Here is a 72,089-nt window from a genome sequence, read left to right on the forward strand (position 1 = left end):
GGTACCACTTCACAGTTTAAGGGATGTCTGCACAATGTCTTCTTTTTCACATGAAGTGTCTTCAGGTACACCAGTTTATTTCAGCATGCCAAGTAGTAGGATGGTTTAGTGGATATGCCATTGTACAATCTGATTTTGGGGAAAAAGTTGGGACAGTATGGAATATTACAAATAAAAACAGAAAGCAGTAATTAGTAACTGACCTGTAAACAATATAATGGCCATTATTTGATGTTACAGCAATTTTTTTTAATAAACACTAATTTTAATTTTGATACTTGCAGCATAGTCCAAAAAATTTGGAAGGTAAAGAATTTATGACTTTGTAACATTGTATTTCCCTCTCACAACATTTAAATTAACATTTAGTATGAAAGACACCAATTTGAGTGTTTTTGGTGTAAATTTCTTTGGGTAAATAAGTCTTAAAGATGTGTTATGGTCTTTGTTGTTTGATTTTGTGTTCAAAATATGCAGCATTATTAACTGGGGACAGGTGAGGACTGCAGGCAGGCCAGTTAGTTACCAGCACCCTTTTCCTTTGCAGCCATTCCTTTGCATTATCTTTATCTTTATCATTATTGCCGAAATATGCATAAGCATCTATGGAAGTGATGTCATCTTGAAGATGGCATTTGCTGTTCCATAATCTGTATACCTTTTGGTATTAGTGGTGCTTTCAGTGCAAGTTATCCTTGCCTAGGTCACTGACACAATCCATACAATACAATACGTTTTTTTTTATAGCCCAAAATCACACAAGAAGTGTCGTAATGGGCTTTAACAGGCCCTGCCCCTTGACAGCCCCCCAGCCACGACTCTCTAAGAAGACCAGGAAAAACTCCCAAAAAACCCTTGTAGGGAAAAAATGGAAGAAACCTTGGGAAAGGCAGCTCAGAGAGAGTAATCCTCAATACAGTACAAAAACAAAAATATTACAAGTATGGAGCAGAATTTAACAGTAGATGATATCACGGAATATGATTTGGATTTGTTTAGAGTCCTGGAGACCTCATCCATCAAGCTGCCTTCCCCAATTGGCCATTCCACAGGTGAGACAGCGCTGGGCCAGCCAATCCAATGAAAGGACCTATCTACCTGACGATTCCTGCGATCCTCCATCAGGGATGACTTTACCTTAGGCAGGCAAAACAACTTGGCAGGTGGGCTGTGGCACCAAGTGCCACATTTGAGTACCGAGAAGAGAAACAGAATAAGTGAGGGTTAGTAGCAAATTATAACTATCATGTTACTTATGTTTTAGTACTAATGAATAGTACTAGTGAATTAGTGAGTCTTCAGCCGGGATTTGAAAGCTGAGACCGAAGGGGCATCTCTTGTAGTAGCAGGCAGACCATTCCACAGTTTAGGGGCCCTGTAACTAAAAACTTGACAGCCCACTGTTATTTTAGTAATCATTGGAATCATAAGCAGACAGGCATCTTGAGATCTTAATGTGCGCTCAGGTTTTTTAAGTCATGATAAGTTCAGATAAGTAAGCCGGACCTTGGCCATTTAATGCTTTATATGTTAAAAGAAGGATTTTGAAATCTGCCCTAAACTTAACCGGGAGCCAGTGTAAGGATTTAAGAACTGGAGTTATGTGTTCGTATTTTCTTGTTCTTGTAATACTTCTTGCAGGAGCATTTTGGATTAACTGGAGACTGTAAAAAGAACAGTTTAAACATCCAGTGAACACTGCATTGCAGTAGTCAATCCTACTAGAAATTTTAGAAAGCGCATTAATTTCCCAACATTTTTAACATGGAAGAAACATGATTTGGACAACTTTGTAATGTGCACTTTAAATGACATGCTAGAGTCAAAGATAACTCTGTTTAGTTAGTTAGTACCGTTTCTGTACAATGACCAGTGCGGAAACCAGACTGGAATTTCTCAAATGAATTGTAATACGTAAGTTGTGACTGAAGCTGATTGGTGAATACTTTTTGTAGTATTTTAGAGAGAAAGGGTATATTTGAAATGGGTCTATAATTAAATTAAGTATGTGTGGGTCTAGGTCTGACTTTTTAAGTAATGGTTTAATGACTGACACTTTTAGTGCATTAGGTACTGTGCCATGCAATAATAAATTATTGATAATTTTAAGAATAGGCGCTGCAAGAACATCTATTGCACTTTTTACTAGATTTGTTGGCACTGGATATAAGGAACAAGTACTGGGTTTCGTTTTAGAAATTAAAGTTAAGACTTCCCGCTAAGTTACAGGATTAAACTTACTAAAGTGCTGAATGCAATGTGAGACAGGGTCTGCTAAGCTAGTATGCGGTTTGTACTGTGATGCTGAGATCTGGGATCTTAGATTTTTAATTTTCTCATTGAAGAAGTTCATAAAGTCTGTACTGCAAATATCTGTTGTTATTTTGCACTGTAGATCTGAATTTCAATTTGTTAATTTAGCCACTGTTCTAAACACTACCTGAGGATTTTTATTATCGCTGTCTATTATTGTTGAATAGTATTCTGAGTGAGCTTTTTTTAAATTTTTTAGCACTCTCTATCTATGCAATCCATACCATCACAGATTCTGGCTTCAGGACTTGTAGCTGGTAACAGTCAAGATGGTCCTCTTTTTTTTATGGTCCCAAGGATATGACATGCATTTCTTTCAAAAAAGACATGACAAATCCATTTGACAACAATACATGTTTCCACTGTGTGATGGTTTATTCCATATGCATTTGAGTCCACAGAAGTTTATGGCACTTCTGGATGCTGTTAACATGGTTTCCTTTTCACACAGTACAGTTGTAACTGGAATTTGTGGATGTAACTACTTATGTGTTCCTTGATAAAGGTACGCCAAAGTACTCCTGAGTTCATGTGCATATATGACTTTTTCAAGAATGTCAATTCTTGATTCAGTGCCATCTGAAGGCTCAGAGATCACAACCAGTCAACTTAGGCTTGTGCCCCTGCCCTTTGCACACCAAAATTTCACAAGATTACTTGAATCTTTTAATTATATTATGCACTGTTGAGGGTGAAATACCCAAATCCTTTCCAATTTCTCTCTGAGAAACATAGTTTTTAAACATTTTAATGATTTTCTCACGCATTTGTGTGGAAATTGGTGATCCGCAGCTCATTTTTGCTCTTAAAATAACTAGGCCTTCCCCAGATGCTGATTTTATACCAAAGGATGATTACAGTCATCTGTTCAACATCAGCTGTTTCTGCTTACACCACTATTTTCTGTTTTACTCATTATTGACCTTAAATAGCCTTATCCCAATTATTTATTTTAGAATGTGTTGCAAGCCCTTAATGGCAAGAATGGACGTATATTCACATTAGAATCAGTGTGGTGCTGAGGTATCACCTGTTGCACAGTTGTACTTGGGTCACAATACAGGTGGTTCTTCATGTGGTGGGCGCGGCAATGCACTGTAATCAGCATCTGCTCCCAACCTATATATAGTCTGTGATGGATTACAAGTGAAAGTGAATTTTGAAATCGCTTTTTTGTTTTTATTTGCATTTTTCAGAGTTGGGGTTGTACTTTAAATCACAGTATAACTGAATAAATTCTTGCCTCTGCCTCACTGTGTAATGTTACACAAACTGCATTTGTCTCAATAGTAAGAAAAAAGGTTTCTGTGAAGAATTATAACTTATCTTGATTTTGTAAGTCACCTTAGATAAAGGTATAAGCCTAATATGCATTTTTAGTTGTAATAATAAATTAGATGAGTGCATGAGTGTGGCCTGGCATCCATCCTGGCAGTTACAGGCCTGAACTCCTTAAATCCTATACTAAAACTGAGTTCAGAAAAATCAGTGGATCACTTGATGTATTTTTCCACTGTAAACCCATTTCTAAGGATGCTCTACAAGTATAGCACTATTCTTTGACATGAACAAATGATGAAAGGATGTGTGCAGAGCTGGACAATTCCAAGCTGTAAACAAGGTGATGGCCATCTTTATAAAAACGATCCTAGATTTTCATCTTTAAGAATTCCATTGTGATGTTTTCATGTATAGTGCGCTTCTGCAGCAACAAAAATTATTTTTTTCTCAACTGTTTTGCTGGTTAAAATAATTGAAAAGCAGAATCGTCAATTTGTGCATGTACAGTATTTATCTTTTCTGAGTTTGCCTTCATTAATACTTTTCAAGGCAATTTAAGAACTCTTAAATAGCAATGTTAATGCTGGACATAAAGTAGCAAAAACCTTAATGAAAACATTTCTTAATACCTGGTTTTGTTGAAACACTTTTGTAGAAGGAATTTTTTTATATTAGCATGAAATAGCAAAATTAACATAAAGAGCCATAAAAGTAATTAAAAGCTTCTAAAACATTAGATTAAGCATAAATTAGAATGTTAAGCAAATAAGATAGCTCAAGCAAATAGTTAACTAAAAAAATCAGTCATTTTGCATTATTTTTCAAGCTTGAAGCAGGGTTGCTAGTATGGGAAAAGAACAAAAAATGACGTGTATAAACCAGCTTAGAATAGGATAAGGAGATTGAGAACACCTGTGTTCAAGGCTGAGAAGCTAAAGGAATGATACCTCAGACAGAAGATGGCTCTGGTAGGCGTGTAAAGAAACCAGCTGGATTGATGAATCAGCAAAAAAGGCAACAAAAGGCTTTTGCTCTAAGCAAGGTCACAATGATGTAATGTATGAAAGACATCTTAGTAAATTCAGGCATTAGCAATAAATATAGAAGAATATATTAGAAATTAACTCTAGTGTAGAAATTAAGACAAATCAAGTATGCCAAGCAAATGATTAAATAAAAGCATATGTCATATTTCTTTTAAATTAAAGCTTAGCTTTAGGCCACTATTATAACATAGCGTGAAAGGCTTAGAGAAGGAAGTGACACCATAAAGGACCAAATATGGAAGAAGGGATATCTGCCCAGTAGAAGAACCAATCAAGAATAAGCAAAACAGAAACTAGAGCGAACAATAGACAGTATTGCCAGGTGCAGAATGAGCTAATTAAACAAGGTCAAAATGATAAGAAATTGTTATATAAACTTTGATTGCTGAAATGTTCGGGACTCGATCTCATTCGGCCGGGTTGAGTCTGTGTTGTTGATTTATTGCAATAAAGCTCTAAAACTCTGTCTGTCTATCTCAAGTCCTAATAGCCTTAATTTTCAGGTAAAAAGCCTTCTGGTGATGAATTTTTCACCACAACACTTTGAGCCGGACATATTAATCGGAACACCAGTAAAACTAAACATGGGTTTAAATTCAACTTATGTTGTTCACAAAGCTTTTCTATGGCATTATCCTGTTACTGCCACAAGGGATCCTACTCCACTGGGTCCTTGAGTAAGGATCTTAACTTTAAAATTGCTCCACTGGCGCTGTACAATGTTTACCCTGTGCTCTGACCACCAAAGGTCATGCAAAAAGACAATTTCCCCTCAGGGCTTAATCAAGTATATTAAATAAAATAAAATGTTTTGGTTTCTTTGTTTACAGTCTCTCTTCTGCAGCTAAGTGGACGTCTTCATTATTGCCACAGTGTGTACCATGGAAATAACCTTACAGATTTCAAAATGTAGTAGTCACATAGGCCGGGTCTGAAGAACAGGATGGGGTGGCATCTTTTCAAGTCGACCTTCAGACTCCTGGTCATCCATCCTTCCACCTCGCTTATCAAATGCATTTTCAACTTCTGCCCATCGAAAATTCATTAGCTCACGATTCTCCGTGGAACACTTCATTTCAGTAATCAACATTTACATCACCCTTCTTTCACAGGTCTTGCTTCAATTAAATTGTTCATGAAGAAATAATTCAACTAACCCCAAGATTTTCCCAGAGTAATGGCTAAACATGCAGAAACTGGATTTGCTCTCAGCCCAGCTTCCTCTGCTCCCAACAATCCAGAGAGGTCATGAAAAATTAAATTCAAAACTGATCTCCCTGTCTGCCATGGTTATCAAGGTTGCCTACCCTTGTGAAGTCATCAAAGTCATATTGCTCAACAAGTTTTCCAATCTATATCAAACATAGTTTGCTATTATACCCTGTGCAGCACTAATGTCTCCCTGTATCGCTGGTGTTTGTGATAATCCACAGGGAAGCACCCACAACTATATGTAAACTGAACAGTGAGGCACATAGAAATGACTGGCCAGCTGGGCTACCTAAAGTTGTAAATGTGGACAGCATCTTTTTATTTTATTAAATCATTTCTGTCCTCTGGCATCAGCCAGTAAATGTACAGTGTAGAAGTCATAGTATTACCACACTTGCAGAGAAATTCTTACTTGCATCGCCACACTCCAGCACCATAATAAACAAGAAAATATTAAGTCATCTTATAGATCAGCTTTTACATAATGACACTAGCTTTGTACCCAACATTGCTCAGGTATATTTGTAGAATGGGTAAAGAAAAGAAAGCAATGGTTTGTGTTTTTTTAAATGGTGACCCAGTTGTTATTGCTAACTGTCCCATCTGTCATCCATACTAATTCTCTATGCAAGTCTCTGCTCTTGTGAGTTAAGAATTTGTTGGATTCCAGAATTGCAGTAACTCTATGTCGGTTTGTAACTATGAATGCTGTCATGTCTGACTTGCCCTCTTAGTTCAATGGGAACAGTACATAGTGCTTACATTGTGAGGAAAAGCTGAAATATCAGGAGTTAAATAATAACTGTTTGATTCTCCTTTGTGTTTTGCTGCAATATCACTCTCGATCAAGACCGAACCATCACCACTCTGCTTTTTATATAACGGTAGATATAAGCAGCACACAGCATTGCCTCTGTAAGAAATATTGAACACTAATGATTCTGTCTACTAATCTGGTGTCAGTCTATTTGGATGTCTCACTTGATCTGAGCCAGCAAATGGCACTGGTGTGCAAAGTGTAGCATAAAGGAAAAAAAAACCTACTGGAACCTTGAGGTACAGAATGTTGGTCCTAGAGGGCAATTATACAAAATTTAATTCAGAAAAGTCAATGTGTATAGGATTGTATTGGGAACATACAGACAGAAGGAATTTCTATTATATATGTAGAGATTTTAATAATAATAATAATAATAAAAATATGTAGATACTGTAATAAAATACCCTTCTCATACCCATGTAATCCAAATGAGGGTCATGGTGGGAAGGATCCTATTTCAGCAGAATCTGTTGCAAGACTGGCAAAAATTAACCTAGAATGGATGTGATTACAAAGCCCACACACACCCATAATCATATGATGCTCTTTTAAAACAGCCAGTTAAGCTAGAACATTTGTGATTGGGATGTTGGAAGTAAACTAAATATAAGATTCATGAGAAATTTAAACCTAGGGCACTACATCTGTACTACGGTGGGCTGGCGCCCTGCCTGGGGTTTGTTTCCTGTCTTGCACCCTGTGTTGGCTGGCATTGGCTCCAGCAGACCCCTGTGACCCTGTAGTTAGGATATAGCAGGTTGGATAATGGATGGATGGATGGCTACATCTGTATGGCAGAAACACAAAACACCATCCCACATTGCTGCCATCCTTATCTGTCCAGGAGTGATGTTTTTAGTGCCTAATACCCCTGTCCTAAATCATTTTTCCTTGTTTTGTACAGAAAAAGGACTAAAAGTTATAACTAATGGAATATGAGTCTGTAGGGTCTGTGAATTATATTAGAATATTGGAAAAACTTTGACAATAACAGGGCATTCATCCCAACAAGCTTGCCAGATGTATCCACCTGATTTCTCCAAAATAGCATTTAGAAAAATTTTGAAGGTCCCTAAAGTCCTACTCTCAGCACGCAATGGCACTTGGTAGTTTATTGCATGTATTTTAAGGTTATCTGTCAGAAGAACAGCTTTCTAATATTTGTGCAAAATATAATCTTAATAGGTTTCCAACTGTGTCCTCACGGACTTGGTAAACTAATTTTAAAGTAACAGACTAAATCCACTGTAGTAATTTCTCTTCATAATTTTGAAAAATGTATTATGCCACCTCTTCATCTCCATTTGCTTAAACTCAGACGGATCAACTTCTTTAGTTTTTCCTCATAGCTTATACTTCTCAGTCCTTCAATCAGCCTAGTCACTCTCTTTTAGACTTTTTCTAGCACTTCTGTGTATGAAGTGCACTTTCAAGGTTCAGAGCCCCCATTTTGTAATCAAATTAAAAAAAATTATTTCCTATATGCAATACATTATATTTACTTAAATTAAATTTCATCTGCCACAAATCTGTCTGGACTCTGTCCAAGTCCCTCTGTAATTATTGATCTGATTGTAGATTATCTGTCATCCCATATATATAGTATACATATATATATACAGTATATATATATGTGTGTTACCGGCAAAGTTTGAAATCCGGCATTCTATAGAATGCCTAGGCATTGTATATAATGCCCAAAACTAGCCGGCAATGTATGAAACGATTCATATTTCACACATTTCCTAGGCATTCTATAGAATGCCAAATGAGAAACCGGCAAAGTATGAAATACATCTCCGATTCGTTTCGAATATCAAGTGGCAAGGCACGTAACTTTTAACGCGCGCCTCAGGCTTAGAATTTGTCAGTTGCACTTTGCGTTTTATTCGGGAGTGTCAAAATACGCAATTTTACTTAAATTTGTTCAACAAAAAATTAGTTTTTTACTGTGCTCCATGAAGGTGATTTGCGCAATATATTGGCAGTTGTAATGAGTGTGACAGAGGATGGTTTCTACCGACTTGGAACTTCTGAAGGAATTTTAAAACAAGTATATATGCGAGATCACAATTCACTTTATGCCCTAAGAACTTGCTTAGAATTGAAGATATTCCTGACCATGAAATTCCTCTCCGGTCAGTTGCAATTGCTCAGTCCAGTGGAAGCGGCCAAGGATTCGTCAAATGTATGTGTAAAACAAAGTGCCAAAATATGAAATGTCTTTGCGTGAAAAATGTAATGAAATGTAATTCAAAATGTCATTCAAGCCTGCCATGTTGCAATAAGTAGGTTAATTTTAATTTCTTATTTTTTATATGAAAATTTTGTTTCCCTTAATAAGAAAGGCATAAATTTTGTTTTGTACAACTTTCATTTTTCTTTACGTATTTTGAATAATTTTTTTTTAATGGCACTCTCATTATTTTTTTCAGAATAACATTTGTATTTTTGAGGAATGCACGTCATTTATATAATAGCCTTATCAGGACCTTTTTTCATACTTTGCCTAAATAGCATTTGTCATTCTATAGAATGCCTATAGGGTATTATATACAATGCCTAGGGAAAGTGTGTAATAATTCTCATATTTCATACATTGCCTAGGTATTCTATAGAATGCCGCTTTTCATACTTTGCGGTAACACATATATATATATATATATATATATATATATATATATATATATTATTATATTTTTATTATTTTATATATTTATATATACATATATATATATGGCCCTTATACTGACCCTTGAGAGACAACATTTTTAATATCACATCAAACACATCATGTTCTCAGGACCAATAACCCTTTGCTTCCTGTGTTTTAGATTATTTTTACAGCCATTGCAGACTACATTATGAATTCACACTTCTCTCAGTCTGATGCTCAACCTTTGGACCTTAACAAATGTGTTCTTGAAACCAAGATAACATCATATGTACCCTATTGACTGTATGCATTCTGTTGATTCCTCATGGAATCCCAGCAAATTTATATTACACATATTCCCCTGTCTGAACCCATGCTGACTGTTCACTAATACTCCTGTTCTTGTCACGTGGTGCTCAATCTTTACCTTAATAATTCCTTCTGTTAATTTATTTACTGGCCTATAATTACTTGGATCTGCTGGATCACCCATTTTATATGATCGGATAATATTTGCTATTTTCCGGCCCTCAGAAATTTCCCCATTGTGCAGTGACTTTCAATATACAGGTTTTAAGGATTTATAAATGCATTCAGTAACTTCTTTAAGCACTCTCCCTCTGGAAATGTCTAAGTGCCTCCTTAGAAGTCCCTGTTACTGCTTAGATGTTATCCACTTCTTTACATGTGAAAACTTCAGAGAAATGCGAATTTAGCACATTTGCAATTTCAGTGTCTGTATATTTCAACTCTTGTTTAGTGTTCCTAATACATTTCACCTCCTCCTTGAGTGTTCTTTTAGTATTAAAATATGGAAAGAATCTCTTTTTGTCATATTTCACTTTTTCTGCAATATTCATCTCTAACTGCCTTTTAGCTTTTCTAATAATTAATTAATTAATGGTTCCTCTTATGTCTCATACTGTATGTGTTAAAGTCAGCACCAGAGTTATTAGTCTTACAGTACATGCCTTATAAGATTTTTTTCCTTTACAGTTTTTATTTTCTTAGATACCCACTGCAAAGTTTTTTTTAATTTCTTTCTGCTTTCAAATTTTGGGATGAACTTGTTCTGCATTGTATGTAAAATGTTTCTACACTTAAAAGCTTATCCCATTCTATACCTTTTAGACTTTACCACAAGTTTAAAATTTGCCCTACTAATGTTAAACTTAACAGTTTTAGTTTTCGCATCAATGCCAAATCACTTGGAAATGTATTACATTATGGTCACTTAAATGTAATGATCTGATTGCCTGTGCACCCTGAATTATTTCCTGGTAATTACAAAATACTCTAGTCAAGATAGGCATTCTCTTGTTGGTGATTTACAACTAAAAACTTCTCAATTTTTGTACTCAGTTATTTGTTAGGTTATGTCAATTACAGTTTTTGTCATCCATCCATTTTCCAACCCGCTGAATCCGAACACAGGGTCACGGGGGTCTGCTGGAGCCAATCCCAGCCAACACAGGGCACAAGGCAGGAACCAATCCTGGGCAGGGTGTCAACCCACTGCAGGACACACACAAACACACCCACACACCAAGCACACACTAGGGCCAATTTAGAATCGCCAATCCACCTAACCGGCATGTCTTTGGACTATGGGAGGAAACCCACGTAGACACGGGGAGAACATGCAAACTCCACGTAGGGAGGACCCGGGAAGTTGCTTATAAATTTCTTCCAAGTCATTAGTGCATGTTGTCAGTTCCAAAAACATATGAGTAAAAGAGCAAACATTTTTTTACACAACAGTGAACTATTTCTCATTGTAGGCAGATCAGTCTCCAGTGCTAATAGACTTTTTATAAATCACTAGGCATGGTGATCATTTAATAATGCCAAAACCACCTGAAAGTCTCCGGTCAAGCAAATCATACTAAAATGGCCTCAGCTGTTAAGGCCCTTTCCCAACAAACTAACTCCATTTGGCCTAGTTGTACAGTTGATGACACCCTTGTTTCAAATCTGTCTCAAAACCAATCAACATAAGCTACAACACATAAAAGGGGTAGGTGGTGTGGTTTGTTTGCTAATGTAAAATGGAACAAGACAACCATGACCTCTATGACAGAGAGAGTGAGGTTGGGGAAACAAAGAAGATGAGGACTACCTGCTATAAGGGGTTGCCTAAAAGGGCAAAATAGAACAATTGTCTGGGAAGAAATAAGAGCAACTATTGTAGACCATGTGACAAATCGTCTTTATGTAAGGATGGTTTGAAGTGAGTGTGTCTGTATTTATATATATACTAGAGGGCTCTGGATCATCGTGTTTGGTTTACCGGATATACAATTTAAAGAGATTGTTATTTTCTTGGGAATTGTTACATATGCATTATTTTCACTTTTACTTTAAAAACTTTTGCCCCGTGCGTGGTTAAATCTCTTTCTCGCCCGACGTATAATGCTGCTCGTGTTGTCAGGGTTGGCTGAATGCACACTAAGGATATGCCGTCGGATCATCTGTTGTCTTTTTGCTGCTTGTGAGCTGCCTGTTCTGCTTGTCGCATGTCGTTGCTTTAAGCGCTGGGAGCACATGATGCTTTTCTGCCAAATGCAATCCAACAACTGCTAGGTTAGATGTCTGTGGACTTGTTTTAAATGATGACTCATTGCCTTGTCTCACATGATGTTGTAAAAACAGCAATTGCCCTTTATTTCCGGCCCCGGGCGTGGTTAAATCTCTTTTTTGCAGGACGTTTAACGCTGCTTGTGTTGTGTGGGGGGGCAGCTGCTGTCAAGCTGCCCTTCGATCATTTTAAAGCCTGTACAGCCGCTCTCCTTTTTGCCATTTAGTGTCTCTGCTGCTCGCGTTGTGCTCGCTTCTCTGTGATCATAAATATACACCTGATCGAATTGTTTTTTCTTTGAAATTAAACTTGTCGTTGCTTTAACTGTTGCGGGACCAAAGATTCTCATAGCGTATGTTCCATTATTGTGTAAATCTACGTTTTGTGCATTGAATGATACGAATGTGAAAAGACTTTGTTTTCTGCTCTTTGCCTTTTATTTCTGACCTCGCTTTGTCCTGCTATTCTTTCAATTACACCTGGTCCTGATGATTAATTTCCTTTTGTTTGTGCTAATGTGACCTTTTAGTCGTCGATGTTTCATTTATAACGTATTGTCCTTTATACACACTGAGTCCCCTGTATCTGTGTGTGCTGTGTGCCTTTACACTACTGATTTTTTTTGCTGGCCGTGCTCTGATATTGCTTGTAAGTAGGGTGTGTCTTGCAAGAATCTCATGTTCTATATCCCCGCAAACTTTTGTCTCGCGGATCTTTTATTTGTCTTCCTTGATCTTAACATGAAGATCACGTATTGTCTCCTAGTCATTCCCTCCCACAGGATTTTTTTTAATAATAGAGAGATATATGTATATAGGCATAGATAATTCAGATGAAGCTGAAGAACAATGACATACATTTATGGGAAATATAGATGGCTATAACTGCAAGCCATGCAACTTTCAACAACATTGATACTGTTAATACTTCCACCATTGATTGGGTTTTGAAATGCCAAAACATCAGCATGAAACAAAACTGCACAGTGCCCTTTGACAAGAACAGTAAGTGGGTGAAGGAGATGAAACATCAGCGTTGTCATACATTCACTGCTTTTATTCCATATAGACATTTGATGCACCATTTCATTGGTTCTCTCACATGTTTCACTTTGTCCTGTCTATTGTGTTAACAGAGGATCATAGGACTGGAGTCAAATGCGTTACTATGCAAATTTCATTATGTGATTGAAGCTGGTTTCAATCTGGCTGAGGCCAGAAATTTTAAGGGGAATGTAATAGGCCACAGAGCAACAGTGCAGATACCAAGGCAAAAGGTTCACACATTACTCTTTGTTGAGCCATATCAGACAATAGTCCTGCAGCATACATCCCAACAGCTGGTTCGTATAACTCTGTTAAAACTCTGTTCTTTCCTTGATGAGCTATGCAGACTTTAACTAGTTGCAGAAAGGCGATAGGATGCTGGGGACAATGGCCCACATTATGTAGTCATATGGGACAATGTACCAATACTCAGCTGTAGTGAAGGAGTGGTTAAGGGCTCATGCACACATGTCCCTTAAATTCTTCCTTCATTTTCACCACTCCTCTATCCTATTGATGAGTTTTTTTCTGCTTGAAGATGGAAGGTTTATGACCACTGTCCCTTCAACAGAATGCTGCTATTGGATGCCATAACTGGGGCTCATTGGTCATCTGACTGCCAGGTCTGGATCAAGCATGCCCGGAGGTATTTCCCATGTTGTATTACCAAGGAAAATATTTTATGTAATGTTAATAAAAATATTTGGCCCAATATTCAGGACAGGATTGATCAGGCAGAGTAGATTTTGATTCTGATTCTCAAGCAAAGGGCAGACTTTTATTTGAGATTGCACTCTAAATATATCATAAATACAGTAGACATGTTTGATTTCTTGCTAATGACTGTACCTGTATAATGTCCGATATAGCAATATTTTATTTCAGTCAATATGCATCTTCTGTTTTTTTGCATTTAACGACCTTGCGCCAAACTACATCAGTGACCTTCTACATCACTATATGCCTGTCCACCGAATAAGGTCCTCTGACTCTGGCAACTTGTTGTGCCCCACACTAATCTACACTCCATGGATGACAGGGCCTTCAACTGTATAGCGCCCAGACTCTGGAATGACCTACCGAAATTAAGTAGATCAGCTGACTCCATGAATTCTTTTAAAAAACAATTCAAAACTCATCTGTTCGTGAAGGCTTTTAGTTCTACCTGACTTTATTACCCTTCTTCAGTTTACCGCTGTGTCAAGATGCTCATGTAACCTGTGTGTGTGTGCTAGACCATCAATTATGTTGTCTGTTAGGCTTTTCTCTGAATTTACTGTCTTACTGTTCTTTGTTTATTTATCTGGTTCAGTACAATGCTATATACTGTATACCCTGCTGTTATTTCTTAAATTCTGTAAAGTGCCTTGAGCATGGGAAAGGCGCTATATAAATAAAATGTATTATTATTATTTCACTCTGTTAGACGATCTGTTGGTATGCATGTGCTTAATCACTGATGTTTATGGTGTACTACAATAAATGTATAGAACCAGAATTGTGCTGTAACACTCATAATGGTTTTTGCTCTGCCTCAGTGAGGTGTGTGGTTAGTGTTTTACTTGTAAATATCCAGTGAATGCTGGGATGTGCTACTGCCATAAGGCTACATGTTAATGTTTTGAGTGATTTAGGCATTTTTGCAGCATCTTGTTTTGGTTGGAATAGTGAGTTTTGCAGTGAACATGTTTTGCAAAACTGTTTGTTTTATTGTTTCACAGGTTTTGGCAATTGTTTAAGAGAATGTGATTACTTTTTCCACCACTATGTTAAAGAACCTGAGGCAAAACTGCAATATTTGGGTAATTAAAGTTCCCCATGACTATACTATATCCCCTCTGAATTGGCATTTTAATATTATTAAAAAGACCCACTTTGAAACTGTCTTCATTTTGAGGTCTATAACACTCCTAAAATAAAGCCTCAGTTCCGAAAGCTTTCTACTTGAATCCAGACGTTCTCACTATGATGTGGCTCATCACATATCTGAAGTAGACATTCATTTAAATTCTGTTTTACAGAAATGGTAACTCCCCCCTTCTTTTTTGTCAGTCCTTCCTAAAGGGTGTTTATCCACCTATGTTCTTATATTATGTTATATATATTATATTAATAATATAATATTATAATAATATTATGTTATATTATAATAAAATATTATATTATGTTCTCTGTTATTTTGCCTGATTTCTATTATTGCTATATATACTGAATACTGATTTACTGTAAAATGTATTTTCTACTGGGCTATGGCCAAATTCCACCAGTTCAGGTTTCTGCTGTAATTTTTCTGAAAGGTATATATTATGAAAAGAGTGGGTTAATGTATTTAAATAGAACACACAAAGCTGTGTTAAACTTGCACACCCCTTGTAACAGGAGCCAACCCTTCCTATAAGAAACCTTTCAATAATAAATCACACAACACAGAGTCATATTGCATCCTGTTGGTTTATACCAAACGTCACACTAAGTACCTCTCTTTCCTCTTCAGTAGGTGTTCTCTCTGGTAATGGCTCGGAGAGGGATAGTTTATCCATGAAATCAGGCCACATTTACCTTCCCCAAACATGCACAGCAAAATCACAAATGTTAAATGAACACGTAAATGTGTTTATTTGGAAAAAAGTTTCCAATAAACACTTTTAATGGTAACTTTAGCACTGTAAGAGTTAATTTCATGCTGGTGATAAATTTTGTGGATTTTACCTAGTATGCCTTTTTGAAGAGAGTGTTATGAAATCCTAGTGGCCAACAATCTCATACCGCAAAGATTTTAATTTGACTATGAAAATAACAGCCACGTGGACCTTACAGCAAAGACAGAGTGACGGTAGGCAGGGGCAGGTGGCCCAAAGATAAATCAAAATAAGGCTGCACTTAATTTGTATTCTGTTGGGAGACCGAGGTCTGATCCATAGAATCCAAGCCCCAAGCCATCGATAACTGGTGAGGTCCGTCGTTAACAAAACATGCACACCGTAGGTTATTCACTTTATGACTGTCCACATATAGTATCTGTCACATTTCTCCGTTAATAAGCAAAGATAATCCAAGACTAAAACTGAAGGTCACAGCAGTACCAAACAACATGAACGCAATTTTGTGGGCGGAGCTTCCACCGGTGTCCTTCTCTCCGCCCACCACCAGTCACCTGTACAGGTCCAAATAGCGAAGCCCTTTATGCCGAGTTGTGGAAACCCGGCAAGTAGCCGGGTTTTGGTGCTTTAGAATAATGTGGAGAAGCTGGGTCTTTCTTGAGATGTCTGGGAAAGATTGACAAGGAAACGCATAGCTGAAAGAAGACATCTAGAAAATCGGTGGCTACGCGAGAAGACACGCGAAGAACGGCGCGGAGTCACTAGCCGCGGGAATAGAGAGCGATCCGGGGAGAAGCGGTCAAAGAGGCCGTCACTGACTGAGGAGTTACACAAAGAATAGGGCCAGCAACGGGAAAGGGAATCGCCAGGAAAGGAGCGAAGGGTGTGATAGGAAAATTGCCTGAAGAAAAGTGAACGGCAGTGGAAGAAAAGGAAGGTGCTGAAAAGACAGACCAGCAAGGCGATTGGTCACCTGAAAGTGTTCAAGCTGTGACCGAATAATATTATTTTTTCCATTCACAAAGGGGAAAAATGAATTTGATGAAAAAGAGAAAATGCACCAATATCGCCATCGGATTAATTTTTCTCTTTAGCGGGATTGAATACGGTAAGCGTTTTTATTTAGTTGATTAAGAAGATCTAAGTCGATCTTCCTCAAGTAAATGCAGGTGGCTGAGTGTATCTGGCAATTTAAGCTTATGATCCTTCACAACTCAGCTGGGTACTGACTTGGATAGCTGCCCAGTAAAAGAAGGCTCAGAAAATAAATACACTAAATAATTAGACATATAGTTCCTATTACTGCACTGCCCCCTGTCAAACACACACATTCCCCTTCACCCCCATACTCCAGTTAGCGTTTTACTCCACTAAATCGAGCATCCAGGACTCTCCCGCCTCCGCTCAAACATACCTTTACGTTCAAACTGTCTGTTGACCCTATATAAAATTAGAAACTTTAATATTTTGTTGTAAAGTTTAAAAAAATAATCAAGGATGCTCACTTTGTGCAATTCATAACTGGTTAAAAGTAATTCTCTGACTTCTTGAACCAGTTACTGTATGTTACTGTAAACAAGCTCAGGCAGAAACTGTGTCCTGCATTTAGACAAGATTAATTAGTTAGCCAGGGAAACCAACAGAAGAAGTAACCTGATTCGCACTGTTACATCTCATCATCACAAAGGCCGTTGTCTTTGACAAACGCCACACTTTCTTATTTCGGGTTTGGGGGTTAGGAGGGTGGGATGGGGTCTGTGCTTACTGTCAAAAGTAATAGTAATGGCTTGTCACGTTTCCTACCATTATTAAAATCTTTGAAAATGCACAATAAGAAAAACCTTAATTTTCAATGGAGTTACATAAATGAGTAAAAGCAACTGACAGCAAAAAAATGTTAGAATGCTGCAAGTTACATAGTATGTCTTTCCCAGATCAGAGTAAATTTGAGGAAAGCAGCAGTTAATTGCATGACATGAGGATTGTAAACAAAAATCTTAGAAATGTGTCAAAGACAATAATTATGTGAGGGCTCTTTAGCATGAATGGTTTTGTAAATAAAACAACTAACAATATCAGACTTTTCTGTCACAGAGAGTATGTCATTCCACATTTTTGTATAAATCACAATGGTGAGCAGCTTATTTATAACCAGTTTTAAAAGAACTGAGTGACAAACCACATCAAGATGTTTAAGTACAGAAGAGGCACCATATCAATAAATGACATCACCATAGATGAGGATCAAATGAAACATAGCACAACATTCGTCCTACAAAACATAGGCAGACAAGCCTGTTTTTTGCATAAATAACCTAATTTCACCCTTAGTTTTTTATTTTCCATCATATCATTTAAAAGTTTATCATCAAGCCAAATGCCAACATATTTTTAGTGGGAGACAATTCCGTACACTTGTCACCTTAAGTGTATTTATTTTAAAGTATTATTACAGTTCAAATATCTATGCTAAATGATAAGAATGCCAAATTTATAAATGCATTTGACTGTAGGTAACCAGACACTTCACAGGTGAGTTAGATGGATGCCAAGGAGTAATGGCAGTGTTCCCTTTTAGAGACGTGGCATTTAGAGAGTCATAATGTGTATGTGTGTGTATATATATGTGTGTGTGTGTATATATATATATATATATATATATATACATATATATACACACACACACACACACATGATTTATGAAGCAGCAGCAGTTACCAACCCAGTGCTGTGCTACCCCAAGAGATTAATTTGCTTGCTTCTTTATTTACTGATAAAATGAAAATTTTGCTAAATAATGAGCAATAAAGACTAAATGAACAATGATAGACCAGAATGCTGAATACTAAAACATAAAATGTACATTGCTGAAAAAAACATTTGCACCTCCTAATTGAGGTGACGTGTCCTCCACTACAATAACTACATCAGTATATGACCCCTCTTAAGATCATCTAAATCAATAGTGAGTACAAAGAGGTTCCTTTATTTCATGTTTGTTTTCAGACACTTGAGCCTTAGTACTTCATTCATTCCAACTTCAGTGACAACACCTGCTAAAGTTGTTTATAAAGCTACTGTATGTCATACAAAATGACAAAGTATATTTAACATTTAGAAAATCATTGATTCACCTGATTCTATATATTAAAGAAGGAATCCCAACGATGATCAGAAATGCAGCAGACTGTTTGTGCCAGAAGGTAAAAATGTAAATCCAGGCAAATGTCTGTTTTATAAGTAAATGGAATAACACAGTATGTGTGGTGAAACAAACAGGAAGAAATAATGTATTGTAAGACTAACAGTTGGATGCTGGGTAATGACTCCACTACATTTTTAGGTTTATAAGGTCATTATTGCCACATGTACAGCGAAATTCGTGTTACACATTGCATCCAGCACCAAGATTAGTTAGTATAACTACCTCAACCAAGAAACTTTGCTCTAATTTACTGTAAAAATAAAGAAAACATTAACATTTGTCATTAAAAGACAACCCTAATAATATATTTAAATTATGCATTTTTCATTGTAGATGCCTACTGTGCTATAAAAAATGAGTTTAAAGCATTCTCCATCATGAGCCACACTGCACCAGCCCTGTTGAGAACAGATTTCCACTGTCTTCTGAAAACAATGTGACATTACAAAAAAGCTGGCTTTATCTGTGGCCAGCATGACTGCTGGCAGACTAAAAAAAAATTATTTCTGGCACAGGGTATAGCAACATAGACCATGCTTAAGAGGAAATACTGTACAGTGAAGCTTTCTGTTTGTTACAAAACAATTTAGGCACATTTCAAATTTGCTTTAATGAATGTCCTTTTTTATCTTCTTGCATGCATATACTGCATACAGAGCAATTGATTTATTTATTTTTGGTACTACTTCCTGTGATCAAGATGTCATACCACTCACATGCAGATTGTCAACTGTTGGAATGCACTGGACATCACTATTGAACTGTGGCACCAGCTATAAAATGAGCAAGTGATCAGTTGGTCACAGTTATTTTCCTGTTAGTCTTAAAGAAGAATTGATCATGGGGTCATACTGGGAAACTAATTTGTTTTATTCTTAGTCCACTCTCCCCTTCTATATCATGTCCAGCATATTCTTGCAATTAGATGCATGCCCTCTTCTGATTTGTTGGTATTAAAAGAGGAGAAAACAAAAGTGGGCAAGAGAGAAACTAGCTTATACCTGCCCAAAGAGGTCATGCCCAGAATTGCTTGGATTATGGAAAAAACTAATTGGAAATGCTGGAACAAGATGTGGTGTAGTGTGACATACTGTATCTTTAGACATGATGTGACATGGTAACATAGTAGTTTGCTCTGGAGACAAGATTTGAATCAATGGCTATTTACTGTCTACATGGAACTTGACCATTATTCCCATGGGTGTATGGGTTTCCACGGGGCTCTCAGGTTTCCTTCCACATCTTTAGGATGGTCCTTCTGAATCTTCCTAGTAATAATGAATGTCATAAGCACTTGAGTGCGCATACTTACCGCCTGTGCTTCATTCAAGTTTAACTCTTGCCAGGATAGGCTTCAACCTCCCTTGACCCAGTGTTAAAATTAGTGTGTCTCAATAAGGAATCGGTGCATAAATGTTTGACTAATCAGTTGAGGGGAGAACAGAAAGTTCCATGAAAAGTTTTTATAGAAGAAAGACTTTCTTTACATTTTAACCTTTTTGAAAAGTAAACAGTTCTTTTGCCTAATTGAATTCTTCAGGACTTGTTTGTTGACTTTTGTATATTATTCAATATTGCCTTTATTCACCCAGTCCAGTAGGTAGAAATATAGTAATACACTGCTAAGCTGTTCATTCTGACATTATCCCTCAACAATAAATAGCAGTGAAAAAAAAAACTTTGATAATTTTAGTCTTTGAGAGCCCAGTCCTATTTGAGATCTGGATTTAACATGTTTGCCACCTCTGAGGAGTCCCAGTATGCTAAATTGTGCCCTAGAAGAGCTTCTTGACAAACATTCATCTTCTACTTCCTGCACGTGGTTGTATTCTAACTCCCTCCGATGTATGTTGTGCCAACATTTCATAAAAACACCATGAGGGAAGTGGAAACAAAGAGAAGAGGAAAAACATTCCTAAATTCAAGAGCATGCCTTGAAGTGGTGGTATCGTAAACAATTCTATTAACTACAGCAAAAGCACAAAGAAAAAAAGTATTCTTATGTATATGGGCAGGGTGCGTTGTCACAATGTGTCTCCAAAGACAGAATCAAAATTCACTACGATCTTGAAGAGAAGGTAATTCCAAACATTGTTTTTAATGAAGCTTTAAAGTAAAAGCAGTAACATTCGAAAGTATTGTAATGTCCCAGCCAGGTTGAAGCCTTTTTTGTTTTAAGTGACTGTTACGTCCGATTGAGGGAGGGCGGAGTACAGCACGGAAGACTGATAGCGGGGTACTGATTGATGCAGTAAGGGGGTGCGAGACCCAGGGGAAGAGGGGTTGGAGAGGGTGCTAGAAAGTTGTGTTTGGGGTTACGCAGTCGGCGATTGTTCAAGCAGAACTTTTGTGACACTTTTATTACGTCAGCCGCTACAGTATCAAAACAAAAGATAGTAAAGATCACATTAGCACAAATAAAAGGTGGTTCATCATCGGAACCAGGTGTAATTGAAAAAATAGCAGCACAAAGCGAGGTCAGAAATAAAAGGCAAACAGTGGAAAACAAAGTCTTTTCGCCTTCATATCATTCAATGCACAAAATGTGGATTTACACAATAATGGACCATATGCTATGAGAATTTGTGGTCCTGCAACAGTTAAAGCAACGATTCCAAAGAGAAAGAAACTTTTTTAAAATTGTATATCCGATTAAACAAACACAGGGGTTGGCGAGCGAAGCGAGCATGGGGCAGAGCCCCCTAGTTTTCTTTAAATAAGAGCACTTTATAATGATGGATTGGACCAAAATGCATTAAAATGAAACTTTGTTTTGGTAAAGAGATTTTATTTGACTTTGATCAATCTCTAAAACTAGCAAAAAGTTAATAGTTGCCGCTTCTTGAAATGACCTTCTTTACCACGTGTGGGCAGTCCGAGCTCAGAAGAGTAATTTTCTGAATGGTCATTCTTTTCCTCAATTCTACATTACTCCACTTTGAGCTTGGAAACAGACTGTAGCTTTCTACCACTATACAGAGAAAGCTTGGATGTGTTGTTATTGTGGTGCATGTATTGTGAAGCATTTTGTAATGATGTTTGATGTGGAAGATGTTGAAAAGAAATAAAGTTGATTGATTTGCTCCCTCTCGTTCCAGCTGTGATATTGCCTACTATCTGGATGTACCTGCAGACTCTGCATGCACAGCCTTATTTTCTGGGGCTGGGTCTCTCCGCATTCAGCCTGACTGGACTGCTGGCTGGACCTTTGTTTGGACATTGGTCTGACCGGACTCACAAGACCAAGGCAGTTATCTTGTTCGCCAACTTATTTGAAATTTCAGGTGAGTTGACCTTGTGTCATGTTTGACATTGAGTGTTTTTTTTTTTCTTAACTGGAGTATTAGTGGCGAATGTTGAACAAGTAGCCTAAATGGCATTTTCCATATGGATAAGACTGGTTTCTATCCTTCAGGTAACTTTATGTATTTCATGGGAACTTCCAAGTGGCTTCTGCTGTCCAGCCGATTAGTTGCAGGTGAGAGAATCTGAAGTTTGCCTATGGATGGCCCTTTGTTGCACTTTGGTAAACAGACTGCATTCACCTAGTCTTTTTGTTCATACCTACAGGTATTGGGACTGGAGCAGGGGCCTCCATTTTTGGCTATCTGACCCGAGCCACTGCACCAGTGGACCGTTCTGCTGTATTTGCTGCTGTTATGGCCTGCAGGCAGACTGGACTACTTATTGGTCAGTTCTGTGCTGACACAACGTCTTTAGTAATGTTCATGGCACCCAGTTGTTTTTTGTGAACGTAAACCTGCATGCACTCCTGGAAACTGTGTTCATATTGTCATACTAGCAAGCTACCATGACGAATGACCAGTCTTATTCTATGTAGGACCTTACTCAGAAGGTGCAGCCATGCTTGAAAGTTTGTGAACCCATCAAAGTATTCATTGTTTTAAATATCATAGAAATATTATATGAACCTGAACTCTTAATTAATATATGAGGTGAGACACAAAAATAACTGGAATAGTAAAAAAATATATATTTATTGATGAATTACAGCATTCTAAACATTGTCATCTTCTATATGCTCCCCCTCCCGATCTCTACACTGCTGCATACGCATCTTCCATTAATTCAAACAGTGCTGGAAGTCTTCTTGCTTGAGGCTCTTCAATAGGCTTGCCGTTTTTGTCTTCACTTCATCCATTGAAGAAAAATGTGTTCCCTAAAGGTCACTTATGATTGTTGGGAACAAGTAAAAATCACAGGGAGCTAAACTGGGTGAATTGGGAGGATGATTGAGGACAAGAATATTTTTGTCAGTCAAAAACTGCTTTACGGGAAAAGAGAAAATTCGCAAGAAATTTGATGTTGATTCCCTCTTTGATTTTTTTCGACCTGACATTATCGCAGCAATTCATGTAGTGTTTGTTGTGCAAATATTGACTGGGTTGGCTATTCACAGGATATACCTAGCCAGTCGGTGGTTTGAGTGGGCATGTAGGATGGAATATAGTTCTATGATTCATGTCCGGCTGACCTCCAGATGCTTGTCCAGGAAAGCCCAAGCCCAGTCCAGTTATTTTTGTGTCTCACCTTGTATTGTATGTATAAACCTCCCACACATAGAGAGAACTGGACGCAGATTATTAGACTGTGATATTTAAAATATCGCTTGGTACATTTCCTTGTGTGCAAAAGTGAGGGGTTTCTTTTCCGACAATAGCTTGTAGCACCTCCTTTGGTAGCAGTAGTCACCACTTACAACTAATAATCAGTCTCTGACATTTTGTTGGAGGGATTCTTCCACTCTTCTTTACAAAATTCCTCCAGATCTGTGAGTTTTGAAGGATCTTTTATATGAATATCTCTCGTCACACTGCCTCAGAATTTCAATAGGACTGACACCTGTGCTTCGACTTGGCCATTCCTGATTATTTCAGGACAAGGGAACTCTGTTCTCTTAAGCAATTTTTCAGGGGACTTAATTAAATATTTAAGATGATTGTCTTGTAGAAATATCCACTTTGTGTCTAGCTTTCAAACCGATGCCCTGACATTTTATATTTACTTTATATTTCTCAGAATTCATGATTTCTTCAATGATATTCTGTTATCCAATGATAGATTAAAAAATGTCCCATTCAAGGATATTCCCACCACCATACTTGACAGTAGTGACAAGGTTTTCTTGGTGATAAACTGGCTTGGCTTCTCCTGGAACATGAACCCTCCTGTTGTACTCAAATACTTAAATTTTGGATTTCTCTGCCTTTGGGAACATATTTACAATGCGGTTCATGTGGTTTCTAGCAAACATCTGATAGGCAGCTTTCTTCTTTTTCAACAGAAGTGGCTTTCTGGCATCTCTTCCACTGAAGATATTTCTGTTCAGGGTGGTTGTTCTTGTTATTAATCCAGAAGCAGGGGAGGTTTGTACTGTAGATGTCATAATATACTGTTTTTTTGGATTTCCATTTACTCTTTTATTTTTCTGATTCTCACCACGGGTGAAATTTTAGAAGGAAATCCACTACTTGCTTTAAGTGCTCTACACCTAACAGTGATCTCATAGAATTTTTAAATAACTTCATAACCCTGTTCAGATCAATGAATATCCAGTATTTTATTTTTTTCATTAGTTTTGACAATATGTCCTTAGTTTGATGCATGAAGAATAATTGACTTGCTTTCCTGTAATTGTATGTTTGCTCTTTACTCACACTAATGATTTAAATCATTGATTTCATTAGTTAGTCCACTTAATTAGTTAACACTCTGTCATTGACCCACTTGATCCTGCTTTATCTTGATGATAGTCATAGAACTAAAGGTTCATGTATTTTTGTATCCAAGCAATTTCTTTATTAATTATTCAATATTTACTTTGTGTTTTTTAAAAAAGAGAACAAAAATCTCAAAATTTGAAATGGGTTTACAAACTTTCAAACTTGACTTTAATAGTGTGTGCTTGTACTTTGGATGTTATAAGAGATAAAGATGTAGTAGATGGAAAAGAATGACACACTTTAAGTGCTCTCATGTGGGTTTCAGCACCAGGTAATCTTCAGATGTCTCTGTCTCTGCTCCACAGGTCCAGCATTCAATCTCTTCCTGCGTCTGTGTGACTTCAAGTTGGGTCCATTTCAAGTGAACAAATACACGTCTCCTGGGGTAAGACTTTGGCTGGATCATTTTGGCTACACACTTTACCAGTTATATTGTGTACAGTTCATATGTCAAGGGGTGAACGGTGCACAGCTGTTCCCCATAATTCCCTAGTGCATCATTACTTTTTTTGTCTTGTAGCTCTTCATGTGTCTCATGTGGCTGCTACTTCAGGTGGTGGTGGCCCTCCTATACTGGGACCTCCCCCCACGAAAGGATGAAAATGGGAAGGATGAAGAAAATAAGCCCCTTGTCCAGTCTTGTGACCCAGAGACTTATAGAAGCATTAACTGTGATCAAACTTCCACCGAGGGGCATGAGAGCCCCACTGATGTTCACATACAGTCTCCCTTCCATAACTTCAGTGCACGTAAAGGTTAGTGATGACAATTTTATAGATTGGTTACCATGTATAAGTTCTAGTTCTCTGTGAATTTTCCTCCTTGAATGACGCACGTTTACCTTGTTGTCCACAAGAGGGCAGAATGGCTCCAGGAAGGTTTTTTTTTTTTTTTTTTTTTTTGGTACTGAGCACTTCAGCATTCCCAATTTATGTGTAACTAGACATCTGTAACAAGATGCAGGTTTGTGATATTTGGCACCAGAAAGAAACAACTGACCTGCAAGGTGATTGATTAAAGTTTGGGTCACGGGTGGAAAATTTTAAACTATGCCCTACACCCCTGCCCAAAAAAAAAAATTCACTTTTATATCCAAACACATAATGGCTAAGACATATTGTGGATTAAATTAGCATTTTTAGCATTTGGTTTTGACTGTGATCTTGAGCAGACATCACAGCAGAGCCTTGCCAAGATGAGAAAGGCTCGTCTGCCAGAGGATAAGAGAAGCAAAATGTGCTTGGTTTGCAAATTGATTAGTGACGCTAAATTTGAGATGTGATTTTTTTTTTCAGATAGTCTTCTAACTACTGATTTCTTTAAGTTGGACTTGGGGTCTGGGATGTTGCCTGTCCTAGATCCTCACCTAAAAATCGGAGATTTAGAATTGGATGAATGTATTTTGTCAGCTAAAGTGTGACAAAAACTACTCTTTGCATAGTCATAATAAGGATTTTGCTAAATGGAAAACTGTGGTTCTCTTTTTGTCAAACAAAATTTTCAGATTAGGATCTCTCCACATGGGATTTTGGAATTACCAATTCAGCAGATGGAATCTGCCATTTTTCAAGAGCTCCAGATTTCATGCCATGCCACAAGGGGAATGAGCCTTGTTTTTTCCATGTAGCTTGCTAAAAATGTATGAATCTCATTATTTTCTTGTGAATCTTGCCTGTGATTGGTTCATTACTGCCCAGATAACCATTTTCCATCCACAACCTATTCCCAGTACTTGAGGGTTTTAAGTGATGCAGGACATCTAAAATTAATGTTTGATTTAGGGGTGAAACTGATGTCATTTATCAATTTGGTCCAAGTTCCACTTGAAACCAAAAATAGGTAAATGTTCATATTCTGTTCAACATGAAACTGAATCCTTTTTAAATGTGAACTTATAACAGTAAAATGTAATGGATCAGTCTGAAAATTGCTTTAATTTAAGCTTCTACTTGAAAATGCTAAATAAAATTCCAAGATTTACTGAAATTCCTTGATTGATGAGGTACCACATCTTCTTCTAAGTATTCAAGTAACTGTATTCATAGCCGATCTTAAGCAATCCTCTGCTGTACATTGCAGTGTGGCACTGCCCCTCTACCAAACAAAATTACATCAAAGAACACTTAGTAAAACTGAGTGTCTTTTTTATAACGTTTAAAATTAAATACTATTTTTTTTTCTTTTGAGGGCTCTATTTATTTTACTAAACAATATCCCCAAATAATATGCTTATATTGTGTAGGGTAAGGGATCATTAAAGTTATAGAATTAAATAGGGCATCATTCATGTTCATGATTTAAAGACTGGCAGAAAGCTGGCAGACTCATTGATGACCCTCCAGTTATGTTCAGGATGTAAGCAAAGACTAACCAACAGACTTATTCGTAGTTTTCCTTAAGGTCAGTGATTTATGTTTTGCTAATATCTTGTACTGAAATGAATTGTGATCAGTGAACATATAAAGGAATAATTACTGCACTGGGGTGTTTAAAGGTGACTTTTTTCTTAAGTGTCAGACAGAGTAATGATTATGAAGTTGGAAATTGGAGGTGTGATAATGAATGTTGTTAGTGCATAGGACCCGCAAGTTGGATGTGCGATGGAGGAGAAAGAAGATTTTTGGAATGAGTTGGATGAAGTGATGAACAGTGTACCCAAGGGACAGAAAGTGGTGATTGGAGCAGATTTCAATGGACATGTTAGTGAAGGGAATATAGGAGAATAGGAGGTGATGGGCAGGTATAGTGTCAAGAAGAGGAATGAAGAAGGTCAGATGATGGTGGATTTTGCAGAAAGGATGGGCATGGCTGTGGTTAATACATATTTTAAGAAGAGGGAGGAACATAGGATGACGGACAAGAGTGAAGGAAGATGCACACAGATTATATCCTATGCAGAAGAGTCAATCTGAAGGAGATTAAAAACTGCAAAGTGCTGGCAGGAAAAGTGTAGTTAGACAGAATAGGATGGTGGTCTGTAGGATGACGTTGGAGATCAAAAAGACGAGTGAGAGTAGAGCCAAGGATCAAATGGTGGAAGTTGAAAAAGGAAGACTGCAAGGTTGAGTTTAGGGAGAAGGTGAGCCAGGCACTGGGTAGCAGTGAAGAGTTACCAGAGAGCTGGGCAATTACAGCAAAAGTAGTAAGGGTGACAGCAAGAAGGGTGCTTGGTGTGACATCTGGACAGAGAAATGAGGAAAAGGAAACCTGATGGTGGAATGGGGAAGTACAGGAGACTATACAGAGGTTGACGAAACAGAAGTGGGATAGTTAGGGAGATGCAGGAAGTAGACAAGAGTACAAGGAAATAAGGCACAAGATGAAGAGAGAGGCAGTGAGGGCTAAATAAAAGGTGTATGATGAGTTGTATAGAGAGTCTGGACACTAAGGAGGGAGAAAAGGACCTGTACCGATTGCCTAGACAGAGAGACCGAGCTGGGAAAGATGTAAAGCAGGTTAGGGTGATAAAGGATAAAGATGGAAACATACTCACAAGCAAGGAGGGTGTGTTGAGAAGATGGAGAGAGTAGTTTGAGAGGCTGATGAATGAAGAGAATGAGAGTGTGAGAAGGTAAGATGATGTGGGAATAGTGAATCAGTAAGTGCAACAGATTACCAAGGAGGAAGTAAGGACAGCTATAAAGAAAATGAAGAACAGAAAGGCAATTGGTCCAGATAGTACATACCTGTGGAAGCATGGAGATGTTTAGGAGAGATAGCAGTAGAGTTTTTAACCAGATTGTTTAATGGAATTTTGGAAAGTGAGAGGAAGCCTGAGGAGTGGAGAAGAAGTGTACTGGTGCCGATGTTTATGAATAAAGGGGATGTGTAGAGCTGTAGTAACTACAGGTGGATAAAATGAATATGCCATAGCATGAAGTTATGGGAAAGAGTAATGGGAGCTAGATTAAGAAGGGAGGTGATGATTCGTGAGCAGTAGTATGGTTTCATGCCAAGAAAGAGCACCACAGATGCAATGTTTGCTCTGAGGGTGTTGATGGAGAAGTATAGAGAAGGCCAGAAGGAGTTGCATTGTGTCTTTGAGATCCTGGAGAAAGCATATGACAGGGTGACTCGAGGAGCTGTGGTATTGTATGAGGAAGTTGGGAGTGGCAGAGAAGTATGTAAGAGTTGTACAGGATAAGTACGAGGGAAGTGTGACCGCGGTGAGGTCTGTGGTAGGAGTGACAGATGCATTCAAGGTGGAGGTGGGATTAAATCAGGGATCATCTCTGAGTCCTTTCTTATTTGCAATGGTCATGGACAGGTTGACAAATGAGATTAGGCAAGAGGAGTAGAGTTGGCGAAGGTGGATGAGTTTAAATACTTGGGATCAACAGTACAGAGTAATGGGGATTGTGGAAGAAAGGTGAAAAAGAGAATGCTGGCAGGGTGGAATGGGTGGAGAAGAGTGTCAAGAGTAATTTGTGACAGATGGTTGTCAGCAACAGTGAAAAGGAAGGTCTACAGGACGGTAGTGAGACCAGCTTTGCTCTATGGGTTGGAGACAGTGGCACTGACCAGAAAGCAGGAGACAGAGCTGGAGGTAGCAGAGTTAAAGATTTAAAGATTTGCATTGGGTGTGACGAGGATGGATAGGATTAGAAATGAGTACATTAGAGGGTCAGCTCAGGTTGGACGGTTGGGAGACAAAGTCAGAGAGGTGAGATTGCGTTGGTTTGGACATGTGCAGAGGAGAGATGCTGGGTATATTGGGAAAAGAATGTTAAAGATAGAGCTGCCAGGAAAGAGGAAAAGAGGAAGGCCTGAGACGAGGTTTATGGATGTGGTGAGAGAGGACATGCAGGTGGTGGGTGTGACAGAGCAAGATGTAGAGGACAGGAAGATATGGAACAAGATGATCTGCTGTGGCAACCCCTAATGAGAGCAGCTGGAAGAAGAAGAGGACATTGCTGCCATCCTTGGCTCTGTCTGGCTTTATGATTGGGACTGAGATCATGGTGTTTAGTCACAGACTGTTGTATTTTTTAAGGTTTAATCACACATGTACATATGTGGAAATAAAATCCACTGTTGTAAGTTTGTCTTTACTCAACTTATTGTATTGCTTACGTTTTAATTATTGAAGACAAGTCACAGCATAGTGGAACAGTATTTACCAGACCTGTGTTACAGATCCAAAGTCCTGGGTTCAAATCTCATGTCCATTTTTTGACTGTATAGGATTTGCATGTTTTCAGTGCATCATCATTTGCTTCTTTTTCCATAGTGATTCTGATTTTTTCCTATCAAAGCAACTAAAAATTGGGTGTGTGTATAAGTGGGCCCAAAGGCAGACTGGCGAAGCTGTCCAAAGTTGCTTTCTTCCTTGCATCTGATGCTACAAGGCTGGCCTGTGGTTGTTCCATGCTCCTGAGCTGAATTATGCAAGTTTTAAAATAGTTTTCTATTATTAAATAATTAACAATATTCAGGCCAGATCTTGGCCGTTCCTCCCAAATATACATTTACCTATCTTTGCCCATACTTTCAAAGTGGAGATGTCAATACAAAGGTATATGTACGATATCCCATGATAAAATGAAATTTCTGAAAATAGTTATTGATGTCTGTAAATTGGTTTCAGAGATGTCTGCAAGCCGGTGTGCTTCCTTTCAACCACAGCCATATTGTACAAATTGAAAACTATGGGATTATTCCCCAACACTGGTTATCTTTCCCAAATCTTTCTAGAAGCAAATTGTGAAATTTTTCATTAAGTACCTTGTAACCCAAGGACAATACCCACAGATATGCTTGTCTCAGTTGCATCAGATAAAGTCTGCCTTTATGACTTCACCATCAGAAATGAAAACATTTATCAGTGGCAAAGCAGGGAGGGGAAACCAATGCAGGCTAATACCAACATTTTTATTTAAAAATTCCTCATATTCTTATTAGGAATTGATGTAGATGAAAATATTCTATGAATGCAAGAGTCAAATATGAAACCTTGGGTCAAAAAGGCATTATTACTGGAGAAAAGCTGAATACATCCCACAAAGGTTGAACATGGTGCTCATTACTTGTTTTGAGAAGGGGTTCCTGCATCAAGAACTGAACAACAATGTCAGTCCATTTATCCATCCATGAAATGAGGGTGAAATGCAAGGTAATGACCTGAAGCACATACAAAAGAGTGCACTACAGTGAGAGGCTTTGAAATGGCTCCTTCGTTGTCCAGAATTAGGTCCCACTGCAATGTTGTGGCAGAATCTGAAATATGCAATTTATTCTTGAAAGCCAGAAGGCTGTTTAATAACAATGTAATGCAGAGTTGCCATTATTAACCATTTTTAGCATGTTCATGAATTAAAGTAACAGGAAGAATAGATTTTAGTATTTTACAAAAACAGAATCTGTTTAATGAATGCAACTTTATTGCTCGTAATTCAATAAATGTACAGTGTAGAGTCTGATTCTTTTCTTTTATGGACTGGCACACCATTCCGGGGTTGGCTCTTGCCTTGCACCCTTTTTCTCCATGTATGCTTCGCTACCAAACAACTCTGAATTGCATTATATGAGCTCAAGAAAAGGATGGCAAGAAAGACAATTGTGTAACACATATACAGTTCAGCAATAAAATTAAAACCATTTGCCTATTATTATGTAGATCCCCCTCATACCACCAAAACAACTCTGACTTGTCAATGCATGGATTCCACAATACCTTTGAAGGTATCCTGTGGTATATGGCACAAAGGCATTTGCAGCTGATCCTTTAAGTCCTGTAAGCTGCTAGGTAGGGCCTCCATGAATTGCACTTGTTTTCCAGCACATCCCACAGATGCTCGGTCGATTGAGATCTGGGGAATTTAGAGGCCAAGTCAACACCTTTGACTGTTTGTGTTGTTCCCCAAATCATTCTTGATCAATTTCTGTAGTGTGGCAGGGCATATTATCCTGCTGAAAGAGGCCACTGCCATCAGTAAATACCGTTACCCTGATGGAGTGCACGTGGTCTACAACAATCATTAGATAGATGGTACATAACAAAGTAACATCCACATGAATGCCAGGACCCAAGGTTTCCCAGCAGAACATTGTCCAGCATATCACGCTGCCTTTGCCAGCTTGCCTTCTTCCCAAAGTGTATTCTGCTGGCATCTCTTCCCCAGGTAAATGACATACACACACTCAGCAGTCCATATGATCTAAAGGAAAACATAATTTGTCAGGCCAGACCACCTTCTTCAATTGCTTTATGGTCCAGTACTGATGCTCACATGTCCATTTTAGGCACTTTCAGCAATGCACAGGTGTCCACATGGACACTCTGACCGGTCTGTGGTCTATTTTTAAAAGCGGAAATGTACATTTTACAAGTGGTCACTCTTTTGAGCATTAGATATCAAATTAAAGCAAATGTAGTTAGGTCTAGTTCATGGCAGACTTTCCTTATAAATCTTTAAAATGTAATTATCTGATTGTACAGTAGGCTGTGTAGACCACTGTATTTTCTCTCATTTGTTGTTCTGTTGATTAGAATTGCCTCCTGATACATCCTCCTCCTGCCACATACTATAACTATTCATTTCCTTCAAGTACAGGTGAAAATGTGCTTCTTTAGAAAGAATTTAAAATGACACGCGTTGTCTGCAGCAACAATCTGGCTATGTCATGCCCCAGCTTGTATGTGGTGAACATGCCGCAATTTGTCATGTTTCAGCCACTATTTCTTCCCTGGCTGGAGTTCCAAATCATGTTTCTGGTTTGTTTTGTCTAATTCTGCATTATTTATTTGTATTTATGTTTTTATTATTTATCATGTATATTTTTCTTTGTGTTTATTGTTATGTGAGAAAGGCCTAGGTTATATTCCCTGTGCTTTGTGGGTGGTTCCCCTAAGGGCAGAGTCACCTGCCAACCACCACAAGGAATGGCCCTTCACCCTATTTATGGGAGGGCCTTCCTTAGCTGCCCATTTCAATTCCATGGAAGGATATGAATAAAATTATATGTTAATAATGTGACTTAGAGGGAGAAGTACCTGTGTGGCAAAAAGTCTGTAGCTAGATAAATGAAAGAACAACAAGTTAGAAAATTTACACATGGCATAGAATTCAGGAGCATTCAGGTCCTTGCTTAGATTTATTTAACAGTTGGAGCATTTTATATTTTTTGGTTACTGGATCAAAGAATCAGTTGCCACATTTTTGTTTTATTAAATATTTTTTTATAATATTGGTTCATATTCAGGGTGGCGAAGTGGTGGTGTTGCTGCCTCACAATAAGAAGACTAGAGTTTGCATGTGTTTGGATGTCCTCTCCTCTGGTTGCTCAGGTTACCTGCTATAGTCCAAAGACATTTTCAGTGTATTCAGAAAGTATTCACACCACTTCACTTTCTGCACACACTTTTGTCATAGATTTAATAGTAAATGGATATATTTGCCATTTTTGCTCATCAGTCTACATTCACTCTATGCTCAGTCTACACTCCAATTCTTCCTCACTGATTCACTCAAACTGTATTAGATGGGATGCAAAACACCTGTAAACTGCTTTGTTGAGGTTTCTCTACAGATGTTCTGTGGGGTTTAAGTCTGGGCTTTGGCTGGGCCACTCAAGGACAGCCAGAGACTTGTCCCAGAAGCCAGTCCAATGTTGCTTTGGGTCATTGTCATGCTGTAAAGTGATCTGATGCCCCATTCTGAAGTTGTGTGCACCTCTCTGTATTTGGCAGCATTCATCCTTCTGTCAATTCTGACCAGTCTCCATGTCCTTCTCATTGACAAAGAACCCCCATGTCATGATGCTGCCTACACCATGCTTTGCCATAGGGATAATATTAGGCAGGTTATGGGCAGTGTCTGGTCTTCACAGACATATTACTGGAAGTTCTGCCCAGAGAAATCAATTTTTGTCTCATCCGACCAGAGACTATTTTTCCTAATGCTCTCATTGTCTTTTCAATGCCGTTTTGCAAACTCCAAGTGTAAGTTAGCCACTCTACCATAAACACCTGATTGATTGGAGTGCTGCTGAGATAGCCATTCTTCCAACAGGTTTTCCCATCTCCGCAGAGGATTCTAAAGTTCTGCTCACCACCCTGACTAAGACCCTTCTTGCCCAGGTATACAGTTTGGCCTAATTGGCTAACTCTAGGAAAGCATCCTGTTTGTTTCAGATGTCTTCCATTTCACAATTATAGAGACCACTATGCTCCTGGGAACACTTACAGCTTTAGAAATGGTTTTATAACCTTGTCCTGATCTATGCTTCACAACAATTTCATCATAAAGGTCTGCAGAAAGTTCCTAGGAATTCATGGCTTTGTTTTTGTCCCAAAATGCAGTTTGTGGGACTATATATATATATATATATATATATATATATATATATATAGATATATATATATATATATAAATAGATAGATAGATATAACTAGCAGAATACCCGCGCTTCGCAGCGGAGAAGTAGTGTGTTAAAGAAGTTTTGAAAAAGAAAAGGAAACATTTTGAAAATAACGTAACATGATTGTCAATTTAATTGTGTTGTCATTGTCATGAGTGTTGCTGGCATATATATATATAACTGCTCAAAAAAATTAAAGGAACACTTTGAAAACGTTTAAGTTTAGAGGCCTGTATTAGACAAGAATGGGAGAGCATTCCTATTTCTAAACTTGAGAAACTGGTCTCCTTGGTCCCCAGACGTCTGTTGAGTGTTGTAAGAAGAAGGGGAGCTTCTCAGAGTGGCAGTGTCTCTCAGAAGCCAAGATGGGTAGAGGATCACCAATTCCCACAATGTTGCAGAAAGATAGTGGAGCAATATCAGAAAGGTGTTACCCAGCGAAAAATTGCAAAGACTTTGCATCTATCATCATCAACTGTGCATAACATCATCCGAAGATTCAGAGAATCTGGAACAATCTCTGTGCGTAAGGGTCAAGGCCGTAAAACCATACTGGATGCCCGTGATCTCCGGCCCTTAAACGACACTGCACCACAAACAGGAATGCTACTGTAAAGGAAATCACAGAATGGGCTCAGGAATACTTCCAGAAACCATTGTCAGTGAACACAATCCACCGTGCCATCCGCCGTTGCCAGCTGAAACTCTACAGTGCAAAGAAGAAGCCATTTCTAAGCAAGATCCACAAGCTCAGGCGTTGTCACTGGGCCAGGGATCATTTAAAATGGAGTGTGGCAAAATGGAAGACTGTTCTGTGGTCAGGCGAGTCACGATTCAAGTTCTTTTGGAAATCTGGGACGCCATGTCATCCGGACCAAAGAGGACAAGGACAACCCAAGTTGTTATCAACGCTCAGTTCAGAAGCCTGCATCTCTGATGGTATGGGGTTGCATGAGTGTGCGGCATGGGCAGCTTGCATGTCTGGAAAGGCACCATCAATGCAGAAAAATATATTCAGGTTCTAGAACAACATATGCTCCCATCCAGACGTCATCTCTTTCAGGGAAGACCCTGCATTTTTCAACAAGATAATGCCAGACCACATTCTGCATCAATCACAACATCATGGCTGCGTAGGAGAAGGATCCGGTACTGAAATGGCCAGTCTGCAGTCCAGATCTTTCACCTATAGAGAACATTTGGCGCATCATAAAGAGGAAGGTGCGACAAAGAAGGCCCAAGACGATTGAACAGTTAGAGGCCTGTATTAGACAAGAATGGGAGAGCATTCCTATTTCTAAACTTGAGAAACTGGTCTCCTCGGTCCCCAGACGTCTGTTGAGTGTTGTAAGAAGAAGGGGAGATGCCACACAGTGGTGAAAATGGCCTTGTCCCAACTTTTTGGGATTTGTTGACACCATGAAATTCTGAATCAACATATTTTTCCCTTAAAATGATACATTTTCTCAGTTTAAACTTTTGTTCCGTGATTTATGTTCTATTCTGAATAAAATATTAGAAGTTGGCACCTCCACATCATTGCATTCAGTTTTTATTCACGATTTGTATAGTGTCCCAACTTTTTGGAATCCGGTTTGTACACACACAGACACATATATATATATATATATATATATATATATATATATATATATATATATATATATATATATATATATATATATATATATATATATATATATATATATATATATATATATATATATATATATATATATATATATATATATATATATATATATATATATATATATATATATATATATATATATATATATATACACACACACACACATATATACATATACATATGTACATATATACTGTATATATATCTACATATATATATTAGGGGTGGGACTCGATTAAAAAAATGTATCCAATTAATTAGAGGCTGTGTAATAATTAATCTTGATTAATTGTATGTAATCACACATGAAAATTTGCCCCAAATCGCAAATGTTTTTTTTATTTATTTAAAAGGGTTTTAGTGGGCGACAGAATCAAATAATAGACATTGACATGAATATTGTAAACTGAAGCTCTTTTAATTTCTGAAAAAAAATATGCTTTTAAACTGCATTTCAATTCAAAAAAGAAACAAAAATATCATCCCTGGCTAAAATTGGGCAGACTTAAAAATAAAGTGGTAGTTTAAGTACTTTAAGTACATTTTCAGAATGGTATTGTCTTTAAATAATAATAACCAAAATTTCAAACATAAAGTGCAGTTTTTCTTCTTAAAAAAATAAATCGGAAACATAAAAGTTAATTTGACCAACTTAATCTTTAAACTCTGAGTAACCTTAGCCAAAATTATTTTGTACATTAGGCTAAAACAGTGTGATCATTGAACATTTTGTAATTAGATGCAATTAGAATTACTAACGGTCACGGAAGTCCAATGATCCCCAGTAAGAGCCACAAAGTCCACTTTCTGTAATGCATCTAATTTTGCTTGCTTTTCAGTGTGCACAAAACCATGCTTTTATCAAGGCTTCGCTCGTTAGTCTTTTGAAATGAAATTTTCCTCCGATCAGTCGTAGGAATGCGCTTTATTCCGACTCTAACATTTTTGTAGCTGTAATGTGTGCATCAATGTAATCGATGTACCAGGAAATCATGCATTGACAAAAGTTCCCCTTTGCTTGGAATTGAAAGTGTGATTAAATACGTTATTTTTTTTAACGCGTTATGGAGTACATGCATCGAAGCTTCTCAGCTGTGCTTGTGCTAAGAAAAGGAAACATTTTAAAAATAACGTAACATGATTCTGCATTAACCGTATATTTTTTCATACGTCCCAAACCAAGGAGATGCGAGAGTAGCACACGTACATACTCAGTGCATCCAACTGTTGCTTTTTGTCTGTGCACTGCGTCAGTTCACGTGAGCCGCTTGGTGTTCATGCATTGAAGGTTCCTAGCTGTGCTGGTGCCATCTCGTGTGATGTCCACGGCTGTATGTAATGTTAGCTAAGACCCAGTGCTTAAAAGTTTCTCTCGCAGTTTCGATGAGTTTGTGCCAAACACCACCCTGACCATCTCATCTTCCTCTGCATAAGCAGAGTCCTTCACCCGTGAATATTTAACGGCAGTGTTTCTATTGGAATGCCGCTGACAGACGGCCTTATATGGGCAGGCACTAAATTACAAACGCCAGCGGCAGCCTGTCTATGAACTTAATTTAAACTGTAGGTTTACACCGTGCTTTGTTTCCGAAGTAGCCGCACTCATGAATATGGTTGTATGTGTCAGTCGCTCGCTTCTTATTGTTTCGCTGCCTTCTCAATTATATAATGCATGTTTTCTCCAGCTCTTTTTTGAGCTCTTCCTGGTTTTCTCATACTGCGTTGATAGTCAGTTCACGTGATTACGTGGGGGGTGTGATGATGTCACATGAAACTCCGCCCCCACATGGCCATCCAGCTCAACTCCATTACAGTATATGGAGAACAATAGCTTCCATTTATGACCATTACGCATAGAATTTCGAAATGAAACCTGCCCAACTTTTGTAAGTAAGCTGTAAGGAATGAGCCTGGCAAATTTCAGTTGGAGAATTAGTGATGAGTCAGTGAGGGCTTTGCCTTTTATTAGTATAGATTTTATATATATATATTTATATATATATATATATATATATATTTATATATATATATATATATTTATATATTTATATATATATATTTATATATATATATATTTATATATATATTTTTATATATATACAGTATATATATTTATATATTTAACCAATTTATTTTGCCACAGGTTGTCTCCAGTCAAGTTCTAAACATATTTTAAGGATATTTAAGGCAAACGGAATGCACCTGACCACAATCTGGAGTGCCACTGCAAAGTCCTTAATAAATTAGAGATTTCAGTTCTTGATTTTAATTGCTTTGCTAACCTCTCTGAAAACATATTTTCACTTTGTAATTATGGGTTATTGATTAATGGACAATAATAACAAATGTCTTCATTTAAAATGAAATCCACAAGACAATAAATTGTGAAAAAAGTGAAGGGGTCTAAACCCACTGTAGGTTATGTGGATTGGCTTGCTAAATTGGCCTGTGTGTGTGTGTTCATGTTCACCCTGTGATGGACTGGTGCTCTGTCCAGGTGGTTCTCCTACTTTGTGCCCTGTTATTGCTAGGATAGACTAGCTGCCCTCTGACCCCACCCTGAATAAGCAAGTTAGGAAAATGGATGAATTTCGTATTCAATAATAACAGTGATCATGCAATTAAATGCATTTGTAGAGTACATTAAATGCATGCTTTTTTTTACAGTAGTTAATAATGGCATGTGGTTAAAATCATATCCCTGAAAGACTTTGGTGGTTTAATAGCTGTCAAAGACAGCAGGTTCCAAAGCAATGATGTAAAAGTGGCACTGATTAGTTTCTTATTGTTAGTTTTTAGTTGTCGAAGGTATTTGACTAATTGTAGTTCAAATGCCTTGAACATAAAATTTTTGAAAGAAGTAAGTGATGGAAAGTAAAATCTTTGATTAATTTTAAAGATAAAATTGTTTGTTCATTTGCCTGTGATGGGGAGCATATCTGAAGTCTTGCTGATAAATGATAGTATCATTGAAATACAGAATCCTTATAATGTGTAGGTAGTTTAAAAGCGAAGTTGTTTTAGCGTACCGCAAACACAGCACATAATTCCTTTCCCTACTAAATGAATTTATAGGTGACTTTTTTTTTTCTTTTATGGTTAGCTCCCTTAAGCCATAGGAGAACTGAGGTGTCATCCAAGCTGCTTTTACGCGTGTATGCAGCTGTCTCTGAGTTTGACTAACTTGTATTAGGAATCTATTTTGCCATCAGTTGTGGCTGTTGGATGAGTGAAAGAGGAAAATAAACATGATGAAATGACATCTTTCAAGGTAAATTTGAAACCGTAAATTAATTTGTAATAGAAATCCCAAAGAATGTTTAACTGTTTTAAGATAGACACGTTTAAAAATCTCTAATATTTTTTAATTTGATATTTAGAAATTTAAAAAAATTCTGTGTAACATGCTCTATTTAATACATCTCAATGAAAACTGCACAGAACATTCTTAAATAAACAAACAAAAAAGAGAGATTGTGCACATTATTGACAAATTCCCTTGAAGAATAACTGTGCCACATTTAAGCAAAATTGGTTAACTGGGACCTGTGTTGTTCTGTGCAGACAAACAGACAATGAGACATGGCAACCACAGTAGGTGCATCTTGCATTATATATGAACATTCTTAAATAAACAACCAAAAAAGAGATATTGTGCTTTATACATGTAGATAGAGATTGTGTTGATCCTGGTTCAGTTGTACTGTTAACACATCCTGTCAATGTACTACGAGTTCATATGCATTGGCTCCTCTAAGATTGTTTTCATGTAATTTATCATTTCTTGAATGTGCTTCATGTTTCAATTTATTTTTTAACTTATGCTCTTGTATGCTTTATTAAGTCATACTGATGGTGATGGTGTCATTTGAATTCATTATATAAAATAAAGTGGATTGATTGATTCAGGAAAAATGGAAATGTGATTGTGGTTCAGCGATAGCACTGCTGCTTCACAATAAGGAGACTGGTGTTCACGTAACCAGTGATCCCTATGTGGAGTTTACATGTTCTTCCCATGTCCACTTGGCTTCCTCTTGATGTTCCTATTTACTTGTACAGTCTAAAGCCGAGCAAGCTGGGTGAATTAGCTTTGCTAAATTAGCCCTAGGTTGTGTTCATCTTGTGAAGAATTGGCACCTTGTCCAGGTATTTTTCCTGCCTTGCGTCCATTGATTGTTAGGAAAGGCTCCAGCTTCCCCGCGACCCTGCCCCGCAAAGTGGGTTAAGAAAATGGATGCATGGATAGATATTGCTACCCGGTAACCTTCATTATTACATATTTCATTATTATGACTTATGTGGAACAGAGCATCATCCTTTGGCATTTTTAATTTTTTTTTGCTTTTATCAGTTAACTTTAAATCTTTTGCTGCATATCCAGTTTAGGAACAAAAATGAGATAATTTTCTGTCAGTCTCTAGGGGTGACCCCATATGATCGACTGCAATAACATGCTGCCTGTGTTCCAGAGTATCTCCGAGAGGAGGTGGTTGTCCTGTTGACAGCACAGTTTGTGACACTCTTCAACCAGACAGCCTTGGAGGTGAGTGCATGCTCGATGCTTTGAGAAGTGTTGTATGGCTCTCAGTAAAATACTGTAGTTTGTGATACTCTTTGTACAGGTGAGAGTAAGGGTGGTGGTATAGAAGCAGTCAGCATAGCATTTACAAAAGAAATATTTATTGTAGCATCTGTCTGTAATGTTATAGGCACCATGGCCTGAGCTTATTGGATGAGCCACATCTCTTGCTAGTGCCATTTGTGCTTTTTTATAGACAATGGTGACACCCCTCACTCAGAAGTACTTCGGCTTCAGTGAACTGGAGAATAGTGTCATGTACTGCTTATGTGGCATTGAGGTGATAGGTGGCTTCTTCCTGGTGCGCTGGCTCAGCAGTCGTATATCTGACAGGATTATTCTTGCTGTGGGATTGTTAATCTGTAATGTCTCCTGCGTGTGGTGCCTTGTTTTCTTGGCCAGTCCCAGAGGTAAGTACTCCAGAAACTGTTACCCATATAAACTAGTCAATGCTGTGTCATTCTAGACTACTCTTCTCACCTTTAGGTGGACCACACTGGCTTTTGGCAGAGTTCATAATAGGGGTCTTCCTGCAGGTGCTGGGTCTGCCCTTTGTTGCAGTTTCACAGGTATCTCTATTCTCCAAGCTGACAGCCGAGAAGACACAAGGTGAGAACTACAGACTGCCTGAAATTCGGCTTTGTCTCTGAAATTGTTTAAATCTCTACTTACATCAAGGGTTTGGTTTAAACAAAATAGTTAGGGAAAACCTTTCCTCTTTTATTTACAAGTCTTCAGTTTTAGCAACACGCCAAAACAAGTTACAGTGTTTACTTAAGATAAAAGCCGAATGCAGCTCACAGTTAAAACAAATCATAATAATTTATTATTTGGTAATGGGCAATATAAAAGGGAGGCATAGGCCGGGAAAGATGTGGGGCCTTGCTAAAATTTGGCTAAGATTACTGCATGACCCTGCTGTCCTAGGGCTATTACAAATTAATTTACGGTTTCAAATTTACCTTGAAAGATGTAATTTCATCATGTTTATTTTCCTCTTTCACTCATCCAACAGCCACAACTGATGGCAAAATAGATTCCTAATACAAGTTAGTCAAACCCAGAGACAGCTGCATACGCGCGTGCAAGCAGCTTGGATGACACCTCAGTTCTCCTATGGCAGAACGTCCCTAAAGTGAAGGCTTGTCTTAATTCTAACAGAATACTGTATATCTAAAAACATTAATTATTCTATATTAACTGTTTAACTATTTCAACTTCCTTTTCCAACATTTGTACTTGTCTAGTGCAAGAAATTTATTCTTTGTGGAAAAAATCTTTTAGAATTTCCTAATGATTTACTTACTTAGTTTCTTTCACACCTTATTATACACTGGCTTAATTTATATTCCGTTTTTTTTTTTTTTTTTGCATTTTATTAAAATCAATCAAAATCCATACAAGCAAGTCAAGTTTAACAAAACTAGGTTTAAAACACATCAACCCCCACCCATGAAAAAGAGCTAGGCTAGAGTGAAACTTTAAACTAGTAAAAATAAGTAAATAAGTAAATTAATAAAAACAAATAGAATAAAAAAGAAGGGAGAGAATCTGCTTCTTCAATTTAAATGCTTATTCTAAAATGTTACTGATTAGATCCTGCCAGGTTTTGAAAAAGTTTTGTACAGATTCTCTAAGTGATAATTTGATTTTTTTCCAATTTCAAATAGTATATAATATCAGTTACCCTCTGATTTAAAATAGGTGAATTAGGATTCTTCCAGTTGAGCAAGATACTGTATATATTTGCGTATAAGTCGGGTCTTGAAACCCGAAAATTCGGTCATAAAGTCAGATCCCAACTTATATAACCGTTCAAAAATACGACACTTAAATTTTTATTTTTTTACATCTTCCTGCTTCCTCCAATCTCGCACCAGTTTCTCAGACACTAAGAAAGATACAATTTTGTTGCAGCAGCGCAGTTACCAATTTCTTTCGCCACTTCAACAACTTTTAACTTAAAACCAGCTTTATATTTTCTTCTGATCGATTGCTTCATCATAGATAAGGGATGCTCTTACAATAAAAGTGTATGAGGGTGTGAGATACAAAAAACACAAATCAGTGCAAATGTTGCTTCAGAATAGTTCGGAATAGTATTACCGTGTGGTCACGTAGGCAAAACATAGAAGAAAAAAATAGGCAATGTGCTCCATGGTTACTCTCTCAGGTGGGCGTTAGCATATCTCTTCGATCAATGGCGTGAGTTTTCCGCATTCGACTTGTATGACCGACATTATAAAATACCAGAAATAATACGGTAAAATCAAGCTCCTACTTATCCACGCGAGAACTTAAACACAAGTATATACGTTAAGTCTTTGTGCCAATAGTGAAGTAAAGGCAATCACGGTTTGTTTGTCCTTCTCCACTTTAATCTCCACCAAACACCGCTGTTAATGGGTTAGGAGGGATTGTGACACCAAGGCTGTCTAAAAGGTATTTAAAGATTTTGGTCCAGAATGATGTTAATTTGGTGCACGCTCAAAAACATGTGGCCTAGTGAAGCTGGAATTTGATTGCAATGTTCAAAGGGTGGATTTTGCCCTGGAAACATTTTGGATAATTTTAAATGAGACAGTTGTGCTTGATATATAATTGTAAGTTGAATAATTGTAAGTTTTGTGCATATGGAGCTTGAGTGTGCATTTGCTACCTTCCACTCCTTTTCTGAGATGTTGAGTGAGAGATCCTTTTCCCACTGTACGCTTGGATCTTTGAAAAGGAGGGACTGTAAAATGTTTTTATATATTATGGAGATGCTGTCTGCTGTCTGCAGTGTCCTCAAGACTGATCAATATTTTTTCCGGCATAGAGGTAGGTGCTAGGTGAGGAAAATTGGGCAAGGTTTGTTTAACAAAGTTTCTAATTTGAAGGTAGTGAAAGAAATGTGTTGCTGGAAAGTTTAATTTGGAGTGTAATTGTTTTCAAGATACAAAGACATTGTCTATGTACAGATCTCTAAGTGATTTAATCTGAATTTTTTTCCAGAAATTAAAAACTGCGTACGTTTGAGAGGGTGGAAAAAGGTGGTTCTCGTGCAGTGTTGCCACAGATAAAAGCTTCCCTATCTTAAATTACTTCCTACAGGTTCCATATTCTGAGTGAGTGATGCACAATTGGGTTGTTAGTATACTGGCGATGACTCGTACATATTTTGGGGGTATAAAGCAAAGAATATAAAGAAGTACTGCAGGTTTTATTTCTATTGCGGACCAAACCTGTGTATGTTCATCTATTTATGTCAATGTCCAGGTTTTTATAGCTTTTATATTTGCCGCCCAGTAATAAATTTGAAAGTTAGGTAGAGCAATGCCACCTTCTCCCTTAGGTCTTTGTAGGGTCGCCCTTTGGATATGTGGATGTTTTGAATTCCAGATAAATGAGGTTGTGGTTGAATCTAATTTCTTAACAAATGATTTATTGATGTATATTGGAATGTTTTGAAATAAAAAAAGAATCCTAGGTAGGATATTCATCTAGACAATGTTAATTCTTCCAGCTAAAGTGAGATGAAGGGTAGACCATCTATGCAAGTATTGCTTCATTTTTTCCATACTAAATTTATATTCTTATTGATATTTTTATTTGAGACTTCATTATATTGTATTGGGCATATCATTATAATATCATTATAATATTCATGAAATCATCTTTTAGGATTTTTTTTATTTAACTATGTGGAAACATAACAGTCCTGCACAGAGGTCAAAAAGCATTTAAATAGCAAATTTAGACAACATTTAGTTTAGAAAAGAGATTCTTACCATTTTTCCTATTATGACCTTCCCCATCTTTTTGGCAAAAAATACAGTGATGTGTGTGGAAGAAATTGTTACCTTAAATATATATCTATTAATAATCAACCTGAAGAACCAGGCAGGAGGAAGCTTGTCCACTACATGTTTGATTTTCTCTTCAGCAAATGCTTGAAGAAGGAGCATCCTGCTACAGCAATCTACTAAGGGACAGTGCCCTGGGCAGAGGTGGTCAGCAAATGTTCAAAGAATAAGAGCAGAGTTCTATATTTATAAACAACTAAATTTTCATAACAGCACTGAGTTATTGCATACACATCACCTGACATTTATTTTGATTGTTTCATTAGCTTACATGTTCAAATAACATATTTAAAAAAAGTTTTATTTCACTATATTTTTGGTCTGTGCAATACTTTTCAATACTTCTTCAGTTCCCATATGTGTGACATCTGTCAGTTCTTACTGAGTACATGATAGTCAACCAACTTCTTGAACCATCACCCAGTATCGTGTTCTTTATTGTTCACTTGACTTCTTTCTGGTTTCCTGATATGCTTGAACAACTTTCTGGCATTTATTAACCTATTTACAATACTTATTTGATAGATATTATATATTTATTTTTAATGTATTGCAAACCAAAACACTTCATGCACAAACCATGTTCCCCTTAAATATATAAATTATTCTGTCACATGTGAGACATTAAGTAACCACCCATAGAAACGTTTGTCTTTCACTTTTTTCAAGAGAAAGCTATCCTATCATCATTTCCAGAACATTGAAAAGATAATGGTGATCTTATTCTGAAAAATTACATTAAAAAGCACATTTTGCAGTTATTTGAAATATTTAAATGAACATAAAATGTAAGTACTTTGTGTGTAAAAATTGGTACATCCCTACCTTTTATCACTTATCATTTATCAAATTAAAATTAGGTGCACCCAAACATGTGGAAGTAATCAGAACATCCATTTGAAAGTAACTTGGGAGGCATTGCCATGTACAAACATGAGAAACCTTTGGTTTGGTTTGAACATTTGTTGGGTGTGTCTACATCATGACAGCATCAAAAGAGATCTTCAGAAAATAATTGTTGATACCTGTTAGACTGGGAATGTTTTTAAAGACATTACCCATAATTCTGCAGTCGAACACTCCACTGTCTGAAAGACTATCTACAAATGTAGAAAATTTCAAACCACTAGAAGTCGATCTAAGCCAGGTCATCCCATCAAATTCAGTCCAAGAGCTGAAGGATACATGCTTATCCTCTAACAGGAGAAATCTGATAAACTCTTTCAGCCAGTAATCTGCATCATTTATTGCACCTGCAGCACCAAGCTGAGGATGGAACATTCTTCACAGTAGTCTGTTACAGCATGATGAGAAAGGGTCACAGAAACAAAACATAGAAGTTCATTTTATAAACTATTTAATTTACATACAGTGTCAATCAATGCATTCATTTCATACTTTGATTGGTTAAAAGACATTAAAAGAGGTGTCTAGCAAAGAGCACAACCAGCCTAAATAAAAGTCTTTCTCCATTATATCCTTCTTCTTCAATATTTCTTAGTTTAGATATTACCCTTGAAATCACCATGTATGTGACAACTGTCCCGTTTTATTGTTTACAAGACATCTCCTGATCTAATCATACATTTCGTGTATTACATCAACCTGCTCCTGGTACATTCTTGTCTTTGTTGTTCACTTGACCTTTATCTGGTTGCCTGATGCCAGAGCAGGTTTCTGGCATTTATTAACACTTTTACTCTTCTTAGACGGATGCTGTGTTTTAATTTGGAAAGCATATACAATCACCATATCCTAAATGACTACACAACCCCTAAGTTTCATTTTGCTTCAGCAGGGTTTACAGGAAAATCATGCTTTAGTCAGTGTCAACCATCCAACAGAGACAGCACAACTTTATGCTGTATGCAAGGTCAAGAAGGAAGAATAATCTGTTGTCGGGAAAGAAAATTTATGCAGGACTAAAATTTGCCAGAGAATGCCATTCTATAGGAGAAGAGTTGGACTATTAGAACAGTCTGTTCCAGTGAGACAAATCTAGAGCTGGTTGGCCACAATACCAGACCAAATAGAACCCCATACCACAACCGTAAAGCATGATGGTGAAAGCATAATGGCTTGGGACTGCTTCTCTGCATCAGGCCTGGCCAGTGTACCATCACAGAGTTAACCTATGAATTCCATACTGTATGAAAGAGAATTAGAGGAAAGTATGAGGTCTTCTGTGAAAAAGCTGAAGCTAAGCTTTAAATGGATTTGCTAACAAGATAATGATCTAAAACACTTAAACACACAAAGAATGGATCACAATGATTACATGTAGGAGTATGGAGTAAGAAAAAATTCTAAACATCAATGTAGGAGACTGTTAAACAATTACAAAAAGTTACTACAAAAAGTTAAATTAGATCACCTTTATCTGTCAGTATAGAAATGAAGATCAAATATCAATATGTGCCAATATGTTAAAGAACACACAACACTTCAGGAGATGCACTTACTTTTTTACATCACTGCATTCATGGAACCAGTCTAGAATATAATTCATAAAAAGATCCTAGTCATTTTCACTTCGAACTTATGCTTTTATAATAACCTTATAGTGAATTACTAGTGCACATCTAGTGCAAATTTTTCATCCACTAACTAAATTATTTGCACCATTCCCTTGCTAAGGTTGCAGCTCTTTCCTAAAGCTGTCACATTGCTCTCTTTTTAATAAAACTGCTCAAGTCCACTCCCTGCAAATTTCCCCTTTCACACTAATGGCATAAGCAGTAGTGTACACATTGTAAGGTGGAGGGATTCTACCCTCACAGGAAATACTGCATAGTCAAAAGATACCCTTATTGTAGGGCAGGTTGATTGTCTTTGGATTTGGTTGGTAGGTCAGCATTGTCATTGTATGTGCACTTGCAGCTCTGGCAATAAGAAATCATGCACAGAGGTGTTATGGATTTGTGCATGAACTAAGATATTTCTATGATTTTTAAATTAATGTTATTGTGTTTTGCAATCTTGGAGCAAGTGTGAAGGTGTTTTATTTTAGAATGTGATAGCCAGTTAGGAACATATTAATAAGTGACCCATCCCATTTTAAATTTTCTTTCTCCCCATGATTGATCTGAATATTGGTTACCTATGTCCACCATTATTCCATCAGGTAAGAATTTCATTCTGTATATACTGCTGTCTGTACATTTTATAACTAACATTCTCAATCCTATTTAATCCAATTCAGGGTGATGGGTAGATGCATCTATCTTGGCAGTACTGGGTGCAAGTCAGGAAACATTCTTGGAAAAGGTGCCAGTCTAATACAGGGCAAACTCAAGCACATACACACACACCTACTCATCCATCCATCCATTATCCAACCCGCTATATCCTAACCACAGGGTCACAGGGGTCTGCTGGAGCCAATCCCAGCCAACACAGGGCACAAGGCAGGAAACAAACCCCAGGCAGGGTGCCAGCCCACCACAGGGCATGCACACACACACACACCCACACACCAAGCACACACTAGGGACAATTTAGAATCGCCAATGCACCCAACCTGCATAGGCCAATTCGGAAAATGGACAGTTAATGTAACCTGACAATTTTGGCGATGTAGGGGAAAACCCCGTTCAGCTATGGAGAGAACTTTCAAACTCCAAATGAATTGGGTTCAAAATTAGCCACAAGAATTGCATGTCTTTTGGCCAGTAGGTACCATGTTATGTGTTTGTTATTCAACCTGGTAAAAAACCAAAGCATCTTACAAGCAGAGAAGTTTGGTTGATTACATACATATGCATGTTAAGGTAACTTGCTCAGCTTTAACACACTTTGAGTCAAAGGAGAGGATTAAACTTAGATACTTTAGGTTTTAAGGTCCAGGGCCTGATCACACTGAGTCAAATTGAAACATGCTTGCTTTGTTCTTTTTTTAAATCTCACTTAAAATGCTTCAGAAGAATGTCAACAAGGTCTTATTTTGTTTAATAATTGTCATTTATGTCAGGTTAAGTAAGGAATCAACATATTTCCATTTAGAGATATGTGTAATCTTTTATGTGATGTTTTGGGTTTCATCTTAAGCTGAAGATGTTTCTCTTTTGGTGTAGAGTATGTCTAGTTGTACTGTATACTAACCTTAAACCTTCTTTAATCATTTTATGTGTTTATTAGCTCAGGCCACTTTGCAATACTGCTGTTGTCACCCCCACACCTACCTAATATGTCTTACTGTCGTTGACCCAGCCTTGTCTTGGGATATTTCAGTTCCTAAGCCCACAAAGATCCACCATGCATTACTCTAACCATTTATTCTCATGCCTTGTCTCATGGTATACATCCGATTGTTGTTCTTGGCTGCTCTAATTACTTCCCATGAAAAACTAAATTATTATACACTATATAACTGCCAGGCCCATATATCCCCATTGGCATGTCACCAGCTGAACTTTTCAGCATTTTTCATTCCCTTGCAGAACAGAGGTACAGAAGAATCAAGTACACTCAAACTCTGGAGACGAAAACATGAGACAGATTGCTTTGTGCTGTACTGTGCCAAGTTATGAGCAGTAACGCATCCAAGTCTTTCATCTCTAGCACATTCTTTACACTTCATTGTTTATATATTCAATTCAAAACTGCTTTCTGTCATGGTCTAAAGGATATACAGTGCCTTGGAAAAAACATTCAGCCTCAGACACTATTAACAATTTGTTGTCTGAGATTAGAATTTGAAATGGATTAAATGACTTTTTCCCATGTGAAATGAAATGGAAAATGTCATAAACATTACAATTTTTACATAATAAAAAATGAAAATGATCAGATTTAAAAGGTATTGACCCCCCAGTGTAATAGCAAGCTTACGTTTGATCAAGTACAAATCTATTACTACAAGTGACACAATTTGTTGATGGAATCCATTTGTGCAGGAAATTAGCGTATTGTCTGCTTCAAATTCATCTGTGATGATTATTCCCTTTTTATTCTGTACATTCTTACAATTTAAGTTTTGTATCACAGGGTTCTGACTATAGACACGCCGAAGTCTGGGAAAGGGTACATGATCATTTTACATTTGTTGAGTTCAGTGTATAAATAAAAAACTATGCTTGTTACTATAAATCCTCTAGTAGTCTGTGGCTACAGCTAAAAAAAGATGTTTATGGATCAGTTCTCTCCAAGGTATTACATAATGAGGAACTTTATGGGACAGATATCAAGGAAGATGTTATAATCCACATGAGTTGGGGATGGCGGGAAAGGGGCTTAGGTTGGAGAAACGTCATTGTAAATGTAGTTTTGCAATGTCAATTTGTGAATTATCATGGTAAGTCTCCTGATCTGATGAGAGAAAACAAAAAAAGTATTTGGCCTTAATTCAATGCAGGATATGTCTTTAATATTCTCATACCTGTATGTCAGCCAGATCAAACTAACTCTGACCATAAATAAAGTATGGTGGTGGCAGCCTCCTGTTATGAGGCTGTGTTAACTGGAAGGATATACAGAAAATGAGTGGGATGCAATGCAGACAAATACTGGATAATACTGGATAAAAGGTTGTCCCTCTCTGCCAGAAAGCTGAATATAGGGATGCTGTGTGTGTGTGCCAACAAAGCAGTAAGCCAGAGCAACATTGTAGTGGGTTAAAATTAAGAAAATTGATGTTTTTGAGTAGTGGAGGCACTTACCTTAATCCCATCATAAATCTATAGTAAGGCCTCAGCATTACCATCCATCACCTTTCCCAAACTAACTTAACAAGGCCACAACGATTCTACAACGTGGAAAGGAAAAATATTGCTCCATGATGATGTAAAAAGCTAATAGAGCCTCATGCAAAAATATCACTGGCTGTCAAAGGTGGCATCTGTGTGGAGTATGCATGTTCCTCCTTGGTTGGTATAATTTCGATTTATTGCTAATTTTAAATTATTGAATGATTGTAGCTGTGGAAGCAGATGTGACCTGTTGTGTTCTGACACCTTGTCAAAGATCCTTGGCAGGTTCACAAAACAGATGGATGTGTGTAATGCCTCTTCTGGAATACTGTGTGTAGTTTTGGTCTTCATATTATAAAACATAACTGCGCTAGTGGAAGCTCATCGAAGAGCTAATAGATTTGTTCCAGGACTATGGGATTTGAGCTACTTGTGGAAGTTTTGAATCTTTTCAGTTCAAAAGGTAATGCAATGGAAAGGTTTAAAAATGAAGAGAATCCATACTGTTACTTAGACACAGATGGAAGTTGGTTTTGGGTACATTTCTCACACACATTCACTTTTTCTTCAAAGAGTCACAGATACATGAAATAAGTTACCAAGCAGTGTGGTAGAGAGAAATAGTTTTATAATCTCCAAATCTTGATAGTTTGAAAATTTGAGATGAATAGGAATTGACAAGTTCTTTTTGGCTAAATGACCTGTTTTATATTTTTATATAGAGTTTTGATTTGGTTTTAAGTTCGAATTATTTTACAATGTAATATGCTGATTTAACTGATTACTTTATTTTTTACCTGATCTTTATTGAGTCATTTTTTCTTTATTATTTAATTATATATATATATATATATATATATATATATATATATATATATATATATATATATATATATATATATATATATATATATATATATATATATATATATATATATATATATATATATATATATATATATATATATATATATATATATATATATATATATATATATATATATATGCAGTGCATCCGGAAAGTATTCACAGCGCATCACTTTTTCCACATTTTGTTATGTTACAGCCTTATTCCAAAATGGATTAAATTCTTTTTTTTCCTTCTGAATTCCACACACAACACCCCATAATGATAACATGAGAAAAGTTTACTTGAGGTTTTGGCAAATTTATTAAAAATAAAAAAACTGAGAAATCACATGTACATACAGTGGTGTGAAAAACTATTTGCCCCCTTCCTGATTTCTTATTCTTTTGCATGTTTGTCACACAAAATGTTTCTGATCATCAAACACATTTAACCATTAGTCAAATATAACACAAGTTATATTTACGCCAGATGTAACGGGACATTTGCCTTCCAAAAAGTTCAACTTTTGTCTCATCAGTCCACAAGGTATTTTCCCAAGTCTTGGCAATCATTGAGATGTTTCTTAGCAAAATTGAGACAAGCCCTAATGTTCTTTTTGCTAACAGTGGTTTGCGTCTTGGAAATCTGCCATGCAGGCCGTTTTTGCCCAGTCTCTTTCTTATGATGGAGTCGTGAACACTGACCTTAATTGAGGCAAGTGAGGCCTGCAGTTCTTTAGACGTTGTCCTGGGGTCTTTTGTGACCTCTCGGGTGAGTCGTCTCTGCGCTTTAGGGGTAATTTTAGTCGGCCGGCCACTCCTGGGAAGGTTCACCACTGTTCCATGTTTTTGCCATTTGTGGATAATGGCTCTCACTGTGGTTCGCTGGAGTCCCAAAGCTTTAGAAATGGCTTTATAACCTTTACCAGACTGATAGATCTCATTTGTTCCTGAATTTCTTTGGATCTTGGCATGATGTTTAGCTCTTGAGGTGCTTTTGGTCTCCTTCTCTGTGTCAGGCAGCTCCTATTTAAGTGATTTCTTGATTGAAACAGGTGTGGCAGTAATCAGGCTTGGGGGTGGCTATGGAAATTGAACTAAGGTGTGATACACCACAGTTAGGTTATTTTTTAACAAGGGGGCAATTACTTTTTCACACAGGGCCATGTAGGTTTGGATTTTTTTTTCTCCCTAAATAATAAAAACCATCATTTAAAAACTGCATTTTGTGTTTACTTGTGTTACATTTGACTAAAGGTTAAATGTGTTTGATGATCAGAAACATTTTGTGTGAAAAACATGCAAAAGAATAAGAAATCAGGAAGGGGGCAAATAGTTTTTCACACCACTGTAAGTATTCACAGTCTTTGCTCAATGCTTTGTTGATGCACCTTTGGCAGCAATTACAGCTTCAAGTCTTTTCGAATATGATGCCACAAGCTTGGCACACCTATCCTTGGCCAGTTTTGCCCATTCCTCTTTGCAGCACCTCTCAATCTCCATCAGGTTGGATGGGAAGCGTCGGGTGCACAGCCATTTTAAGATCTCTCCAGAGATGTTCAATCAGATTCAAGTTTGGGCTCTGGCTGAGCCACTCAAGGACATTCACAGAGTTGTCCTGAAGCCACTCCTTTGATATCTTGGCTGTGTGCTTAGGGTCGTTGTCCTGCTGAAAGATGAACCGTCGCCCCAGTCTGAGGTCAAGAGCGCTCTGGAGCAGGTTTTCATCCAGGATGTCTCTGTACATTGCTGCAGTCATCTTTCCCTTTATCCTGACTAGTCTCCCAGTTCCTGCCGCTGCAAAACATCCCCACAGCATGATGCTGCCACCACCATGCCTCACTGTAGGGATGGTATTGGCCTGGTGATGAGCGGTACCTGGTTTCCTCCTACACACTTATACATATATGTGTGGGTAAAAGTAGGTTTACAGTTGTGAGTACACAACAGACAGAGTTAATTCTTGCATTATTATTTTTTCTTGTTCTTCTTCTCCTCCTTATTTATCTTTTAGGTAATTTGAGCACTTACAAGACTGTATCTACGTCCACTGTGACATTCATTGGCAGTAATAAAGCTATTGTAATAATCATAACCTGCATGTCTTTTTCCATACGTGTGTGTGTATGTGTGTGTGTGTGTGTGTATATGAATGTATGTGTAAAATCAAGTAGTCATTACATGCTTTAAGCAACCATAGGTGTTTTCTTATTGGGCTGGTCTCTGTTTCTTGTCTCCTGAATATGCCCCATCTTATTACCTTATATGGCATTGCCATTGACATTTAATTGAATCCTCTGATTAATTATTTTGTAATCTGCCACATTCATTGGACCAAAGGCAACACAATGTAACAAGTACAATTATGTCAACTAATGCAATGTAATTTTCTAACAGGACACTCTGGTTTACTGCGGAGCCTAACTCCACTGAGAAAAAACTGCTTATTCTGTCCTCTGATATTTTAAATGTACCGAAAAGGACAAGGTGATCCATCTTCTTTTAGCAGTATTTGGTTTTTTAAGCATAAACAAGAAATTGAAAAGCTGAAGGAAAGAGATCATGCATTGCATGTTAGAGTTGTTTGAATAAATTACTTTACACCATGCACAAATTAAGAGTTTCCATGGCAAAATATGAGAATTCTAAAAGTGATGTTGGAAAGTTGAGGAGTGTGTCATAGATTCTAGCCACACTTGACTTTTCCTACTACTTTCAGAACCCACCTGCCTGTCACATTCCAACCCCCCTTGTGTCTTTCCTATATTATATTGTATCTCCTACGACTTTACCTTTTCTTATCATCTTAGGGTTTAGCCAGGGTCTACGGCGCTCTGTTGGTGGTTTGGCTACAATACTTGGCCCTTTGTGGGCAGGAGGTCTAACTGGCAGCCTGTATATCATGATTGGTATGATGATGGCCCTCCTGATTCTGCTGACAGTGAGTGTTGACAATTTTCAACATCTGTGGTTACTCTAAACTAAACTACACCAGGCACTAGATTTTCTTATGACAGCGGAGACCTCTTTTAGGTGATGATGGCCCTATCTTTCAAGTATCTCGTGGAGCCGCATGTTGGAAATGATCAGACAGGGGTCCCAGAGGATTGTGGGTAAAGGTGCCTGAATGAGTGGTAAGTAGGCTGTTCTACGTTACATTTACATCATACAAACAGCTGTGGATGCGTAATGGTTCACACAGCTCTGCTGTTTTCCTTTCATTTGCAGCTGTCTGACCCGAGGGTCTCTCTGGACAATGCCGCTCATAGATCCAAGGCAAAAAGGATACAAGACCACCACTGCAGAACCAGCTCTTGAGTGACCCACCTCTGAACTACCATGCCCCCCGTCCCCCATCTGATCCGTTCAGCCTGATTTCAATATACACGCTTGACATCTGTGGCACTTCATCTACAGAAGTGGAATGTGGGATGTGCTAGGGAGTGTGCTAATGAAGGTGATAGTCTACTGGGGTGCAGAACTGCTGTTGCTGGATGTTCTGGTATTAAACTGTACCACGTCAAACTGTCTGTGTGTTGTCTGTCTATGTGCTTGGTGTCTGTGACTTTCATACCACCCCCTCCCATTGGGAGCCCACCACTGTCTGATGTGTGTATGTTGAACGGAGAATTTTACTGATTGTGTAAAACACCAGATCAAAGAATTTCTGTCAAAAATGTGTTTTTTTTATTTTTATTCTTCTAATTAGCATATTTCAGGTATTTAAGAAACAACTATTTAAATATGAGAACTCAGTGAGGGTTATCTTGACATGGGTTTTCATCTTTTCAAATCTTCCAACTCTACATTTGGCAGAATGTTTGCATATGAACTTTATATTTCTACATAACAGGAAAACCTGTTGAAAGTAAAAGTAATTGGGAAGTGTGACATTCTGGATTTTAATTGCCAAGAATAAGTGCCTGTCATTCACACAAAAACCAAGAAAGCAAAGGTGAACACTTCAGTGTGGAATAGGTTAAATTAATTGAATTTCTTTTGTTTTTTTTATGCTTCTTCTTCTATTTTTACTCATAATTTGATACATTTAACTATTTTCTGATCCACCCCTGGATTGCAGAGAGCTGGGGCCTTTTCCAGCTGGACACACTCACACCTACAGTATACTTATTCTTTAGGGCTCAACTTATACAGTATTTGCCACCCAACCTAACATGCATGTCTTATGTGTGTGAAAGTTAATCTCAGGCAGCAAATGCTCAGGGCAGAGCTTCAAATTCTGTGGTTATGCAGCAGTACTGTTGATGGATGGATGGCTGTTTCAATATTGTTTCAAATATGAGTTCTTGGTTGTCTCATTTTTAAAGTAGATCACCAAAAGGCATTATGAATTCCTGCTGAATAGTCCTCAGAAGCTTGAAGTAGACAACAACAACATCAACATTTATTTATATAGCACATTTTCATACAAAAGGTAGCTCAAAGTGCTTTACATAATGAAGAATAGAAAAATAAAAGACACAGTAAGAAAATAAAATAAGTCAACATTAATTAACATAGAATAAGAGTAAGGTCCAATGGCCAGGGTAGACAGAAAAAAAACTCCAGGCGGCTGGAGAAAAAAATAAAATCTGTAGGGATTCCAGACCATTAGACTGCCCAGTCCCCTCTGGGCATTCTACCTAACATAAATGAAACAGTCCACTTTGGATTTAGGGTTCTCACGGAAGGACTTGATGGTGATGGTCACGTAGACTTCTGGCTTTTGATCCATCCATAATTGTTGGAACATCTTGATGCTTTGAGTAGGTGGTGGTGGCGCAGGCTACCACCACAGAGAAACCGGAAAAAGAAACAGAAGAGAGAGTAGGGGTCAGTATGGATTTTAGAGCCACCGTGAATAGTTATTATGATGAATTGAACCTACAGAGTATCAGGATTAAGTTAAAGTGAAGTTATAAGAAGGCCATGTTAAAGTAATGTGTTTTCAGCAGTGTTTTAAAGTGCTCTACTGTATTAGCCTGGCGAATTCCTATTGGCAGGCTATTCCAGATTTTAGGTGCATAGCAGCAGAAGGCCGCCTCACCACTTCTTTTAAGTTTAGTTGGAATTCTAAGGAGACACTCATTTGAGGATCTAAGGTTACGATTTGGAATATAAGGTGTCAGACATTCCGATATATAAAATGGGGCGAGATTATTTAAGGCTTTATAAACCATAAGCAGAATTTTAAAGTCAATTGCATTTTCCAGGGTAAAGAGTGGAAGAGTTAACACAAACAACATACACTGAATCCATATTTCAGCATAAACATGTTAATTTTGTTTGTTGCCCATTTAAATAGCACTTTGTGGTCTTTAATTACCCTGCTCGTACTGCTTCCTTTAAAATATTTGATGATTTTATAGATATAATTTAGAATGTACGCATAAATTAACTAATAAAGTGAGAACTATATCAAGGAATTTAGGTTCTGTTTTCCCACCACTGTAATTTTTATTTTATAAACTAATTTTAATAGATTGACTAGCAAAATACCCGTGCTTCGCAGAGGAGAAGTAGTGTGTTAAAGAAATATCTATATCTATATATCTAGTATCTATATCTATCTCTCTCTCTCTCTCTCTCTATATATATATATATATATATATACATACATACATACATACACACACATTATATATACTGTACACATTATATATACTGTATATCTATATCTATATATATATATATATCTATATCTATATATCTAATATCTATATATCTATCTATATATGTATATACAGTATATCTATATCTTCTTTAATAAAACCCATGTGTGCGTCCAGGTGTCCGTGTGTGTGTGTCTTCTGGTGAAGTGCGCGGGCTGCGCCGCACATCGCACCGTGCCCCGCCCATGCGCTCGGCACCGTGGACGCAAACACACTGGAAGCTGGGCACACAGTGAATGGCCTAGCCGCTGCCGCACATGATAAGCAAATAAAGCACACATACTGGAAGCTGCGCACACAGTAAATGGCCTTGCCACGGCCGTGCATGAGAAGAAATAAAGGACACCATTGCTGGGGAGATTGCTGATTGGGTGGTCGCGGCCACACACATAAAATCCGTTGCTGGGGAGACGCCACACATTAAATAATCAGCTGCACGCCCCCACAGATTAAAATACTTGCTGGAGAACTGCACAGTACTTGCTGGGGAGACGCCACAGGCACGATTATAAGCAGCACGCCACACATTACATCAGTTGCCGGGGACTGCTGATTGCCCACTGTTGTGACAGAAAATTATAGTCATATTACGGACATCAAAGCCAGTATTACTGTCAGAGAAAATTGCAGGCATTTTACGGAAATACAAACCAGCATTACTGCGAGAGAAAATTAATGACACACAATACAGTGATGCATATTACAGCCAGATATAAGCCAGTATTACTGTAAGAGAAAATATTACGGACGTATCTACTAACAACATGCCATCCAAAAAAAAGGACACGCCAAGTAGGACAAAAGACACAGACAATCAAATCCTATATAAGCAACATCTCCTTGAAGAACGGTCAGCTCAACAAGTAAACATCAACAAAAGAAAGGTTGAAAGACAAAGAAAAATGCGAGCAAATAGATCGATTGAAGAAAAAGAAAATGACCGTCAGAAAAACGCTAAAAGAGAAAGACTCAGAAGAGCAAACCTTAGAAAAATTTGGCATTTACTTGCCAGAACCAGTATTCAGCCATGGTCAGTTTTATGTTGCATTATCAAGAGTTAGAAGTTTTTCCAGATGTTGCTGTCAAGGTTGTAGATGGTCCTGAACAAGGCAAACTGTTGCCAAACTCAGACAGAATATTTACAAGAAATGTTATAATGAAATTGTATAGGAACATTTCATGAGGTAAAAAAATAGAAAATTTTGCCTAAATATCTTCTTCAGATATTGTGTCTTACAGATTGTTACAAAGTTTTACACTAAGGCAATATTAATTATACTTACTGTATTGTCATATACGTTTCTATTTTATTTTTATTATTATTTTACTTTAGGCTTCTTGCAAAAATATTTTTGACAAAAAAAAATTAAGGCAAGAAACAGAGTGAGGTCAAGGTCCCTTGCCATTTAATATAGACTGTTCCTACTAATGTTTATGCACTACTGTTCTAGCGCCCGTTATTGTAACAGGCTTAACGTCTTATATATATATATATATATATATCTATAGTATATCTACACACACACATACATATACACACACGTATATATATATACCCTTTGGGGTGCGAGCAGCTGTTGCTGGGCGTGTCAGAATCCATCGAGGAAGAAAAATGAAAAACATTATTTGTACAAAATCTTAATTTATCTATCCATTCCTAAATAATTAAATGGGCAGGCTATTTCGTATCAGTGCAATACGCTGCTTGTTAAAATGGATGACTCCTGCTCTTATGTGCAGTTAGTGCTGCGTGGGTATTATAAACTATCATATCTGTTCAAGTTCTATTTAAATTTGAAATATAAGTCATTTTTATTTAGTCAACAGAAATATGTTTGGTAGGAATGTAAGTTAAATTTAGTCATCATTGCATAAATTTTTCTTTACCATAGAAATTTAAAGACTAAATTCAACTTACATTTCTACCAAAGATATTTCTGTCGACTAAATAGAACATACTTATATCCAAATAGAACTTGAAAAGATATATTTTTTCGAATCTGATCACGCATTGTAGAGCGACTTGACGCGCACCACATCGAGCCTGCGAGCTATTGAGCTGTTGCCTGCCTGCCTCAATAAGTGACCCTTGCTTCGCTCTTACTTTTTTACCATTCATTTAATCATGGGTAGTCGCGAAAAGATTAGAAAATGGAAGGAGGATTATACTGAGTAAGGCTTTACCAAAACAATTATTGATGGGGAATAAAGTATCCATTATTCATAAAGCTTCAATTGTTTTTCTGCGTTATCCTCATATTTTTTCATACTTCTTCTCAAACTAAGGGGGTGCGAGGGTAAAATGAATCGGGAAGTGCTGATTTATATATATTGAATATATTGAAATAGTTTTACTGTCAAATAATGCAAACAATACGCGGCACGTGTTTCGCCCTAATTCTGGGCTCATCAGGCGTACACACTCACTACACCCCTTGTCGGGAATCGGACCTCGGACGTCAGCGCTAGAGGCGAAGCCTCTCGTGTTGTGACACAGCGTGCGGTTCGTTTATTTGACAGTATGTAGATCGAATTTCCCCATAAGAAATAATGGAAACTCAGATGATTCGTTCTACAACCCAAAACTATTCATATAAAAATGATTAATACAAAATATAAAGTAAAATACATAATACAAATTAACCTGCAATTTACCTTTAAAAAGAATCATGGCTGGTGTGAGTTTCTAAACTCATGTGGGATTCCAACCAACGGGACAACACGCGGAAGAGCGTCCCAAAGCAATCGCAGTCTCCCAGCACTGTAGCAGTTTGCCGTATAAGCGCATACAAAAAGATCTCAGACATGCTATAAGCTCCTGTTGTCAATGGGTCATACAAGTAACATTATAAAGATCCAACTACAATAAATAACAGCGCTGTTGCTGTTTCAAGCTGAATAAAGCTGGTGTTAAAGTACTGAGACTCAGCTTCGTGTTTTGGGGAGCAAGATGGGGACTCGCACTTCAGAGCGCACACACACACACAGTCACAATACTGTAGTAAACAGTATATGCTCATACGGATGTTGACTATATGAGTGAGGCACACAGACTCAGATGGAGAATAGGAGACGATTGCCAGAGAGAGAAAGAGACGGGCGAGCGAGATAAGGAGAGGGAAAGAGAGGCGCTGGGCGAGCGAGCGAGATAGAGAGAGAGAGAGAGACGCGCTGGGCGAGCGAGCGAAATAAGGAGAGAGAGAGAAGGACCATCAGCTCAGTTGTGATCACATGACACTCAGCAGACAAAGTGTATCCATACTACTCGTATTGCAAGACATTGCTCATTTATCAAGTCAAAATTTATTAAAAATTTTTGCTCGTCTTGCAAAACAGTTGTAAACCAAGTTACTCGTAAACCGAGGTTCCACTGTATATATATATATATTTATATATATATATATGTAAGATAACTCCTGTAGCCACAATAAATGCCTTTATTGAATAGACAAACCGGGGTGAACAAGTTCCTTTCTACTGCAGCCACAGCCACGAAATTACATAAAAAAATCAATAATGACTCATAAATTTGCAATATTATTTATAAAAATCGCAACATTTTACTCACCAAAAATTTGGATTATTTGTAAACAAAATCCATCCTCCTCTCTTTCCTCAAAAAGTTAAATTACTTAGTCGTACGGATTATCCGTGCGCTTCAGTTCCATCAAAACCTCACTTTCTATCACCATCAAAGCTAATGCTGAAAGGCGAACCCGCCCTATGGTATTTCTGACATAAGTTTGAATTCGCTTTAGGGCTGAAAATGTCTGTTCGACAGAAGCAGTGTACACGAAGATGCTCACCGCCAAATATACCAATGTGAACAGCTGCCCCATGTTCTCATTCAGATTTTTCTGATGAAGGAAGTCAAGGAGATCAGTGGGAGATTTTGCTAAAAAATCATCCATGGCATACATTACAGTCAGTTCTGTTTTTAGCCGAGACAGATCAAAAAGTGCTCCATTGCTCTTGTGTTAAACTGGAGAAGGCTGCATACGTGAAATTTTTCTTGTATTCCCGAAACTTCTGGGGCCCGAGGAGCGTGACAAACATCAGGTTTTCGTGGTGTTGAAATCTGGTCTGTGTCTGGCAAATAATATTGTCCAGAATCCTGCCATGCAGTTTGCTGTAGTGCGCGCGATGATCTTTTGCTCGGAGCGTTTGTGGTGCGTTCAGTGGCCTCATAGAGTTCTTCATATCGTCTTCTATCCAATCAATGGGTCTGATTACGGTGACGTTGCCGTACGCCTGCTAGAGGGCCCACTGACACCAACCCAAATTCTGATTGGTTGAAGCAACAGGTTAATCGACATTTATTCTGTGTTAGAGTGCCTACACAACGGATTGTGATAGCCTCTCTCCTTGGCAACTAATGATGGCTCAAATGTGATTGGTTAAATGCTTTAATACGAAACTCTGCCTCCCACAGCTATCGAGCTGCATTCTATTACAGTATATGGACGAAAATACATTCCAGTTATGACCATTACGCACAGAATTTCGAAATGAAACCTGCCCAACTTTTGCAAGTAAGCTGTAAGGAATGAACCTGCCAAATTTCAGCCTTCTACCTACACGGGAAGTTGGAGAATTAATGATGAGTGAGTGAGTGAGTCAGTGAGTGAGTGAGTGAGTGAGTGACAGCCACCAAATTCTCTCTGTTCAATTTTAGATGTATCACTTCACCCAACCTGGCATTCTTTGGAAAACAGAAAGGGAAACCCATACAGCTATATGAAGAAAGTTCCAGCTCCACCCAGACAGTGCAATTCACGGTAATCTGACAGAATATTGAGCTAAGTAGATCTTTTATATATCTTGACAACCTGACAAACTTAAAAAAAAAAATAAGTATAAGGTCTTAGGATTAAACAGTATGATACAATGTTAAGAAAATTTATTAAAGACAAGGTTGGCATACTGTTTAGAATGCATGTTGCCGCTTTACCTATAAGTAGCCTTCAATTGAATGTTGAATAAATATGCAACTCCCAAATATGCACAGTTCTCAGCATTGGATCTGCCACTTTTTATGCTGGACTGTCATATGTTTGGCTTGTTAAACTTTATTTTTTTATTACAGCGTTTAAAAAAATGATGCAATCCCAGGTATAAGTGCCAGGGGGATTTTCTACATGCAAAGATTTAAAAATGATCAGTGACAGTGTTTTGAATTTCACAAACAGGATGACAGCAATGGTTATGCTCTTTGATCAGGAATGGTGATGCTGTTATGAAGGATGTCAGCCACGATTTCATTTATTGGGACTGCAGTGCTTTATTCACAGATTTGCTTAATTTCATGCTAGCCTTCCCTGGAGCAGAAATCCATGTTTGACCGCATTTTTATATTAGAATTTAAGAAAATGACAATTTCCAGCATGCATTATGTTTTCCTCAGAGTTATCAGGTAAATACAGTCTATTGCCAACATTAAGTGTGATATAAAGCAATTTAAATGCCATTCACCATTTAAATGATCATTCTCAGACTAAACACACATTGTATGTATAAAATACACACTAAGAGTAATTAAAACTTGCTTACTTTTTCTCGTGGAGTAGATAACACAGTTACCATGATAGTATACAGTATATAAGAATGGAGAAGTACTGTATCTAGAATATTTAGGACATGAAGGGATAATTTTGAACTCCCAGTTAAATAAATGGGCAGGAGCAAGTTAGATGGGAATTGATAAAGAATAATGTAGAAAAGATAGAGTTGGAAGCGGCTCTGAATTTTTATTGGGGATTTGTAATGTCAGGTTAAGTCAGGTCAGGTAGGGGAGCATGCACTGGTACTGCGCATTGCTGTACCCACCACACAATGAAACAGCTCAGGATCCTAGTTGGCAATCCCCAAGTCCAGACACGTAATCCAGTCCCACCTCCTGGAAATAATCACCTATCTGCTGCACCCAGGTGTTACATGGATGTCTCCTTGGCCTGGTGCAGTCACTCAGGTCTTCAACAACGAGGATCCTGTGAGCCGGATCACCATTGGGGTAATGCGCCACATGACCGTAGTGCTGTACTTGATGCTCCATCACAATCCAAGTAATGTGACTCATTCAGGACTCCATGAGCAACCACTCTTTCAATTCAAAGTTAAACCAGTGATACCTACATGAAGAGACACAGTACTGAAGGCGTTGAACTTCCAAAGTCTTGAATTTGTAATACAATTTAAATAACAAAATACAAAAAAGAGGACAATAGAAAATTGAAAGATGTTATTATGCTTCAAGACAGTAAAATAAATTAACAAGTGGATAGAAAAAAGACTTAATTGGGTGAATATCTATACATTTATTTAGAAAAACGTGGGAAGTTATTTTTTCTATGATGGAGAATTTTATTGCAATAAACAATTTGTGATATTACTTGTGTTGTGTTCATAATTATTATTCTGCAAACATTTGTGTATACTAAACTATGAAAGCTTATTCCTGCCACTCTCAAAAAAACAATTGCGTTATCTTGGAAAAGTAAGCTTCTGTACAAAAGTTGTGGGTTGCATGCATTTACATTTTTTGTTATTAAATCAATGCTCATAAGGTGACCATTCTGGCACGGTACAGTTCTTACGTTTTCAAAGGCACACTAAAAAAAATCATAATATAAAGATTTCTTTTAATTAACTAACTAATATGAGTTACATAGAATGCTGTCCTTCTTTGGTTTCCAGCAAGCATTTGCGTTAAACTTTCAGCACCTCACATTGTTGTCCAAGTTTTTTTGGGTTTCTGCCTGCTCGGTGACACAGGTAAGGTTGGAAATTTAAAAACGAAGAACAGAATCTTCACATTCATTGAGAAGAACCTTTACCAAGGACTTGGAGGTAAAACAGTATGTTTTATGAAAAACTCAAAAAAAATGATAAGATGTCTATTAAACCATCCATCCATTATCCAACCCGCTATATCCCAACTACAGGGTCATGGGGGTCTGCTGGAGCCAATCCCAGCCAACACAGGGTGCAAGGCAGGAAAATTGTATAAGTAACTGCTGTGGCTCTGACTGAAGCTTAGGAAAAGACTTGGGGGCTGCCTGATATTGTTTCTAAAGCAGAAACAAGCAGTGGCATCAACAAGAAAATAAAATGGAAGCTAAGTGCAGTTCCTTGTGTATGAGTCATTGCTCCAGGATGATTTAAGTGGTTATTTTTTCCAGACTTAAGACAGGAATTCACCATGCAACCAAAACTCAATTCAGATTTTCGCATTATTTTTGCTTTAGATTTGTTGAGCAAAGGATGCAACAGATTTTCAAATCAACTTGAAAATACTAATAACCTGTTTTGTGCATTGTTGACTTGTCAGAAGACAAATTAAATACATCTGTAATATTTTGCTTAGATACACAATTGTGGACATTTCTCGTTAAATGGAGTTTTACAGTAAATGTAATATGCTTATAATTACGTTTTGACCTGTCATTTTGACTTACAGATATTTATAATTATTTCTTGTCTATACATCTCTCAAATCTAAAGTTTCACTTGTCAAAATTAAATTGCAGTATAAGATATCTTTACTTGAAAAGATCACTTGAAGCGAATACGAAACGTCGACAGATTTACCTTGACAGACTGGATTTACAAATAACTCTAATTAGAATCATCACTAGAGAAAATGTAATTAAGAGATCTAATTGGCATGAGACATTAAAAGCTGAAAGGGCTTACCAGTCATGTATAAACTATTCATCTACATGCAAGTCATCATTGGAGGAGGAGTAAAATCAAAGATTTGTTTGGGGATAATGGCCAGCAGTTCTGGGATAGATGATTTGCCAGTTTAAATACATTGTTCCAGGTAGTTTGTATTCTGCTTTTAAAAGATAGCACAGCAAGATAATAGAAGTAGGAACTGAGTAATCAGCATTGTGTCGTGAGAATTTTGTTCACTTAAACTAAAGACTGCCTGTAAGCCTTTGGTGAAACCAGTCACAAATCAGGAACAACTCTGGAAGTGATAGCAATCATCTAGAGCAAGTATCAACCTAACAAAACACCACATTGATCAAAAAGGAAGCACATAAGGTGGGTTTGAGTGCGCCTATATATTTTAATGGGAGTGAAGATTGCTGTAAATCTACTTTAAAAACATGAGTTTGCAAAACTGGATACCTTATTTAATAAAGGAGTAATTGGATTTGGCTACTTGATTAAGTCATGTGCATGGTCAGATAGACATAATGAAAACTAAGAGATTCGTGTGGAGATGTGCTAATTCAATTTATGGTTGCCAAAAGCATGAGGCTATCGCAATACACTCCCATACATGCTCATGTTTACTGCAGTTGTTTAAATATATTTATATTTAAATAGTCACATGGTAAGTCCAAGGCAGAAAGTCCTGTTTCTTAGGCATAGAGTATACTGAATCCAAAACAAAAAAAAAAACTGAATAACACCCAGAAAACTGATCCAATTAGAATAAGAAGTTAAAGAAAATAAATGAATCAAAGTATGGTCGTCATGTATTTTAGCATGATATGTTTCACAACATCGTATTTTTTTTTTTAATAACTCACTTGTAAAATCGCCCCATGCAAGTGAGTTTGTAGGGATGTGTGTCCTGCAATGTACTGGTGGCCTGCCAGAATATGCTCCCTGCAGCACAGAATTACATAAAGTAGGTTCAGGAAAAGATTGGATGGCCTTGTTAATAATTTATGCCTTTAATTGCATCAGCCAAAACATCAAGACCCAGTGGCCAGATACATATACAATAATTTGTGTTGACAGTGTAACCTAGCGGCGATGGCAATTCTTCTCAAACATCAAGGCTAACAGCTGAGTGCCCACCAATGACTCACTGTGACCCCTGAGGTAGTTGCCTCACCTAATTGCATAAATATACGTGTGTGTGTGTGTGTACCTGTACTTCAGAAAGGTAACTATGTATGTATATTTGTGAATATATTTCCACTTTCTAAACAGTTTTACTCAAGTTTTTAGAGCCATTTGATGGAGACCCTATGCCAAATGTTTGAGGTGCAAAGCAGGACTTCATCCTGGATGGGGCACTACATGTTGTTCCAAGTGATTGTTCTTTGAAGTTAGTATGGTTTCCAGTCACATCCCAAAGATCGGTGTGTTAGCCATTAGGGTATCTGGTCAGTTTAACCTGGCACTGTGTAATGATTAACTGTGTGACATTCAGGGTTATCCCTTAAAGATAGGGTGAGAAGCTCAGTCATCCGGGAGGGACTCAGAGTAGAGCCGCTGCTCCTCCGCATCGAGAGGAGTCAGGTGAGGTGGCTCGGGCATCTGATCAGGATGCCTCCTGGACGCCTCCCTGGTGAGGTGTTTCGGGCACGTCCAACCGGGAGGAGGCCCCGGGGAAGACCCAGGACACGATGGGGGGACTATGTCTCCCGGCTGGCCTGGGAACGCCTTGGGATTCTCCCAGAAGAGCTGGAAGAAGTGGCCGGGGAGGGAAGTCTGGGCCTCTCTGCTTAAGCTGCTGCCTCCGCGACCCGACCTCGGATAAGCGGAAGAGGATGGATGGATGGACATTCAGGGTCCGGAATCAAATTAATTACATTAGGAAAATGTATAAATCTACACATAAGTCTGTTATACTTCTGTTCTTATAAAATTCATTGAGAGTGGTGTTCTCAGTACTCAGTACTCCCAATGAATTGTTTGTGGCATAAGAAAGTTTTCAGTAGGATTTCTTGTTCCATTACAGCTTTTAAGCAATAATAAAAGTAAAAGCTTTTTGGAAAATAAACAATACTCTATTTCAGAGTATTAGGAGCATGTCAATGTCTGTAACAGTTTTACTTTAGGTTTAATATACAGCAGGCATAGCACATTGGCACATAGTTTAGTGCTGACACCATTGAACATTGTTCAGATCTTGCCTTTGGAAATTTATTGTGTTAAGTTTAGATGTTCTTCCCATTGTAATATTTTCCTCTGACTAAACTTCCTTGCACATTCAAAATTTTCAGTAATGGCCCAGTGTTAGTGACTGTAAGTGGCAGAGGTATGAAAAATGTTTTAATGAGGGAATGCTTTCAACATAAAGTACATTTGCAGCTTCTTTACGTGTAGTTATTAAGGGTGGGCATGTGTTGTGAGCATTGTTAACTGCATACCACACGTAATCATGTGCATATAACTAATTTACAGTGTCTTGTTTAACCCAATCTTAGAGATAATTCAACAGATAATGTAAAAAGAAGTGTCTAATTTATAAGCAATAAAAAGTGTGGTTGTTTGTGCATGGTGGTGCAGTGATTAGCACTGCCCCCTCATGTGAGCCCATGAAGTTGGATCTTTTCCACAGCAGATGGATGCCTGTGCAGTATATTCATCCAGGTACTATCATTTTAAATTCCTCACAAACATAAAGTTTAGGTTAACTGATAACTGGCCCAGTGTGAGTGCGGGTGTGTCCGTGAGTGGGACCATCCAGGTTGGATCCTACTTTGTCTCCAGCTCTTCCGGTATTGTCCTGAATTGCACCGAATAGGTTTGATAATGTTATAATAAATATGCAGGGCTTGGAATTTTTTTCCACCAGAGCAGAAAATGTACAGTATGTCTTGGCTATAGCATTTAGCAGCTTTGAAGAAGAGTTTTAAAAGATTACTCAGGGGTTCACCCCCCTGCTCGCTTTGCTCGCCCACCCCCGGGTTTGGTTTACCAGGTTTTACAATTTAAAGTTATTTTCATGGGAATTACTACATATGCATTACTTTCACTTTTACTTTAAAATGTTTGTAAAAACAATACTTGTCCTTTATTTCCGGCCCTGGGTGTGGTTAAATCTCTTTCTTGCAGGATGTATAACCTTGCTCGTGTTGTGAAGGGGGGGTGGCTGAATGCATGCTAAGGAGAAGCGTTCAGGTCATCTGCTGGCTTGTTGTTGCTGGCAAACTGTGTGTTCTGCTTGTGGCTTGTTGTTTTAAGAGCTGGGAGTACATGAAGTGTGTCTGGCAAACGCATTTCAACAACTGCTAGGTTAGATGTCCATGAACTTGGTTTAAATGTTGTCTCACTGCCTTGTCTTGCGTGACGTTAAAGTGTCTCTCGCGGGACGTCAAATCGTCATATCTCGCATCCTTAGTCTCCCTCCCAAGATTTTTTTTATATAATAGTGAGACATATGCAAAAATCAGTGACCTGTGCTCAACATTCATTCATTCATTCATTCTCTAACCCGCTGAATCCGAATACAGGGTCACGGGGGTCTGCTGGAGCCAATCCCAGCCAACACAGGGCACAAGGCAGGAACCAATCCTGGGCAGGGTGCCAACCCACCGCAGGACACACACAAACACACCCACACAGCAAGCACACACTAGGGCCAATTCAGAATCACCAATCCACCTAACCTGCATGTCTTTGGACTGTGGGAGGAAACCGGAGCGCCCGGAGGAAACCCACGCAGACACGGGAGAACATGCAAACTCCACGCAGGGAGGACCCGGGAAGCGAACCCGGGTCTCCTAACTGCGAGGCAGCAGCGCTACCACTGCGCCACCGTGCCGCCCGTGCTCAACATTGTTATGTAAAACTAAAGAGAAAGCAGGCAAAAACTAAAACAAAATTGAAACCTATCGGCCTCCAGATGGCCACAGATGTACTTGCACCCTTTCTGTTTCCCTCATTTACATGTCATGCTAATGCAGGACTGCTATTGACTTGTGTGAAGGTGCTAAATACAATATGTTTGATTGGTGGTGCTGATATTGTGATTTTATGGTTTTTGTTTTGTCATTTGAGATCTGCTATTATTTGCATTATGGGTTGATTCCTGACTTGCACCTTATACTGCTGGGATATGCTAGGCCTCTGAGACAATGAAGTGAATTAAGCACATTTGGCAATGTTTATCCAAATGGATACAATTATTTTTTTAAAAATAATATGTTTCTGATTTTTATAAATCCATTCTGTGCAGAAGCTACTCTGTCTTCAGCCTGTGACGTCAATAATAGGTTGTTATTCAAACCCATATATCTTTTCAGGATTTTTTTTTAAAATTTTATTGACTTCATTAAAATCAAATAACATTTCATACAAATAACTCAAGTTTTACAAAAAAAAAAACCCACCCGTGAGAAAGAGAGCTAGGCCAGCAGAGTAAAACTTTAAGCTAGTAAAAATAAGTAAATAGATACATTAATAAATAATATTATCTTAAAGGAGAGTAATCTTAAAAGCATTTTCCATTCCTCACTAATACAGAACTTTTACTAGTTTATATACTGCCTCTAATTCATGATTAATTGTTTTTCTAATCGATCACAAGCTTCAGGTGCTGTGTTCTCTAGTTGAGATGGCACCTTTAACAGCCCCCTTCCTGTTATACATTAGGCAAATGCGTCATTGTACAAAGAATATGGTTGTTTATGCCTTGCACCTGTTGCCGCTGGAATAGGTTCCTGCTTCCCACAACCCTGTAATTGAATCAGCAGGTTCAGAACAGGCATGACTAAACAGCATATTTAAAATGACAGGCATCATTCATGTGTAAAAAGTTGACAAAACATGATTCAGGAAGCATAATAAATGTACTTACTGATGTAAAAATATTTGCCAGAATTATCTTTAACCAAGAGAAAAGCAAGACCTTTTTAAAATAATTTTAAACATTCCTAAACTTGTGAAAGTTATAAACAGCATTATTTAAAATTCATCCATCCATTATCCAACCTGCTATATCCTAACTACAGGGTCACAGGAGCCAATCCTGGCCATCACAGGGTGCAAGGCAGGAAACAAACCCTGGGCAGGGCACACACACACACACACACCCACCACGGACAATTTAGGACCGCCAATGCATCTAACCTGCATGTCTTTGGACTATGGGTGGAAACCAGACCACCCGGAGGAAACCCACGCAGATACGGGGAGCACATACAAACTCCACGCAGGGAAGCGAACCCTGGTCTTCTAACTGTGAGGCAGCAGCGCTACTCACTGCGCCACCATGCTACTATTTAAAATTCAGTGACCTACAAATATTTTTACCAGAGGTAGTCTTAAACAAGTCACCAGTCACACTTTTGCAGTACATATAAAAGTGAACAGGCGCAATATTAATTTAGACAGAATTTTAACTCTATCACTAGAAGATGGTTCAGGTCAAAGTGTTGCACAATTGGTTACTGATACACAAGCACAGTATATTCTAAACAAGAGTTCATCTTTCATCTCCTTTTATATCTTCAGCTGCTTTAATTTAAAAAAGAAATATAAGAGGAATAGGAAAATATTATCACTTACTGTTAATGAAATACACAATTCCCTACTAGACTCCTTAAAAAAACATAACAAATATGAATGGGTGCTTTTGGATTGACACATTAAATGCAGGAAAAACAAAAGAAATGAAAGCAAGTCAGTTTTTCCACGTGTTCAATTATAGCTCACCTTGTTAAAAAACGATAAAAAAAAAATGGTTGAGATGAAAGTCCGTGGCCACTTTGATCCTTTAGCACCTACAGGACCCCAGCACCCCTTTCTCTATACAAATCTTATATAACCTTTCTTTTTTAGTTAAGGATTAGAGAAGTGAAAGCAGTGTTTGCATTGCTTATTAACTTCCTTATCTTGTCAAATGATTTTTAAACTGACTTATCTTTTTCTTTTTCTAATTGTTTCCTTGCACTTCCTTTAACAGAGAATAGAAGTATTATTGCTAATCTTGAGTAAAATATTGAAATGTAAAATTATTATAGAAGACTGGTGGGATTAAAGGACCTTGTTTTCAATATAACTTAAACAGTGCTTCTGTGTGTTCAACAAAAACAGGATCAGCATGCACCACTCTATTTCTCTGCATGTCAGCAGTGCTGTGCTGCGAAACTACATCCGTATCCTAAAGGCCTCTTTGTTCTGACGCAAGCCTGCCAGGTTCTTTTTCTCATTATTCTCATTAATTATAGCTTAACAGGCTATTTGGTGTGCTGGCCAGTTAGAGACAGCACAGAGCTGAGAATCCATTACTTGTGTCGCTGCTGCTAAATGTAAACTGCAGAAGCAGATTCTTTCTGTCTCTGAGCTATTACTTTGTCCACTAGAAGATTTGTGAAACCGTCTGCCTTGGTCATTACTATGATTCTGTGCCAAAGATCTCAGTTACTTTTTCTTGTGTTTATAAAAGGAACTGTGGACCTGTCATGCCATTTCAGGGTCCTGTTTGTTCATGAGATCTGTAACCTCCTCTTCCTTCCTTCAGAGGAGCTATGTAGCTCCTCAGTAGTCAGTAACAGGCCCCTAATTTCTTCTTCTGTCTGTCAGTGGCACTGCAGGTCTCTCAGGTTAATGTTGACCCCAGTGTGGTTCTGCGCTCGGCCTCTTCTGCAGCTTACATGTATGAAATTGATTGCAGTCCTGTTATGTTTGTCATGACTCCAATATGGCTCTAAACCTGGTCTTTATTATGTTTCTCAGAACAGACACTTAGTGGCATGCATTGCATTTAAGGTGCATTTATGGACAGTTTTGTTCTAGAAGTTTCAAACTGCCACAGAAATGATTGCACGATATTAAAAGAGGTTATACAGAGAAGATAAGGCAAGTCATCAATCAAATCCTGCTTGCTTTAGGAACATTTGCTACACAAAGAGATCAGCTATCAGGGTGTTTGACTCTGGGCACAGTCCTTAAGGGTTATCTTTCCATTATAGTTTTATGAAACATTTTTAAAATTCAGTGGCTGGAGCTCTTAGGTAAAAAGAAACGAGGATGGGAACAGCAACAAACACGCCATTCTGAGATATTTTTCTCGATGATCAGGGTTGCATATCTTCATTGTACCAAAGGATGTGGACATTGCACATAAATGAGACTAAGGTACAACTGAAAGTCTTACCTCTACAAAAATTATTCTTTTCCTTTCTGCTACCTATTCCGTTAGAGCAATAATTCAGACCGATCTTTTGCGCTAAGCGTAAGGCTAGACCAGCAGGTGGTGCCACAATCGAAGATAGCCATGATAAAAAACATCATAGGTGTGTCACGTGGCACCCACGTGGCAAAGCGGGCGGAGCATGCTTACTTAACACTGCCCTGCCATTGAACCATAAGCAGACAGTTGTGGCATGATGCCAGATGGCGGGTAATCTGCAGTTCATTGGCACAGCCTTAGGGTGGCCGCTGCATGGCCTCAAAAACAGTGAGCGATGGGGTCAAAAGTTTACAAACCTATTTTCTGAAAATATTAAGCATCTCACTTGGCTTGGACCACCCGGCGTGACAGGCATCTCTCTCAAAAGATAGAGAGAGAGAGAGAGAGAGAGAGAGATACACATACACATGAGTGGGGGATGGGGTTGCATGTCTCTACGGCATCATCTCAGCAGACTGGCATGAGGAATCCTGCACCCCGCCTTAGCTGGCAATAGTAGATGTGAGAAATAAATCATTCTTAAGGTGGAAGGGAAAGCATGAAGTGAGCCATTTCTAGGGGGCATAGACCACGGGACACATTATTACACTTTATGGAGATTCTACCATAATCCATCATACAGTGGGAAAGGTTCTAATGCTCCCTTCTTTTCAGATGGAAAAGACAACTAGCCCCCTCCATGCTATAGGTCTTTTTCTGCTGTTGTCCTCTTCATGGATCTATTAATATTCCCTTATGTTAAAGGACAATGTGCCACTTGTTTATGCTCATTTATTAATAACACATCAGTATTAGATCCAGCTATTTGTCATGCTGCCACATTTCTGTATATTTTTATCTTACTCATCCCATTTGTATTTATTTTCTATTCAAAGCTATAGACATTTTTCACATCCTTCTCTCGCCTTAGGGCTTCCTTTGCACATCTGTTTACATCTGCCTTTAATTACTCCGTTTACTTAGTACGATGCACCTTTTTATTTAGTCATCATACCTGGTTCCATGAATGGCAATTGCTGCTCCTGCATACTCAGCCCTCATAACTGCTTGTCTTT

The 72,089-nt window shown here is 37.8% G+C and overlaps 1 protein-coding gene across 1 annotated transcript; it reads left to right on the forward strand.

Moving 5' to 3' along the window:
• Positions 1-16,102: 16,102 nt before the first annotated feature.
• On the forward strand, positions 16,103-54,005 carry mfsd8l1 (major facilitator superfamily domain containing 8-like 1). Its single transcript, XM_039764580.1, has 12 exons — positions 16,103-16,660; positions 21,856-22,041; positions 22,173-22,235; positions 22,328-22,447; positions 24,807-24,886; positions 25,022-25,256; positions 39,985-40,058; positions 40,291-40,504; positions 40,581-40,703; positions 53,286-53,416; positions 53,509-53,609; positions 53,704-54,005. Exons 1-11 carry the CDS (start codon positions 16,585-16,587, stop codon positions 53,590-53,592), a joined length of 1,386 nt encoding a protein of 461 aa, XP_039620514.1. The 5' UTR covers positions 16,103-16,584; the 3' UTR covers positions 53,593-53,609; positions 53,704-54,005.
• The last annotated feature ends 18,084 nt before the right edge of the window (positions 54,006-72,089 follow it).

The sequence above is a fragment of the Polypterus senegalus genome, chromosome 1, assembly GCF_016835505.1.
Source record: "Polypterus senegalus isolate Bchr_013 chromosome 1, ASM1683550v1, whole genome shotgun sequence".
NCBI lineage: Eukaryota > Metazoa > Chordata > Cladistia > Polypteriformes > Polypteridae > Polypterus > Polypterus senegalus.

Excerpts from the sequence above, each read along its gene's own strand:
- mfsd8l1 (XM_039764580.1), top strand. The coding sequence starts at position 16,585 with ATGAATTTGATGAAAAAGAGAAAATGCACCAATATCGCCATCGGATTA. Across the intron at positions 22,042-22,172 it reads CAACTTATTTGAAATTTCAG|GTAACTTTATGTATTTCATG; the intron begins GTGAGTTGACCT and ends TCTATCCTTCAG. Across the intron at positions 22,448-24,806 it reads GCAGACTGGACTACTTATTG|GTCCAGCATTCAATCTCTTC; the intron begins GTCAGTTCTGTG and ends TCTGCTCCACAG.